The sequence below is a fragment of the Megascapheus bottae genome, unplaced genomic scaffold, assembly GCF_031878675.1.
Source record: "Megascapheus bottae isolate mThoBot1 unplaced genomic scaffold, mThoBot2.hap1 HAP1_SCAFFOLD_65, whole genome shotgun sequence".
Classification (NCBI taxonomy): domain Eukaryota; kingdom Metazoa; phylum Chordata; class Mammalia; order Rodentia; family Geomyidae; genus Megascapheus; species Megascapheus bottae.
In genome coordinates, this window is record NW_028327756.1 from 338,235 (window position 1) to 410,323 (window position 72,089).

The window sequence follows — 72,089 nt, forward strand, 5'->3', positions numbered from 1 at the left end:
AGAAAGAGACAGATGTGTTTGTAGGTGTGTGTGTGCATGTGTATGTGTGTGTTTGTGTATCAGAGAGTTCAATAGGCCTTGCATATACCTAGAGTAGCCGGGTAATCCGATTTCTTACAGTTGCATCCAGTGCTTAAGTTTTGTGAACTAATGACAGTTTAAAAAGTCATCCAACTGGGAACTGGAAAACAAATTCCCTTAATTTAGACTACATCTCAGGGACTGTTCTTTGTAAATGTCAGTTCAACCTTGCTAGAAAACAGCTCTAGACACTACAGTTCCCTGCAGCCAAGTATCAAAGAGAAATATCAAGCTTAAGCAGCACGGGGAGAAAGAGTCAGAGGAGGAATCTGAGAAATTGACCATTTCTATGGTTTGTAGCCAGGAATTTTAAGATACGATTTTGAAATCTTCTCCCCCCCGGAAGTAACCTAATTACAAAATCCATATCAATATCACCCAGAGCTTAAAACTTTGATTCAGAATCACTATTTTCTCAGCCTTACTAATGTTTCTTGCAGATTTACTTCGCTCCAGACAAAATTTTAGAAATTCCTGTACAGTCTAATTTTAGCAAACTCTTCCCTGCCTTTTGATTTTGATAAGAGTTGTTTTTCCTCGTAGTGATACAATCATAGAATACTCACTTGAAAAATACTGATATTACAACCGTAACTGTAGCCCCTGTTGACATCACCCTAAGAACAAAATACAATCTAAAAAACGCTAGTACTGGAACTTGAGCTCAGGGTCTGGCACTCTGGCTTTCGCATTTCTCTCAAGGCTGGCACTCCAGCACTGCAGTCAGCTCTACTTGCAGATATTTCCTCTTGAATGGAGCTAAGAATCACCCAGGCCGGATTGGAAGCTCAAGCCTCCAATTTTAGACCCCAGAGGAGCTAGGACTCTATCCATTAGCTACTGCATCTGGCTTTCATTGATATTTTCAGGGTAGCTTGGCAGAATAGAAGATGCCTGCCTCTAGAACTGGAATCTTATTCTAGATTGGTCATTTTCTACAAACATCAGTCTCTAGCTTATTCATGTGTCACAGAATTCTTGGCTGTTACTCTCATTAGTATCAGATGAAATACAATGAAGTTAGAGAGTGAAGAATGATAAAGTACATGTTACAGTAAAAATCTTCAAAATTTCCATAACTTGTTCATGGTTTCCTCGAAATCACCTAAAACTAATGATATGGGAGAGGAACCACTTGGGTCCAAGCTATCTTCCATAGAAAGTTGTATAATATTTTAAAGACTTAAAAAAGGTTCAAATAAGACCACTCTCTAGGGGGTTTTCCTTCAAATTGCATCAGTGTATTTCTGAAGCTGTGATCCAAGAATTGTGTGAGAATTCTGTCTTTATGGCCTTAAGGGATCAATTACTTCTGTTGATGATTGAGTGAATAAACACCAAACACCGATTCAACGAGATCAGTTCTTGTTTGTTACAAATGATTAGGTCTCCAACGAGGACAAATTAGCTGTCGATGTCAAATGGCTTCCATGGCCCGTATTGTTTTCTTTTCCATGGTGAAAAAACAGTTCAGCAGCTATACGTTATATTGATGATATGTTCTACCTCCATATTTTGAGGTAAGACTCTGGTCAAAAACCGAAAGAGATATCAGTGGGGAAAACGAGCTGAGTGTGAGGGGGTGGTTAACCCACCCCCTCACACTCAGCTCGTTTTCCCCACTGAGACAGAGGGAGACAGAGAGAGGGAGAAAGAGGGAGAGAGAGTGAGGGCTGGGAGTTGGGCATCATGACAGAGTGCTAGCCTAGCATTTACAAAGATCCAGGATCGATTCCTGGCTACCACATACATAGAAATCACAGAAAGCCAAAGGTTGTGCTGAGGAGCAAGTGGTAGAGCTGTTGTCTTGAGGACAGAACCCAAGGACTGTGCTCAGGCCCCGAGCTCGAGACCAGGACGGGCAAAAAAATGATCCCATAAAATAAATGAATATACCTGTATTTATAGAAAGAGACAGATGTGTTTGTAGGTGTGTGTGTGCATGTGTATGTGTGTGTTTGTGTATCAGAGAGTTCAATAGGCCTTGCATATACCTAGAGTAGCCTGGTAATCCGATTTCTTACAGTTGCATCCAGTGCTTAAGTTTTGTGAACTAATGACAGTTTAAAAAGTCATCCAACTGGGAACTGGAAAACAAATTACCTTAATTTAGACTACATCTCAGGGACTGTTCTTTGTAAATGTCAGTTCAACCTTGCTAGAAAAGAGCTGTAGACACTACAGTTCCCTGCAGCCAAGTATCAAAGAGAAATATCAAGCTTAAGCAGCACGGGGAGAAAGAGTCAGAGGAGGAATCTGAGAAATTGACCATTTCTATGGTTTGTAGCCAGGAATTTTAAGATACGATTTTGAAATCTCCTCCCCCCCGTAAGTAACCTAATTTCAAAATCCATATCAATATCACCCAGAGCTTAAAACTTTGATTCAGAATCACTATTTTCTCAGCCTTACTAATGTTTCTTGCAGATTTACTTCGCTCCAGACAAAATTTTAGAAATTCCTGTACAGTCTAATTTTAGCAAACTCTTCCCTGCCTTTTGATTTTGATAAGAGTTGTCTTTCCTCGTAGTGATACAATCATAGAACACTCACTTGAAAAATACTGATATTACAACCGTAACTGTAGCCCCTGTTGATATCACCCTAAGAACAAAATACAATCTAAAAACCGCTAATACTGAAACTTGAGCTCAGGGTCTGGCACTCTGGCTTTCGCATTTCTCTCAAGGCTGGCACTCCAGCACTGCAGTCAGCTCTACTTGCAGATATTTCCTCTTGAATGGAGCTAAGAATCACCCAGGCCGGATTGGAAGCTCAAGCCTCCAATTTTAGACCCCAGAGGAGCTAGGACTCTATCCATTAGCTACTGCATCTGGCTTTCATTGATATTTTCAGGGTAGCTTGGCAGAATAGAAGATGCCTGCCTCTAGAACTGGAATCTTATTCTAGATTGGTCATTTTCAACAAACATCAGTCTCTAGCTTATTCATGTGTCACAGAATTCTTGGCTGTTACTCTCATTAGTATCAGATGAAATACAATGAATTTAGAGATTGAAGAATGATAAAGTACATGTTACAGTAAAAATGTTGCAAATTTGCATAACTTGTTCATGGTTTCCTCAAAATCACCTAAAACTTATGATATGGGAGAGGAACCACTTGGGTCCAAGCTATCTTCCATAGAAAGTTGTATAATATTTTAAAGACTTAAAAAAGGTTCAAATAAGACCACTCTTTAGGGGGTTTTGCTTCAAATTGCATCAGTGTATTTCTTAAGCTGTGATGCAAGAATTGTGTGAGAATTCTGTCTTTATGGCCTTAAGGGATCAATTACTTCTGTTGATGATTGAGTGAATAAACACCAAACACCGATTCAACGAGATCAGTTCTTGTTTGTTACAAATGATTAGGTCTCCAACGAGGACAAATTAGCTGTCGATGTCAAATGGCTTCCATGGCCCGTATTGTTTTCTTTTCCATGGTGAAAAAACAGTTCAGCAGCTATACGTTATATTGATGATATGTTCTACCTCAATATTTTGAGGTAAGACTCTGGTCAAAAACCGAAAGAGATATCAGTGGGGAAACCCAAGCTGAGTGTGAGGGGGTGGTTAACCCACCCCCTCACACTCAGCTCGTTTTCCCCATTGAGACAGAGTGAGACAGAGAGAGGGAGAAAGAGGGAGAGAGAGTGAGGGCTGGGAGTTGGGCATCATGACAGAGTGCTAGCCTAGCATTTACAAAGATCCAGGATCGATTCCTGGCTACCACATACATAGAAATCACAGAAAGCCAAAGGTTGTGCTGAGGAGCAAGTGGTAGAGCTCTAGTCTTGAGGACAGAACCCAAGGACTGTGCTCAGGCCCAGAGCTCGAGACCAGGACGGGCAAAAAAATGATCCCATAAAATAAATGAATATACCTGTATTTATAGAAAGAGACAGATGTGTTTGTAGGTGTGTGTGTGCATGTGTATGTGTGTGTTTGTGTATCAGAGAGTTCAATTGGCCTTCCACATACCTAGAGTAGCCTGGTAATCCGATTTCTTACAGTTGCATCCAGTGCTTAAGTTTGGTGAACTAATGACAGTTTAAAAAGTCATCCAACTGGGAACTGGAAAACAAATTCCCTTAATTTAGACTACATCTCAGGGACTGTTCTTTGTAAATGTCAGTTCAACCTTGCTAGAAAACAGCTGTAGACACTACAGTTCCCTGCAGCCAAGTATCAAAGAGAAATATCAAGCTTAAGCAGCACGGGGAGAAAGAGTCAGAGGAGGAATCTGAGAAATTGACCATTTCTATGGTTTGTAGCCAGGAATTTTAAGATACGATTTTGAAATCTCCTCCCCCCCGGAAGTAACTTAATTACAAAATCCATATCAATATCACCCAGAGCTTAAAACTTTGATTCAGAATCACTATTTTCTCAGCCTTACTAATGTTTCTTGCAGATTTACTTCGCTCCAGACAAAATTTTAGAAATTCCTGTACAGTCTAATTTTAGCAAACTCTTCCCTGCCTTTTGATTTTGATAAGAGTTGTTTTTCCTCGTAGTGATACAATCATAGAATACTCACTTGAAAAATACTGATATTACAACCGTAACTGTAGCCCCTGTTGACATCACCCTAATAACAAAATACAATCTAAAAAACGCTAGTACTGGAACTTGAGCTCAGGGTCTGGCACTCTGGCTTTCGCATTTCTCTCAAGGCTGGCACTCCAGCACTGCAGTCAGCTCTACTTGCAGATATTTCCTCTTGAATGGAGCTAAGAATCACCCAGGCCGGATTGGAAGCTCAAGCCTCCAATTTTAGACCCCAGAGGAGCTAGGACTCTATCCATTAGCTACTGCATCTGGCTTTCATTGATATTTTCAGGGTAGCTTGGCAGAATAGAAGATGCCTGCCTCTAGAACTGGAATCTTATTCTAGATTGGTCATTTTCTACAAACATCAGTCTCTAGCTTATTCATGTGTCACAGAATTCTTGGCTGTTACTCTCATTAGTATCAGATGAAATACAATGAAGTTAGAGAGTGAAGAATGATAAAGTACATGTTACAGTAAAAATCTTCAAAATTTCCATAACTTGTTCATGGTTTCCTCGAAATCACCTAAAACTTATGATATGGGAGAGGAACCACTTGGGTCCAAGCTATCTTCCATAGAAAGTTGTATTATATTTTAAAGACTTAAAAAAGGTTCAAATAAGACCACTCTTTAGGGGGTTTTGCTTCAAATTGCATCAGTGTATTTCTGAAGCTGTGATGCAAGAATTGTGTGAGAATTCTGTCTTTATGGCCTTAAGGGATCAATTACTTCTGTTGATGATTGAGTGAATAAACACCAAACACCGATTCAACGAGATCAGTTCTTGTTTGTTACAAATGATTAGGTCTCCAACGAGGACAAATTAGCTGTCGATGTCAAATGGCTTCCATGGCCCGTATTGTTTTCTTTTCCATGGTGAAAAAACAGTTCAGCAGCTATACGTTATATTGATGATATGTTCTACCTCCATATTTTGAGGTAAGACTCTGGTCAAAAACCGAAAGAGATATCAGTGGGGAAAACGAGCTGAGTGTGAGGGGGTGGTTAACCCACCCCCTCACACTCAGCTCGTTTTCCCCACTGAGACAGAGGGAGACAGAGAGAGGGAGAAAGAGGGAGAGAGAGTGAGGGCTGGGAGTTGGGCATCATGACAGAGTGCTAGCCTAGCATTTACAAAGATCCAGGATCGATTCCTGGCTACCACATACATAGAAATCACAGAAAGCCAAAGGTTGTGCTGAGGAGCAAGTGGTAGAGCTGTTGTCTTGAGGACAGAACCCAAGGACTGTGCTCAGGCCCCGAGCTCGAGACCAGGACGGGCAAAAAAATGATCCCATAAAATAAATGAATATACCTGTATTTATAGAAAGAGACAGATGTGTTTGTAGGTGTGTGTGTGCATGTGTATGTGTGTGTTTGTGTATCAGAGAGTTCAATAGGCCTTGCATATACCTAGAGTATCCTGGTAATCCGATTTCTTACAGTTGCATCCAGTGCTTAAGTTTTGTGAACTAATGACAGTTTAAAAAGTCATCCAACTGGGAACTGGAAAACAAATTACCTTAATTTAGACTACATCTCAGGGACTGTTCTTTGTAAATGTCAGTTCAACCTTGCTAGAAAAGAGCTGTAGACACTACAGTTCCCTGCAGCCAAGTATCAAAGAGAAATATCAAGCTTAAGCAGCACGGGGAGAAAGAGTCAGAGGAGGAATCTGAGAAATTGACCATTTCTATGGTTTGTAGCCAGGAATTTTAAGATACGATTTTGAAATCTCCTCCCCCCCGGAAGTAACCTAATTTCAAAATCCATATCAATATCACCCAGAGCTTAAAACTTTGATTCAGAATCACTATTTTCTCAGCCTTACTAATGTTTCTTGCAGATTTACTTCGCTCCAGACAAAATTTTAGAAATTCCTGTACAGTCTAATTTTAGCAAACTCTTCCCTGCCTTTTGATTTTGATAAGAGTTGTCTTTCCTCGTAGTGATACAATCATAGAACACTCACTTGAAAAATACTGATATTACAACCGTAACTGTAGCCCCTGTTGATATCACCCTAAGAACAAAATACAATCTAAAAACCGCTAATACTGAAACTTGAGCTCAGGGTCTGGCACTCTGGCTTTCGCATTTCTCTCAAGGCTGGCACTCCAGCACTGCAGTCAGCTCTACTTGCAGATATTTCCTCTTGAATGGAGCTAAGAATCACCCAGGCTGGATTGGAAGCTCAAGCCTCCAATTTTAGACCCCAGAGGAGCTAGGACTCTATCCATTAGCTACTGCATCTGGCTTTCATTGATATTTTCAGGGTAGCTTGGCAGAATAGAAGATGCCTGCCTCTAGAACTGGAATCTTATTCTAGATTGGTCATTTTCAACAAACATCAGTCTCTAGCTTATTCATGTGTCACAGAATTCTTGGCTGTTACTCTCATTAGTATCAGATGAAATACAATGAATTTAGAGATTGAAGAATGATAAAGTACATGTTACAGTAAAAATCTTGCAAATTTGCATAACTTGTTCATGGTTTCCTCAAAATCACCTAAAACTTATGATATGGGAGAGGAACCACTTGGGTCCAAGCTATCTTCCATAGAAAGTTGTATAATATTTTAAAGACTTAAAAAAGGTTCAAATAAGACCACTCTTTAGGGGGTTTTGCTTCAAATTGCATCAGTGTATTTCTTAAGCTGTGATCCAAGAATTGTGTGAGAATTCTGTCTTTATGGCCTTAAGGGATCAATTACTTCTGTTGATGATTGAGTGAATAAACACCAAACACCGATTCAACGAGATCAGTTCTTGTTTGTTACAAATGATTAGGTCTCCAACGAGGACAAATTAGCTGTCGATGTCAAATGGCTTCCATGGCCCGTATTGTTTTCTTTTCCATGGTGAAAAAACAGTTCAGCAGCTATACGTTATATTGATGATATGTTCTACCTCAATATTTTGAGGTAAGACTCTGGTCAAAAACCGAAAGAGATATCAGTGGGGAAACCCGAGCTGAGTGTGAGGGGGTGGTTAACCCACCCCCTCACACTCAGCTCGTTTTCCCCATTGAGACAGAGTGAGACAGAGAGAGGGAGAAAGAGGGAGAGAGAGTGAGGGCTGGGAGTTGGGCATCATGACAGAGTGCTAGCCTAGCATTTACAAAGATCCAGGATCGATTCCTGGCTACCACATACATAGAAATCACAGAAAGCCAAAGGTTGTGCTGAGGAGCAAGTGGTAGAGCTCTAGTCTTGAGGACAGAACCCAAGGACTGTGCTCAGGCCCAGAGCTCGAGACCAGGACGGGCAAAAAAATGATCCCATAAAATAAATGAATATACCTGTATTTATAGAAAGAGACAGATGTGTTCGTAGGTGTGTGTGTGCATGTGTATGTGTGTGTTTGTGTATCAGAGAGTTCAATTGGCCTTCCACATACCTAGAGTAGCCTGGTAATCCGATTTCTTACAGTTGCATCCAGTGCTTAAGTTTGGTGAACTAATGAGAGTTTAAAAAGTCATCCAACTGGGAACTGGAAAACAAATTCCCTTAATTTAGACTACATCTCAGGGACTGTTCTTTGTAAATGTCAGTTCAACCTTGCTAGAAAACAGCTGTAGACACTACAGTTCCCTGCAGCCAAGTATCAAAGAGAAATATCAAGCTTAAGCAGCACGGGGAGAAAGAGTCAGAGGAGGAATCTGAGAAATTGACCATTTCTATGGTTTGTAGCCAGGAATTTTAAGATACGATTTTGAAATCTCCTCCCCCCCGGAAGTAACTTAATTACAAAATCCATATCAATATCACCCAGAGCTTAAAACTTTGATTCAGAATCACTATTTTCTCAGCCTTACTAATGTTTCTTGCAGATTTACTTCGCTCCAGACAAAATTTTAGAAATTCCTGTACAGTCTAATTTTAGCAAACTCTTCCCTGCCTTTTGATTTTGATAAGAGTTGTTTTTCCTCGTAGTGATACAATCATAGAACACTCACTTGAAAAATACTGATATTACAACCGTAACTGTAGCCCCTGTTGACATCACCCTAAGAACAAAATACAATCTAAAAAACGGTAATACTGGAACTTGAGCTCAGGGTCTGGCACTCTGGCTTTCGCATTTCTCTCAAGGCTGGCACTCCAGCACTGCAGTCAGCTCTACTTGCAGATATTTCCTCTTGAATGGAGCTAAGAATCACCCAGGCCGGATTGGAAGCTCAAGCCTCCAATTTTAGACCCCAGAGGAGCTAGGACTCTATCCATTAGCTACTGCATCTGGCTTTCATTGATATTTTCAGGGTAGCTTGGCAGAATAGAAGATGCCTGCCTCTAGAACTGGAATCTTATTCTAGATTGGTCATTTTCTACAAACATCAGTCTCTAGCTTATTCATGTGTCACAGAATTCTTGGCTGTTACTCTCATTAGTATCAGATGAAATACAATGAATTTAGAGAGTGAAGAATGATAAAGTACCTGTTACAGTAAAAATCTTGAAAATTTCCATAACTTGTTCATGGTTTCCTCGAAATCACCTAAAACATATGATATGGGAGAGGAACCACTTGGGTCCAAGCTATCTTCCATAGAAAGTTGTATAATATTTTAAAGACTTAAAAAAGGTTCAAATAAGACCACTCTTTAGGGGGTTTTGCTTCAAATTGCATCAGTGTATTTCTGAAGCTGTGATGCAAGAATTGTGTGAGAATTCTGTCTTTATGGCCTTAAGGGATCAATTACTTCTGTTGATGATTGAGTGAATAAACACCAAACACCGATTCAACGAGATCAGTTCTTGTTTGTTACAAATGATTAGGTCTCCAACGAGGACAAATTAGCTGTCGATGTCAAATGGCTTCCATGGCCCGTATTGTTTTCTTTTCCATGGTGAAAAAACAGTTCAGCAGCTATACGTTATATTGATGATATGTTCTACCTCCATATTTTGAGGTAAGACTCTGGTCAAAAACCGAAAGAGATATCAGTGGGGAAAACGAGCTGAGTGTGAGGGGGTGGTTAACCCACCCCCTCACACTCAGCTCGTTTTCCCCATTGAGACAGAGGGAGACAGAGAGAGGGAGAAAGAGGGAGAGAGAGTGAGGGCTGGGAGTTGGGCATCATGACAGAGTGCTAGCCTAGCATTTACAAAGATCCAGGATCGATTCCTGGCTACCACATACATAGAAATCACAGAAAGCCAAAGGTTGTGCTGCGGAGCAAGTGGTAGAGCTCTAGTCTTGAGGACAGAACCCAAGGACTGTGCTCAGGCCCCGAGCTCGAGACCAGGACGGGCAAAAAAATGATCCCATAAAATAAATGAATATACCTGTATTTATAGAAAGAGACAGATGTGTTTGTAGGTGTGTGTGTGTGCATGTGTATGTGTGTGTTTGTGTATCAGAGAGTTCAATAGTCCTTGCACATACCTAGAGTAGCCTGGTAATCCGATTTCTTACAGTTGCATCCAGTGCGTAAGTTTGGTGAACTAATGACAGTTTAAAAAGTCATCCACCTGGGAACTGGAAAACAAATTACCTTAATTTAGACTACATCTCAGGGACTGTTCTTTGTAAATGTCAGTTCAACCTTGCTAGAAAAGAGCTGTAGACACTACAGTTCCCTGCAGCCAAGTATCAAAGAGAAATATCAAGCTTAAGCAGCACGGGGAGAAAGAGTCAGAGGAGGAATCTGAGAAATTGACCATTTCTATGGTTTGTAGCCAGGAATTTTAAGATACGATTTTGAAATCTCCTCCCCCCCGGAAGGAACCTAATTACAATATCCATATCAATTTCACCCAGAGCTTAAAAATTTGATTCAGAATCACTATTTTCTCAGCCTTACTAATGTTTCTTGCAGATTTACTTCGCTCCAGACAAAATTTTAGAAATTCCTGTACAGTCTAATTTTAGCAAACTCTTCCCTGCCTTTTGATTTTGATAAGAGTTGTCTTTCCTCGTAGTGATACAATCATAGAACACTCACTTGAAAAATACTGATATTACAACCGTAACTGTAGCCCCTGTTGACATCACCCTAAGAACAAAATACAATCTAAAAATCGCTAATACTGGAACTTGAGCTCAGGGTCTGGCACTCTGGCTTTCGCATTTCTCTCAAGGCTGGCACTCCAGCACTGCAGTCAGCTCCACTTGCAGATATTTCCTCTTGAATGGAGCTAAGAATCACCCAGGCCGGATTGGAAGCTCAAGCCTCCAATTTTAGACCCCAGAGGAGCTAGGACTCTATCCATTAGCTACTGCATCTGGCTTTCATTGATATTTTCAGGGTAGCTTGGCAGAATAGAAGATGCCTGCCTCTAGAACTGGAATCTTATTCTAGATTGGTCATTTTCTACAAACATCAGTCTCTAGCTTATTCATGTGTCACAGAATTCTTGGCTGTTACTCTCATTAGTATCAGATGAAATACAATGAAGTTAGAGAGTGAAGAATGATAAAGTACATGTTACAGTAAAAATCTTGCAAATTTGCATAACTTGTTCATGGTTTCCTCGAAATCACCTAAAACTTATGATATGGGAGAGGAACCACTTGGGTCCAAGCTATCTTCCTTAAAAAGTTGTATAATATTTTAAAGACTTAAAAAAGGTTCAAATAAGACCACTCTTTAGGGGTTTTCCTTCAAATTGCATCAGTGTATTTCTTAAGCTGTGATCCAAGAATTGTGTGAGAATTCTGTCTTTATGGCCTTAAGGGATCAATTACTTCTGTTGATGATTGAGTGAATAAACACCAAACACCGATTCAACGAGATCAGTTCTTGTTTGTTACAAATGATTAGGTCTCCAACGAGGACAAATTAGCTGTCGATGTCAAATGGCTTCCATGGCCCGTATTGTTTTCTTTTCCATGGTGAAAAAACAGTTCAGCAGCTATACGTTATATTGATGATATGTTCTACCTCCATATTTTGAGGTAGGACTCTGGTCTAAAACCGAAAGAGATATCAGTGGGGAAAACGAGCTGAGTGTGAGGGGGTGGTTAACCCACCCCCTCACACTCAGCTCGTTTTCCCCATTGAGACAGAGGGAGACAGAGAGAGGGAGAAAGAGGGAGAGAGAGTGAGGGCTGGGAGTTGGGCATCATGACAGAGTGCTAGCCTAGCATTTACAAAGATCCAGGATCGATTCCTGGCTACCACATACATAGAAATCACAGAAAGCCAAAGGTTGTGCTGAGGAGCAAGTGGTAGAGCTCTAGTCTTGAGGACAGAACCCAAGGACTGTGCTCAGGCCCCGAGCTCGAGACCAGGACGGGCAAAAAAATGATCCAATAAAATAAATGAATATACCTGTATTTATAGAAAGAGACAGATGTGTTCGTAGGTGTGTGTGTGCATGTGTATGTGTGTGTTTGTGTACCAGAGAGTTCAATAGGCCTTGCACATACCTAGAGTAGCCTGGTAATCCGATTTCTTACAGTTGCATCCAGTGCGTAAGTTTGGTGAACTAATGACAGTTTAAAAAGTCATCCAACTGGGAACTGGAAAACAAATTACCTTAATTTAGACTACATCTCAGGGACTGTTCTTTGTAAATGTCAGTTCAACCTTACTAGAAAAGAGCTGTAGACACTACAGTTCCCTGCAGCCAAGTATCAAAGAGAAATATCAAGCTTAAGCAGCACGGGGAGAAAGAGTCAGAGGAGGAATCTGAGAAATTGACCATTTCTATGGTTTGTAGCCAGGAATTTTAAGATACGATTTTGAAATCTCCTCCCCCCCGGATGTAACCTAATTACAAAATCCATATCAATATCACCCAGAGCTTAAAAATTTGATTCAGAATCACTATTTTCTCAGCCTTACTAATGTTTCTTGCAGATTTACTTCGCTCCAGACAAAACTTTAGAAATTCCTGTACAGTCTAATTTTAGCAAACTCTTCCCTGCCTTTTGATTTTGATAAGAGTTGTCTTTCCTCGTAGTGATACAATCATAGAACACTCACTTGAAAAATACTGATATTACAACCGTAACTGTAGCCCCTGTTGACATCACCCTAAGAACAAAATACAATCTAAAAAACGCTAATACTGGAACTTGAGCTCAGGGTCTGGCACTCTGGCTTTCGCATTTCTCTCAAGGCTGGCACTCCAGCACTGCAGTCAGCTCTACTTGCAGATATTTCCTCTTGAATGGAGCTAAGAATCACCCAGGCCGGATTGGAAGCTCAAGCCTCAATTTTAGACTCCAGAGGAGCTAGGACTCTATCCATTACCTACTGCATCTGGCTTTCATTGATATTTTCAGGGTAGCTTGGCAGAATAGAAGATGCCTGCCTCTAGAACTGGAATCTTATTCTAGATTGGTCATTTTCTACAAACATCAGTCTCTAGCTTATTCATGTGTCACAGAATTCTTGGCTGTTTCTCTCATTAGTATCAGATGAAATACAATGAATTTAGAGAGTGAAGAATGAGAAAGTACATGTTACTGTAAAAATCTTGCAAATTTGCATAACTTGTTCATGGTTTCCTCGAAATCACCTAAAACTTATGATATGGGAGAGGAACCACTTGGGTCCAAGCTATCTTCCATAGAAAGTTGTATAATATTTTAAAGACTTAAAAAAGGTTCAAATAAGACCACTCTTTAGGGGGTTTTGCTTCAAATTGCATCAGTGTATTTCTTAAGCTGTGATCCAAGAATTGTGTGAGAATTCTGTCTTTATGGCCTTAAGGGATCAATTACTTCTGTTGATGATTGAGTGAATAAACACCAAACACCGATTCAACGAGATCAGTTCTTGTTTGTTACAAATGATTAGGTCTCCAACGAGGACAAATTAGCTGTCGATGTCAAATGGCTTCCATGGCCCGTATTGTTTTCTTTTCCATGGTGAAAAAACAGTTCAGCAGCTATACGTTATAATGATGATATGTTCTACCTCCATATTTTGAGGTAGGACTCTGGTCTAAAACCGAAAGACATATCAGTGGGGAAAACGAGCTGAGTGTGAGGGGGTGGTTAACCCACCCCCTCACACTCAGCTCGTTTTCCCCACTGAGACAGAGGGAGACAGAGAGAGGGAGAAAGAGGGAGAGAGAGTGAGGGCTGGGAGTTGGGCATCATGACAGAGTGCTAGCCTAGCATTTACAAAGATCCAGGATCGATTCCTGGCTACCACATACATAGAAATCACAGAAAGCCAAAGGTTGTGCTGAGGAGCAAGTGGTAGAGCTGTAGTCTTGAGGACAGAACCCAAGGACTGTGCTCACGCCCCGAGCTCAAGACCAGGACGGGCAAAAAAATGATCCCATAAAATAAATGAATATATCTGTATTTATAGAAAGAGACAGATGTGTTTGTAGGTGTGTGTGTGCATGTGTATGTATGTGTTTGTGTATCAGAGAGTTCAATAGGCCTTGCATATACCTAGAGTAGCCGGGTAATCCGATTTCTTACAGTTGCATCCAGTGCTTAAGTTTTGTGAACTAATGACAGTTTAAAAAGTCATCCAACTGGGAACTGGAAAACAAATTACCTTAATTTAGACTACATCTCAGGGACTGTTCTTTGTAAATGTCAGTTGAACCTTGCTAGAAAAGAGCTGTAGACACTACAGTTCCCTGCAGCCAAGTATCAAAGAGAAATATCAAGCTTAAGCAGCACGGGGAGAAAGAGTCAGAGGAGGAATCTGAGAAATTGACCATTTCTATGGTTTGTAGCCAGGAATTTTAAGATACGATTTTGAAATCTCCTCCCCCCCGGAAGTAACCTAATTACAAAATCCATATCAATATCACCCAGAGCTTAAAAATTTGATTCAGAATCACTATTTTCTCAGCCTTACTAATGTTTCTTGCAGATTTACTTCGCTCCAGGCAAAACTTTAGAAATTCCTGTACAGTCTAATTTTAGCAAACTCTTCCCTGCCTTTTGATTTTGATAAGAGTTGTCTTTCCTCGTAGTGATACAATCATAGAACACTCACTTGAAAAATACTGATATTACAACCGTAACTGTAGCCCCTGTTGACATCACCCTAAGAACAAAATACAATCTAAAAACCGCTAATACTGGAACTTGAGCTCAGGGTCTGGCACTCTGGCTTTCGCATTTCTCTCAAGGCTGGCACTCCAGCACTGCAGTCAGCTCTACTTGCAGATATTTCCTCTTGAATGGAGCTAAGAATCACCCAGGCCGGATTGGAAGCTCAAGCCTCCAATTTTAGACCCCAGAGGAGCTAGGACTCTATCCATTAGCTACTGCATCTGGCTTTCATTGATATTTTCAGGGTAGCTTGGCAGAATAGAAGATGCCTGCCTCTAGAACTGGAATCTTATTCTAGATTGGTCATTTTCAACAAACATCAGTCTCTAGCTTATTCATGTGTCACAGAATTCTTGGCTGTTACTCTCATTAGTATCAGATGAAATACAATGAATTTAGAGAGTGAAGAATGATAAAGTACATGTTACAGTAAAAATCTTGCAAATTTGCATAACTTGTTCATGGTTTCCTCGAAATCACCTAAAACTTTTGATATGGGAGAGGAACCACTTGGGTCCAAGCTGTCTTCCATAGAAAGTTGTATAATATTTTAAAGACTTAAAAAAGGTTCAAATAAGACCACTCTTTAGGGGGTTTTGCTTCAAATTGCATCAGTGTATTTCTTAAGCTGTGATCCAAGAATTGTGTGAGAATTCTGTCTTTATGGCCTTAAGGGATCAATTACTTCTGTTGATGATTGAGTGAATAAACACCAAACACCGATTCAACGAGATCAGTTCTTGTTTGTTACAAATGATTAGGTCTCCAACGAGGACAAATTAGCTGTCGATGTCAAATGGCTTCCATGGCCCGTATTGTTTTCTTTTCCATGGTAAAAAAACAGTTCAGCAGCTATACGTTATATTGATGATATGTTCTACCTCAATATTTTGAGGTAAGACTCTGGTCAAAAACCGAAAGAGATATCAGTGGGGAAAACGAGCTGAGTGTGAGGAGGTGGGTTAACCACCCCCTCACACTCAGCTCGTTTTCCCCATTGAGACAGAGGGAGACAGAGAGAGGGAGAAAGAGGGAGAGAAAGTGAGGGCTGGGAGTTGGGCATCATGACAGAGTGCTAGCCTAGCATTTACAAAGATCCAGGATCGATTCCTGGATACCACATACATAGAAATCACAGAAAGCCAAAGGTTGTGCTGAGGAGCAAGTGGTAGAGCTGTAGTCTTGAGGACAGAACCCAAGGACTGTGCTCACGCCCCGAGCTCAAGAGCAGGACGGGCAAAAAAATGATCCAATAAAATAAATGAATATACCTGTATTTATAGAAAGAGACAGATGTGTTCGTAGGTGTGTGTGTGCATGTGTATGTGTCTGTTTGTGTATCAGAGAGTTCAATAGGCCTTGCATATACCTAGAGTAGCCTGGTAATCCGATTTCTTACAGTTGCATCCAGTGCTTAAGTTTTGTGAACTAATGACAGTTTAAAAAGTCATCCAACTGGGAACTGGAAAACAAATTACCTTAATTTAGACTACATCTCAGGGACTGTTCTTTGTAAATGTCAGTTCAACCTTGCTAGAAAAGAGCTGTAGACACTACAGTCCCCTGCAGCCAAGTATCAAAGAGAAATATCAAGCTTAAGCAGCACGGGGAGAAAGAGTCAGAGGAGGAATCTGAGAAATTGACCATTTCTATGGTTTGTAGCCAGGAATTTTAAGATACGATTTTGAAATCTCTTCCCCCCCGGAAGTAACCTAATTTCAAAATCCAATCAATATCACCCAGAGCTTAAAAATTTGATTCAGAATCACTATTTTCTCAGCCTTACTAATGTTTCTTGCAGATTTACTTCGCTCCAGACAAAATTTTAGAAATTTCTGTACAGTCTAATTTTAGCAAACTCTTCCCTGCCTTTTGATTTTGATAAGAGTTGTCTTTCCTCGTAGTGATACAATCATAGAACACTCACTTGAAAAATACTGATATTACAACCGTAACTGTAGCCCCTGTTGACATCACCCTAAGAACAAAATACAATCTAAAAACCGCTAATACTGGAACTTGAGCTCAGGGTGTGGCACTCTGGCTTTCGCATTACTCTCAAGGCTGGCACTCCAGTACTGCAGTCAGCTCTACTTGCAGATATTTCCTCTTGAATGGAGCTAAGAATCACCCAGGCCGGATTGGAAGCTCAAGCCTCCAATTTTAGACCCCAGAGGAGCTAGGACTCTATCCATTAGCTACTGCATCTGGCTTTCATTGATATTTTCAGGGTAGCTTGGCAGAATAGAAGATGCCTGCCTCTAGAACTGGAATCTTATTCTAGATTGGTCATTTTCAACAAACATCAGTCTCTAGCTTATTCATGTGTCACAGAATTCTTGGCTGTTACTCTCATTAGTATCAGATGAAATACAATGAATTTAGAGATTGAAGAATGATAAAGTACATGTTACAGTAAAAATCTTGCAAATTTGCATAACTTGTTCATGGTTTCCTCAAAATCACCTAAAACTTATGATATGGGAGAGGAACCACTTGGGTCCAAGCTATCTTCCATAGAAAGTTGTATAATATTTTAAAGACTTAAAAAAGGTTCAAATAAGACCACTCTTTAGGGGGTTTTGCTTCAAATTGCATCAGTGTATTTCTTAAGCTGTGATCCAAGAATTGTGTGAGAATTCTGTCTTTATGGCCTTAAGGGATCAATTACTTCTGTTGATGATTGAGTGAATAAACACCAAACACCGATTCAACGAGATCAGTTCTTGTTTGTTACAAATGATTAGGTCTCCAACGAGGACAAATTAGCTGTCGATGTCAAATGGCTTCCATGGCCCGTATTGTTTTCTTTTCCATGGTAAAAAAACAGTTCAGCAGCTATACGTTATATTGATGATATGTTCTACCTCAATATTTTGAGGTAAGACTCTGGTCAAAAACCGAAAGAGATATCAGTGGGGAAAACGAGCTGAGTGTGAGGGGGTGCACCCCTCACACTCAGCTCGTTTTCCCCATTGAGACAGAGGGAGACAGAGAGAGGGAGAAAGAGGGAGAGAAAGTGAGGGCTGGGAGTTGGGCATCATGACAGAGTGCTAGCCTAGAATTTACAAAGATCCAGGATCGATTCCTGGATACCACATACATAGAAATCACAGAAAGCCAAAGGTTGTGCTGAGGAGCAAGTGGTAGAGCTGTAGTCTTGAGGACAGAACCCAAGGACTGTGCTCACGCCCCGAGCTCAAGAGCAGGACGGGCAAAAAAATGATCCAATAAAATAAATGAATATACCTGTATTTATAGAAAGAGACAGATGTGTTCGTAGGTGTGTGTGTGCATGTGTATGTGTGTGTTTGTGTATCAGAGAGTTCAATAGGCCTTGCATATACCTAGAGTAGCCTGGTAATCCGATTTCTTACAGTTGCATCCAGTGCTTAAGTTTTGTGAACTAATGACAGTTTAAAAAGTCATCCAACTGGGAACTGGAAAACAAATTCCCTTAATTTAGACTACATCTCAGGGACTGTTCTTTGTAAATGTCAGTTCAACCTTGCTAGAAAAGAGCTGTAGACACTACAGTCCCCTGCAGCCAAGTATCAAAGAGAAATATCAAGCTTAAGCAGCACGGGGAGAAAGAGTCAGAGGAGGAATCTGAGAAATTGACCATTTCTATGGTTTGTAGCCAGGAATTTTAAGATACGATTTTGAAATCTCCTCCCCCCCGGAAGTAACCTAATTTCAAAATCCATATCAATATCACCCAGAGCTTAAAAATTTGATTCAGAATCACTATTTTCTCAGCCTTACTAATGTTTCTTGCAGATTTACTTCGCTCCAGACAAAATTTTAGAAATTTCTGTACAGTCTAATTTTAGCAAACTCTTCCCTGCCTTTTGATTTTGATAAGAGTTGTCTTTCCTCGTAGTGATACAATCATAGAACACTCACTTGAAAAATACTGATATTACAACCGTAACTGTAGCCCCTGTTGACATCACCCTAAGAACAAAATACAATCTAAAAACCGCTAATACTGGAACTTGAGCTCAGGGTGTGGCACTCTGGCTTTCGCATTACTCTCAAGGCTGGCACTCCAGTACTGCAGTCAGCTCTACTTGCAGATATTTCCTCTTGAATGGAGCTAAGAATCACCCAGGCCGGATTGGAAGCTCAAGCCTCCAATTTTAGACCCCAGAGGAGCTAGGACTCTATCCATTAGCTACTGCATCTGGCTTTCATTGATATTTTCAGGGTAGCTTGGCAGAATAGAAGATGCCTGCCTCTAGAACTGGAATCTTATTCTAGATTGGTCATTTTCAACAAACATCAGTCTCTAGCTTATTCATGTGTCACAGAATTCTTGGCTGTTACTCTCATTAGTATCAGATGAAATACAATGAATTTAGAGATTGAAGAATGATAAAGTACATGTTACAGTAAAAATCTTGCAAATTTGCATAACTTGTTCATGGTTTCCTCAAAATCACCTAAAACTTATGATATGGGAGAGGAACCACTTGGGTCCAAGCTATCTTCCATAGAAAGTTGTATAATATTTTAAAGACTTAAAAAAGGTTCAAATAAGACCACTCTTTAGGGGGTTTTGCTTCAAATTGCATCAGTGTATTTCTTAAGCTGTGATCCAAGAATTGTGTGAGAATTCTGTCTTTATGGCCTTAAGGGATCAATTACTTCTGTTGATGATTGAGTGAATAAACACCAAACACCGATTCAACGAGATCAGTTCTTGTTTGTTACAAATGATTAGGTCTCCAACGAGGACAAATTAGCTGTCGGTGTCAAATGGCTTCCATGGCCCGTATTGTTTTCTTTTCCATGGTGAAAAAACAGTTCAGCAGCTATACGTTATATTGATGATATGTTCTACCTCCATATTTTGAGGTAAGACTCTGGTCAAAAACCGAAAGAGATATCAGTGGGGAAAACGAGCTGAGTGTGAGGGGGTGGGTTAACCACCCCCTCACACTCAGCTCGTTTTCCCCATTGAGACAGAGGGAGACAGAGAGAGGGAGAAAGAGGGAGAGAGAGTGAGGGCTGGGAGTTGGGCATCATGACAGAGTGCTAGCCTAGCATTTACAAAGATCCAGGATCGATTCCTGGCTACCACATACATAGAAATCACAGAAAGCCAAAGGTTGTGCTGAGGAGCAAGTGGTAGAGCTGTAGTCTTGAGGACAGAACCCAAGGACTGTGCTCACGCCCCGAGCTCAAGAGCAGGACGGGCAAAAAAATGATCCAATAAAATAAATGAATATACCTGTATTTATAGAAAGAGACAGATGTGTTCGTAGGTGTGTGTGTGCATGTGTATGTGTCTGTTTGTGTATCAGAGAGTTCAATAGGCCTTGCATATACCTAGAGTAGCCTGGTAATCCGATTTCTTACAGTTGCATCCAGTGCTTAAGTTTTGTGAACTAATGACAGTTTAAAAAGTCATCCAACTGGGAATTGGAAAACAAATTACCTTAATTTAGACTACATCTCAGGGACTGTTCTTTGTAAATGTCAGTTCAACCTTGCTAGAAAAGAGCTGTAGACACTACAGTCCCCTGCAGCCAAGTATCAAAGAGAAATATCAAGCTTAAGCAGCACGGGGAGAAAGAGTCAGAGGAGGAATCTGAGAAATTGACCATTTCTATGGTTTGTAGCCAGGAATTTTAAGATACGATTTTGAAATCTCCTCCCCCCCGGACGTAACCTAATTTCAAAATCCATATCAATATCACCCAGAGCTTAAAAATTTGATTCAGAATCACTATTTTCTCAGCCTTACTAATGTTTCTTGCAGATTTACTTCGCTCCAGACAAAATTTTAGAAATTTCTGTACAGTCTAATTTTAGCAAACTCTTCCCTGCCTTTTGATTTTGATAAGAGTTGTCTTTCCTCGTAGTGATACAATCATAGAACACTCACTTGAAAAATACTGATATTACAACCGTAACTGTAGCCCCTGTTGACATCACCCTAAGAACAAAATACAATCTAAAAACCGCTAATACTGGAACTTGAGCTCAGGGTGTGGCACTCTGGCTTTCGCATTACTCTCAAGGCTGGCACTCCAGTACTGCAGTCAGCTCTACTTGCAGATATTTCCTCTTGAATGGAGCTAAGAATCACCCAGGCCGGATTGGAAGCTCAAGCCTCCAATTTTAGACCCCAGAGGAGCTAGGACTCTATCCATTAGCTACTGCATCTGGCTTTCATTGATATTTTCAGGGTAGCTTGGCAGAATAGAAGATGCCTGCCTCTAGAACTGGAATCTTATTCTAGATTGGTCATTTTCAACAAACATCAGTCTCTAGCTTATTCATGTGTCACAGAATTCTTGGCTGTTACTCTCATTAGTATCAGATGAAATACAATGAATTTAGAGATTGAAGAATGATAAAGTACATGTTACAGTAAAAATCTTGCAAATTTGCATAACTTGTTCATGGTTTCCTCAAAATCACCTAAAACTTATGATATGGGAGAGGAACCACTTGGGTCCAAGCTATCTTCCATAGAAAGTTGTATAATATTTTAAAGACTTAAAAAAGGTTCAAATAAGACCACTCTTTAGGGGGTTTTGCTTCAAATTGCATCAGTGTATTTCTTAAGCTGTGATCCAAGAATTGTGTGAGAATTCTGTCTTTATGGCCTTAAGGGATCAATTACTTCTGTTGATGATTGAGTGAATAAACACCAAACACCGATTCAACGAGATCAGTTCTTGTTTGTTACAAATGATTAGGTCTCCAACGAGGACAAATTAGCTGTCGATGTCAAATGGCTTCCATGGCCCGTATTGTTTTCTTTTCCATGGTGAAAAAACAGTTCAGCAGCTATACGTTATATTGATGATATGTTCTACCTCAATATTTTGAGGTAAGACTCTGGTCAAAAACCGAAAGAGATATCAGTGGGGAAAACGAGCTGAGTGTGAGGGGGTGGTTAACCCACCCCCTCACACTCAGCTCGTTTTCCCCATTGAGACAGAGGGAGACAGAGAGAGGGAGAAAGAGGGAGAGAGAGTGAGGGCTGGGAGTTGGGCATCATGACAGAGTGCTAGCCTAGCATTTACAAAGATCCAGGATCGATTCCTGGCTACCACATACATAGAAATCACAGAAAGCCAAAGGTTGTGCTGAGGAGCAAGTGGTAGAGCTGTAGTCTTGAGGACAGAACCCAAGGACTGTGCTCAGGCCCCGAGCTCGAGACCAGGACGGGCAAAAAAATGATCCCATAAAATAAATGAATATACCTGTATTTATAGAAAGAGACAGATGTGTTTGTAGGTGTGTGTGTGCATGTGTATGTGTGTGTTTGTGTATCAGAGAGTTCAATAGGCCTTGCATATACCTAGAGTAGCCTGGTAATCCGATTTCTTACAGTTGCATCCAGTGCTTAAGTTTTGTGAACTAATGACAGTTTAAAAAGTCATCCAACTGGGAACTGGAAAACAAATTCCCTTAATTTAGACTACATCTCAGGGACTGTTCTTTGTAAATGTCAGTTCAACCTTGCTAGAAAAGAGCTGTAGACACTACAGTTTCTTGCAGCCAAGTATCAAAGAGAAATATCAAGCTTTACCAGCACGGGGAGAAAGAGTCAGAGGAGGAATCTGAGAAATTGACCATTTCTATGGTTTGTAGCCAGGAATTTTAAGATACGATTTTGAAATCTCCTCCCCCCCGGAAGTAACCTAATTACAAAATCCATATCAATATCACCCAGAGCTTAAAAATTTGATTCAGAATCACTATTTTCTCAGCCTTACTAATGTTTCTTGCAGATTTACTTCGCTCCAGACAAAACTTTAGAAATTCCTGTACAGTCTAATTTTAGCAAACTCTTCCCTGCCTTTTGATTTTGATAAGAGTTGTCTTTCCTCGTAGTGATACAATCATAGAACACTCACTTGAAAAATACTGATATTACAACCGTAACTGTAGCCCCTGTTGACATCACCCTAAGAACAAAATACAATCTAAAAACCGCTAATACTGGAACTTGAGCTCAGGGTCTGGCACTCTGGCTTTCGCATTTCTCTCAAGGCTGGCACTCCAGCACTGCAGTCAGCTCTACTTGCAGATATTTCCTCTTGAATGGAGCTAAGAATCACCCAGGCCGGATTGGAAGCTCAAGCCTCCAATTTTAGACCCCAGAGGAGCTAGGACTCTATCCATTAGCTACTGCATCTGGCTTTCATTGATATTTTCAGGGTAGCTTGGCAGAATAGAAGATGCCTGCCTCTAGAACTGGAATCTTATTCTAGATTGGTCATTTTCAACAAACATCAGTCTCTAGCTTATTCATGTGTCACAGAATTCTTGGCTGTTTCTCTCATTAGTATCAGATGAAATACAATGAATTTAGAGAGTGAAGAATGAGAAAGTACATGTTACAGTAAAAATCTTGCAAATTTGCATAACTTGTTCATGGTTTCCTCGAAATCACCTAAAACTTATGATATGGGAGGAACCACTTGGGTCCAAGCTATCTTCCATAGAAAGTTGTATAATATTTTAAAGACTTAAAAAAGGTTCAAATAAGACCACTCTTTAGGGGGTTTTCCTTCAAATTGCATCAGTGTATTTCTTAAGCTGTGAACCAAGAATTGTGTGAGAATTCTGTCTTTATGGCCTTAAGGGATCAATTACTTCTGTTGATGATTGAGTGAATAAACACCAAACACCGATTCAACGAGATCAGTTCTTGTTTGTTACAAATGATTAGGTCTCCAACGAGGACAAATTAGCTGTCGATGTCAAATGGCTTCCATGGCCCGTATTGTTTTCTTTTCCATGGTGAAAAAAGAGTTCAGCAGCTATACGTTATAATGATGATATGTTCTACCTCCATATTTTGAGGTAGGACTCTGGTCTAAAACCGAAAGAGATATCAGTGGGGAAAACGAGCTGAGTGTGAGGGGGTGGGTTAACCACCCCCTCACACTCAGCTCGTTTTCCCCATTGAGACAGAGGGAGACAGAGAGAGGGAGAAAGAGGGAGAGAAAGTGAGGGCTGGGAGTTGGGCATCATGACAGAGTGCTAGCCTAGCATTTACAAAGATCCAGGATCGATTCCTGGCTACCACATACATAGAAATCACAGAAAGCCAAAGGTTGTGCTGAGGAGCAAGTGGTAGAGCTGTAGTCTTGAGGACAGAACCCAAGGACTGTGCTCACGCCCCGAGCTCAAGAGCAGGACGGGCAAAAAAATGATCCAATAAAATAAATGAATATACCTGTATTTATAGAAAGAGACAGATGTGTTCGTAGGTGTGTGTGTGCATGTGTATGTGTCTGTTTGTGTATCAGAGAGTTCAATAGGCCTTGCATATACCTAGAGTAGCCTGGTAATCCGATTTCTTACCGTTGCATCCAGTGCTTAAGTTTTGTGAACTAATGACAGTTTAAAAAGTCATCCAACTGGGAATTGGAAAACAAATTACCTTAATTTAGACTACATCTCAGGGACTGTTCTTTGTAAATGTCAGTTCAACCTTGCTAGAAAAGAGCTGTAGACACTACAGTCCCCTGCAGCCAAGTATCAAAGAGAAATATCAAGCTTAAGCAGCACGGGGAGAAAGAGTCAGAGGAGGAATCTGAGAAATTGACCATTTCTATGGTTTGTAGCCAGGAATTTTAAGATACGATTTTGAAATCTCCTCCCCCCCGGAAGTAACCTAATTTCAAAATCCATATCAATATCACCCAGAGCTTAAAAATTTGATTCAGAATCACTATTTTCTCAGCCTTACTAATGTTTCTTGCAGATTTACTTCGCTCCAGACAAAATTTTAGAAATTTCTGTACAGTCTAATTTTAGCAAACTCTTCCCTGCCTTTTGATTTTGATAAGAGTTGTCTTTCCTCGTAGTGATACAATCATAGAACACTCACTTGAAAAATACTGATATTACAACCGTAACTGTAGCCCCTGTTGACATCACCCTAAGAACAAAATACAATCTAAAAACCGCTAATACTGGAACTTGAGCTCAGGGTGTGGCACTCTGGCTTTCGCATTACTCTCAAGGCTGGCACTCCAGTACTGCAGTCAGCTCTACTTGCAGATATTTCCTCTTGAATGGAGCTAAGAATCACCCAGGCCGGATTGGAAGCTCAAGCCTCCAATTTTAGACCCCAGAGGAGCTAGGACTCTATCCATTAGCTACTGCATCTGGCTTTCATTGATATTTTCAGGGTAGCTTGGCAGAATAGAAGATGCCTGCCTCTAGAACTGGAATCTTATTCTAGATTGGTCATTTTCAACAAACATCAGTCTCTAGCTTATTCATGTGTCACAGAATTCTTGGCTGTTACTCTCATTAGTATCAGATGAAATACAATGAATTTAGAGATTGAAGAATGATAAAGTACATGTTACAGTAAAAATCTTGCAAATTTGCATAACTTGTTCATGGTTTCCTCAAAATCACCTAAAACTTATGATATGGGAGAGGAACCACTTGGGTCCAAGCTATCTTCCATAGAAAGTTGTATAATATTTTAAAGACTTAAAAAAGGTTCAAATAAGACCACTCTTTAGGGGGTTTTGCTTCAAATTGCATCAGTGTATTTCTTAAGCTGTGATCCAAGAATTGTGTGAGAATTCTGTCTTTATGGCCTTAAGGGATCAATTACTTCTGTTGATGATTGAGTGAATAAACACCAAACACCGATTCAACGAGATCAGTTCTTGTTTGTTACAAATGATTAGGTCTCCAACGAGGACAAATTAGCTGTCGATGTCAAATGGCTTCCATGGCCCGTATTGTTTTCTTTTCCATGGTGAAAAAACAGTTCAGCAGCTATACGTTATATTGATGATATGTTCTACCTCAATATTTTGAGGTAAGACTCTGGTCAAAAACCGAAAGAGATATCAGTGGGGAAAACGAGCTGAGTGTGAGGGGGTGGTTAACCCACCCCCTCACACTCAGCTCGTTTTCCCCATTGAGACAGAGGGAGACAGAGAGAGGGAGAAAGAGGGAGAGAGAGTGAGGGCTGGGAGTTGGGCATCATGACAGAGTGCTAGCCTAGCATTTACAAAGATCCAGGATCGATTCCTGGCTACCACATACATAGAAATCACAGAAAGCCAAAGGTTGTGCTGAGGAGCAAGTGGTAGAGCTGTAGTCTTGAGGACAGAACCCAAGGACTGTGCTCAGGCCCCGAGCTCGAGACCAGGACGGGCAAAAAAATGATCCCATAAAATAAATGAATATACCTGTATTTATAGAAAGAGACAGATGTGTTTGTAGGTGTGTGTGTGCATGTGTATGTGTGTGTTTGTGTATCAGAGAGTTCAATAGGCCTTGCATATACCTAGAGTAGCCTGGTAATCCGATTTCTTACAGTTGCATCCAGTGCTTAAGTTTTGTGAACTAATGACAGTTTAAAAAGTCATCCAACTGGGAACTGGAAAACAAATTCCCTTAATTTAGACTACATCTCAGGGACTGTTCTTTGTAAATGTCAGTTCAACCTTGCTAGAAAAGAGCTGTAGACACTACAGTTTCTTGCAGCCAAGTATCAAAGAGAAATATCAAGCTTTACCAGCACGGGGAGAAAGAGTCAGAGGAGGAATCTGAGAAATTGACCATTTCTATGGTTTGTAGCCAGGAATTTTAAGATACGATTTTGAAATCTCCTCCCCCCCGGAAGTAACCTAATTACAAAATCCATATCAATATCACCCAGAGCTTAAAAATTTGATTCAGAATCACTATTTTCTCAGCCTTACTAATGTTTCTTGCAGATTTACTTCGCTCCAGACAAAACTTTAGAAATTCCTGTACAGTCTAATTTTAGCAAACTCTTCCCTGCCTTTTGATTTTGATAAGAGTTGTCTTTCCTCGTAGTGATACAATCATAGAACACTCACTTGAAAAATACTGATATTACAACCGTAACTGTAGCCCCTGTTGACATCACCCTAAGAACAAAATACAATCTAAAAACCGCTAATACTGGAACTTGAGCTCAGGGTCTGGCACTCTGGCTTTCGCATTTCTCTCAAGGCTGGCACTCCAGCACTGCAGTCAGCTCTACTTGCAGATATTTCCTCTTGAATGGAGCTAAGAATCACCCAGGCCGGATTGGAAGCTCAAGCCTCCAATTTTAGACCCCAGAGGAGCTAGGACTCTATCCATTAGCTACTGCATCTGGCTTTCATTGATATTTTCAGGGTAGCTTGGCAGAATAGAAGATGCCTGCCTCTAGAACTGGAATCTTATTCTAGATTGGTCATTTTCAACAAACATCAGTCTCTAGCTTATTCATGTGTCACAGAATTCTTGGCTGTTTCTCTCATTAGTATCAGATGAAATACAATGAATTTAGAGAGTGAAGAATGAGAAAGTACATGTTACAGTAAAAATCTTGCAAATTTGCATAACTTGTTCATGGTTTCCTCGAAATCACCTAAAACTTATGATATGGGAGGAACCACTTGGGTCCAAGCTATCTTCCATAGAAAGTTGTATAATATTTTAAAGACTTAAAAAAGGTTCAAATAAGACCACTCTTTAGGGGGTTTTCCTTCAAATTGCATCAGTGTATTTCTTAAGCTGTGAACCAAGAATTGTGTGAGAATTCTGTCTTTATGGCCTTAAGGGATCAATTACTTCTGTTGATGATTGAGTGAATAAACACCAAACACCGATTCAACGAGATCAGTTCTTGTTTGTTACAAATGATTAGGTCTCCAACGAGGACAAATTAGCTGTCGATGTCAAATGGCTTCCATGGCCCGTATTGTTTTCTTTTCCATGGTGAAAAAAGAGTTCAGCAGCTATACGTTATAATGATGATATGTTCTACCTCCATATTTTGAGGTAGGACTCTGGTCTAAAACCGAAAGAGATATCAGTGGGGAAAACGAGCTGAGTGTGAGGGGGTGGGTTAACCACCCCCTCACACTCAGCTCGTTTTCCCCATTGAGACAGAGGGAGACAGAGAGAGGGAGAAAGAGGGAGAGAAAGTGAGGGCTGGGAGTTGGGCATCATGACAGAGTGCTAGCCTAGCATTTACAAAGATCCAGGATCGATTCCTGGCTACCACATACATAGAAATCACAGAAAGCCAAAGGTTGTGCTGAGGAGCAAGTGGTAGAGCTGTAGTCTTGAGGACAGAACCCAAGGACTGTGCTCACGCCCCGAGCTCAAGAGCAGGACGGGCAAAAAAATGATCCAATAAAATAAATGAATATACCTGTATTTATAGAAAGAGACAGATGTGTTCGTAGGTGTGTGTGTGCATGTGTATGTGTGTGTTTGTGTATCAGAGAGTTCAATAGGCCTTGCATATACCTAGAGTAGCCTGGTAATCCGATTTCTTACCGTTGCATCCAGTGCTTAAGTTTTGTGAACTAATGACAGTTTAAAAAGTCATCCAACTGGGAATTGGAAAACAAATTACCTTAATTTAGACTACATCTCAGGGACTGTTCTTTGTAAATGTCAGTTCAACCTTGCTAGAAAAGAGCTGTAGACACTACAGTCCCCTGCAGCCAAGTATCAAAGAGAAATATCAAGCTTAAGCAGCACGGGGAGAAAGAGTCAGAGGAGGAATCTGAGAAATTGACCATTTCTATGGTTTGTAGCCAGGAATTTTAAGATACGATTTTGAAATCTCCTCCCCCCCGGAAGTAACCTAATTTCAAAATCCATATCAATATCACCCAGAGCTTAAAAATTTGATTCAGAATCACTATTTTCTCAGCCTTACTAATGTTTCTTGCAGATTTACTTCGCTCCAGACAAAATTTTAGAAATTTCTGTACAGTCTAATTTTAGCAAACTCTTCCCTGCCTTTTGATTTTGATAAGAGTTGTCTTTCCTCGTAGTGATACAATCATAGAACACTCACTTGAAAAATACTGATATTACAACCGTAACTGTAGCCCCTGTTGACATCACCCTAAGAACAAAATACAATCTAAAAACCGCTAATACTGGAACTTGAGCTCAGGGTGTGGCACTCTGGCTTTCGCATTACTCTCAAGGCTGGCACTCCAGTACTGCAGTCAGCTCTACTTGCAGATATTTCCTCTTGAATGGAGCTAAGAATCACCCAGGCCGGATTGGAAGCTCAAGCCTCCAATTTTAGACCCCAGAGGAGCTAGGACTCTATCCATTAGCTACTGCATCTGGCTTTCATTGATATTTTCAGGGTAGCTTGGCAGAATAGAAGATGCCTGCCTCTAGAACTGGAATCTTATTCTAGATTGGTCATTTTCAACAAACATCAGTCTCTAGCTTATTCATGTGTCACAGAATTCTTGGCTGTTACTCTCATTAGTATCAGATGAAATACAATGAATTTAGAGATTGAAGAATGATAAAGTACATGTTACAGTAAAAATCTTGCAAATTTGCATAACTTGTTCATGGTTTCCTCAAAATCACCTAAAACTTATGATATGGGAGAGGAACCACTTGGGTCCAAGCTATCTTCCATAGAAAGTTGTATAATATTTTAAAGACTTAAAAAAGGTTCAAATAAGACCACTCTTTAGGGGGTTTTGCTTCAAATTGCATCAGTGTATTTCTTAAGCTGTGATCCAAGAATTGTGTGAGAATTCTGTCTTTATGGCCTTAAGGGATCAATTACTTCTGTTGATGATTGAGTGAATAAACACCAAACACCGATTCAACGAGATCAGTTCTTGTTTGTTACAAATGATTAGGTCTCCAACGAGGACAAATTAGCTGTCGGTGTCAAATGGCTTCCATGGCCCGTATTGTTTTCTTTTCCATGGTGAAAAAACAGTTCAGCAGCTATACGTTATATTGATGATATGTTCTACCTCAATATTTTGAGGTAAGACTCTGGTCAAAAACCGAAAGAGATATCAGTGGGGAAAACGAGCTGAGTGTGAGGGGGTGGGTTAACCACCCCCTCACACTCAGCTCGTTTTCCCCATTGAGACAGAGGGAGACAGAGAGAGGGAGAAAGAGGGAGAGAGAGTGAGGGCTGGGAGTTGGGCATCATGACAGAGTGCTAGCCTAGCATTTACAAAGATCCAGGATCGATTCCTGGCTACCACATACATAGAAATCACAGAAAGCCAAAGGTTGTGCTGAGGAGCAAGTGGTAGAGCTGTAGTCTTGAGGACAGAACCCAAGGACTGTGCTCAGGCCCCGAGCTCGAGACCAGGACGGGCAAAAAAATGATCCCATAAAATAAATGAATATACCTGTATTTATAGAAAGAGACAGATGTGTTTGTAGGTGTGTGTGTGCATGTGTATGTGTGTGTTTGTGTATCAGAGAGTTCAATAGGCCTTGCATATACCTAGAGTAGCCTGGTAATCCGATTTCTTACAGTTGCATCCAGTGCTTAAGTTTTGTGAACTAATGACAGTTTAAAAAGTCATCCAACTGGGAACTGGAAAACAAATTCCCTTAATTTAGACTACATCTCAGGGACTGTTCTTTGTAAATGTCAGTTCAACCTTGCTAGAAAAGAGCTGTAGACACTACAGTTCCCTGCAGCCAAGTATCAAAGAGAAATATCAAGCTTTACCAGCACGGGGAGAAAGAGTCAGAGGAGGAATCTGAGAAATTGACCATTTCTATGGTTTGTAGCCAGGAATTTTAAGATACGATTTTGAAATCTCCTCCCCCCCGGAAGTAACCTTATTACAAAATCCATATCAATATCACCCAGAGCTTAAAAATTTGATTCAGAATCACTATTTTCTCAGCCTTACTAATGTTTCTTGCAGATTTACTTCGCTCCAGACAAAATTTTAGAAATTCCTGTACAGTCTAATTTTAGCAAACTCTTCCCTGCCTTTTGATTTTGATAAGAGTTGTCTTTCCTCGTAGTGATACAATCATAGAATACTCACTTGAAAAATACTGATATTACAACCGTAACTGTAGCCCCTGTTGACATCACCATAAGAACAAAATACAATCTAAAAACCGCTAATACTGGAACTTGAGCTCAGGGTCTGGCACTCTGGTTTTCGCATTTCTCTCAAGGCTGGCACTCCAGTACTGCAGTCAGCTCTACTTGCAGATATTTCCTCTTGAATGGAGCTAAGAATCACCCAGGCCGGATTGGAAGCTCAAGCCTCCAATTTTAGACCCCAGAGGAGCTAGGACTCTATCCATTAGCTACTGCATCTGGCTTTCATTGATTTTTTCAGGGTAGCTTGGCAGAATAGAAGATGCCTGCCTCTAGAACTGGAATCTTATTCTAGATTGGTCATTTTCAACAAACATCAGTCTCTAGCTTATTCATGTGTCACAGAATTCTTGGCTGTTACTCTCATTAGTATCAGATGAAATACAATGAATTTAGAGAGTGAAGAATGATAAAGTACATGTTACAGTAAAAATCTTGCAAATTTGCATAACTTGTACATGGTTTCCTCGAAATCACCTAAAACTTATGATATGGGAGAGGAACCACTTGGGTCCAAGCTATCTTCCATAGAAAGTTGTATAATATTTTAAAGACTTAAAAAAGGTTCAAATAAGACCACTCTTTAGGGGGTTTTGCTTCAAATTGCATCAGTGTATTTCTTAAGCTGTGATCCAAGAATTGTGTGAGAATTCTGTCTTTATGGCCTTAAGGGATCAATTACTTCTATTGATGATTGAGTGAATAAACACCAAACACCGATTCAACGAGATCAGTTCTTGTTTGTTACAAATGATTAGGTCTCCAACGAGGACAAATTAGCTGTCGATGTCAAATGGCTTCCATGGCCCGTATTGTTTTCTTTTCCATGGTGAAAAAACAGTTCAGCAGCTATACGTTATATTGATGATATGTTCTACCTCCATATTTTGAGGTAAGACTCTGGTCAAAAACCGAAAGAGATATCAGTGGGGAAAACGAGCTGAGTGTGAGGGGGTGGTTAACCCACCCCCTCACACTCAGCTCGTTTTCCCCACTGAGACAGAGGGAGACAGAGAGAGGGAGAAAGAGGGAGAGAGAGTGAGGGCTGGGAGTTGGGCATCATGACAGAGTGCTAGCCTAGCATTTACAAAGATCCAGGATCGATTCCTGGCTACCACATACATAGAAATCACAGAAAGCCAAAGGTTGTGCTGAGGAGCAAGTGGTAGAGCTGTAGTCTTGAGGACAGAACCCAAGGACTGTGCTCAGGCCCCGAGCTCGAGACCAGGACGGGCAAAAAAATGATCCCATAAAATAAATGAATATACCTGTATTTATAGAAAGAGACAGATGTGTTTGTAGGTGTGTGTGTGCATGTGTATGTGGGTGTTTGTGTATCAGAGAGTTCAATAGGCCTTCCACATACCTAGAGTAGCCTGGTAATCCGATTTCTTACAGTTGCATCCAGTGCTTAAGTTTGGTGAACTAATGACAGTTTAAAAAGTCATCCAACTGGGAACTGGAAAACAAATTACCTTAATTTAGACTACATCTCAGGGACTGTTCTTTGTAAATGTCAGTTCAACCTTGCTAGAAAAGAGCTGTAGACACTACAGTTCCCTGCAGCCAAGTATCAAAGAGAAATATCAAGCTTAAGCAGCACGGGGAGAAAGAGTCAGAGGAGGAATCTGAGAAATTGACCATTTCTATGGTTTGTAGCCAGGAATTCTAAGATACGATTTTGAAATCTCCTCCCCCCCGGAAGTAACCTAATTACAAAATCCATATCAATATCACCCAGAGCTTAAAAATTTGATTCAGAATCACTATTTTCTCACCCTTACTAAAGTTTCTTGCAGATTTACTTCGCTCCAGACAAAATTTTAGAAATTCCTGTACAGTCTAATTTTAGCAAACTCTTCCCTGCCTTTTGATTTTGATAAGTGTTGTCTTTCCTCGTAGTGATACAATCATAGAATACTCACTTGAAAAATACTGATATTACAACCGTAACTGTAGCCCCTGTTGACATCACCCTAAGAACAAAATACAATCTAAAAACCGCTAATACTGGAACTTGAGCTCAGGGTCTGGCACTCTGGCTTTCGCATTTCTCTCAAGGCTGGCACTCCAGCACTGCAGTCAGCTCTACTTGCAGATATTTCCTCTTGAATGGAGCTAAGAATCACCCAGGCCGGATTGGAAGCTCAAGCCTCCAATTTTAGACCCCAGAGGAGCTAGGACTCTATCCATTAGCCACTGCATCTGGCTTTCATTGATATTTTCAGGGTAGCTTGGCAGAATAGAAGATGCCTGCCTCTAGAACTGGAATCTTATTCTAGATTGGTCATTTTCTACAAACATCAGTCTCTAGCTTATTCATGTGTCACAGAATTCTTGGCTGTTACTCTCATTAGTATCAGATGAAATACAATGAATTTAGAGAGTGAAGAATGAGAATGTACATGATACAGTAAAAATCTTGCAAATTTGCATAACTTGTTCATGGTTTCCTCGAAATCACCTAAAACTTATGATATGGGAGAGGAACCACTTGGGTCCAAGCTATCTTCCATAGAAAGTTGTATAATATTTTAAAGACTTAGAAAAGGTTCAAATAAGACCACTCTTTAGGGGGTTTTCCTTCAAATTCCATCAGTGTATTTCTTAAGCTGTGATCCAAGAATTGTGTGAGAATTCTGTCTTTATGGCCTTAAGGGATCAATTACTTCTGTTGATGATTGAGTGAATAAACACCAAACACCGATTCAACGAGATCAGTTCTTGTTTGTTACAAATGATTAGGTCTCCAACGAGGACAAATTAGCTGTCGATGTCAAATGGCTTCCATGGCCCGTATTGTTTTCTTTTCCATGTTGAAAAAACAGTTCAGCAGCTATACGTTATATTGATGATATGTTCTACCTCCATATTTTGAGGTAGGACTCTGGTCAAAAACCGAAAGAGATATCAGTGGGTTAACCACCCCCTCACACTCAGCTCGTTTTCCCCATTGAGACAGAGGGAGACAGAGAGAGGGAGAAAGAGGGAGAGAGAGTGAGGGCTGGGAGTTGGGCATCATGACAGAGTGCTAGCCTAGCATTTACAAAGATCCAGGATCGATTCCTGGCTACCACATACATAGAAATCACAGAAAGCCAAAGGTTGTGCTGAGGAGCAAGTGGTAGAGCTGTAGTCTTGAGGACAGAACCCAAGGACTGTGCTCAGGCCCCGAGCTCAAGACCAGGACGGGCAAAAAAATGATCCCATAAAATAAATGAATATACCTGTATTTATAGAAAGAGACAGATGTGTTTGTAGGTGTGTGTGTGCATGTGTATGTGTGTGTTTGTGTATCAGAGAGTTCAATAGGCCTTCCACATACCTAGAGTAGCCTGGTAATCCGATTTCGTACAGTTGCATCCAGTGCTTAAGTTTTGTGAACTAATGACAGTTTAAAAAGTCATCCAACTGGGAACTGGAAAACAAATTCCCTTAGTTTAGACTACATCTCAGGGACTGTTCTTTGTAAATGTCAGTTCAACCTTGCTAGAAAACAGCTATAGACACTACAGTTCCCTGCAGCCAAGTATCAAAGAGAAATATCAAGCTTAAGCAGCACGGGGAGAAAGAGTCAGAGGAGGAATCTGAGAAATTGACCATTTCTATGGTTTGTAGCCAGGAATTTTAAGATACGATTTTGAAATCTCCTCCCCCCCGGAAGGAACCTAATTACAAAATCCATATCATTATCACCCAGAGCTTAAAAATTTGATTCAGAATCACTCTTTTCTCAGCCTTACTAATGTTTCTTGCAGATTTCCTTCGCTCCAGACAAAATTTTAGAAATTCCTGTACAGTCTAATTTTAGCAAACTCTTCCCTGCCTTTTGATTTTGATAAGAGGAAAGACAACTCTTATGATACAATCATAGAACACTCACTTGAAAAATACTGATATTACAACCGTAACTGTAGCCCCTGTTGACATCACCCTAAGAACAAAATACAATCTAAAAAACGCTAATACTGGAACTTGAAGTCAGGGTCTGGGACTCTGGCTTTCGCATTTCTCTCAAGGCTGGCACTCCAGCACTGCAGACAGCTCTACTTGCAGATATTTCCTCTTGAATGGAGCTAAGAATCACCCAGGCCGGATTGGAAGCTCAAGCCTCCAATTTTAGACCCCAGAGGAGCTAGGACTCTATCCATTAGCTACTGCATCTGGCTTTCATTGATATTTTCAGGGTAGCTTGGCAGAATAGAAGATGCCTGCCTCTAGAGCTGGAATCTTATTCTAGATTGGTCATTTTCTACAAACATCAGTCTCTAGCTTATTCATGTGTCACAGAATTCTTGGCTGTTACTCTCATTAGTATCAGATGAAATACAATGAATTTAGAGAGTGAAGAATGAGAAAGTACATGCTAGAGTAAAAATCTTCAAAATTTGCATAACTTGTTCATGGTTTCCTCGAAATCACCTAAAACTTATGATATGGGAGAGGACCCACCTGGGTCCAAGCTATCTTCCATAGAAAGTTGTATAATATTTTAAAGACTTAAAAAAGGTTCAAATAAGACCACTCTCTAGGGGGTTTTCCTTCAAATTGCATCAGTGTATTTCTGAAGCTGTGATCCAAGAATTGTGTGAGAATTCTGTCTTTATGGCCTTAAGGGATCAATTACTTCTGTTGATGATTGAGTGAATAAACACCAAACACCGATTCAACGAGATCAGTTCTTGTTTGTTACAAATGATTAGGTCTCCAACGAGGACAAATTAGCTGTCGATGTCAAATGGCTTCCGTGGCCCGTATTGTTTTCTTTTCCATGGTGAAAAAACAGTTCAGCAGCTATACGTTATATTGATGATATGTTCTACCTCAATATTTTGAGGTAAGACTCTGGTCAAAAACCGAAAGAGATATCAGTGGGGAAAACGAGCTGAGTGTGAAGGGGTGGGATAACCACCCCCTCACACTCAGCTCGTTTTCCCCATTGAGACAGAGGGAGACAGAGAGAGGGAGAAAGAGGGAGAGAGAGTGAGGGCTGGGAGTTGGGCATCATGACAGAGTGCTAGCCTAGCATTTACAAAGATCCAGGATCGATTCCTGGCTACCACATACATAGAAATCACAGAAAGCCAAAGGTTGTGCTGAGGAGCAAGTGGTAGAGCTGTAGTCTTGAGGACAGAACCCAAGGACTGTGCTCAGGCCCCGAGCTCGAGACCAGGACGGGCAAAATAATGATACCATAAAATAAATGAATATACCTGTATTTATAGAAAGAGACAGATGTGTTTGTAGGTGTGTGTGTGCATGTGTATGTGTCTGTTTGTGTATCAGAGAGTTCAATAGGCCTTGCATATACCTAGAGTATCCTGGTAATCCGATTTCTTACAGTTGCATCCAGTGCTTAAGTTTTGTGAACTAATGAGAGTTTAAAAAGTCATCCAACTGGGAACTGGAAAACAAATTACCTTAATTTAGACTACATCTCAGGGACTGTTCTTTGTAAATGTCAGTTCAACCTTGCTAGAAAACAGCTCTAGACACTACAGTTCCCTGCAGCCAAGTATCAAATAGAAATATCAAGCTTAAGCAGCACGGGGAGAAAGAGTCAGAGGAGGAATCTGAGAAATTGACCATTTCTATAGTTCGTAGCCAGGAATTTTAAGATACGATTTTGAAATCTTCTCCCCCCCGGAAGGAATCTAATTACAAAATCCATATCAATATCACCCAGAGCTTAAAAATTTGATTCAGAATCACTATTTTCTCAGCCTTACTAATGTTTCTTGCAGATTTACTTCGCTCCAGACAAAATTTTAGAAATTCCTGTACAGTCTAATTTTAGCAAACTCTTCCCTGCCTTTTGATTTTGATAAGAGGAAAGACAACTCTTATGATACAATCATAGAACACTCACTTGAAAAATACTGATATTACAACCGTAACTGTAGCCCCTGTTGACATCACCCTAAGAACAAAATACAATCTAAAAACCGCTAATACTGGAACTTGAGCTCAGGGTCTGGCACTCTGGCTTTCGCATTTCTCTCAAGGCTGGCACTCCAGCACTGCAGACAGCTCTACTTGCAGATATTTCCTCTTGAATGGAGCTAAGAATCACCCAGGCCGGATTGGAAGCTCAAGCCTCCAATTTTAGACCCCAGAGGAGCTAGGACTCTATCCATTAGCTACTGCATCTGGCTTTCATTGATATTTTCAGGGTAGCTTGGCAGAATAGAAGATGCCTGCCTCTAGAACTGGAATCTTATTCTAGATTGGTCATTTTCAACAAACATCAGTCTCTAGCTTATTCATGTGTCACAGAATTCTTGGCTGTTACTCTCATTAGTATCAGATGAAATACAATGAATTTAGAGAGTGAAGAATGAGAAAGTATATGTTACAGTAAAAATCTTGAAAATTTCCATAACTTGTTCATGGTCTCCTCGAAATCACCTAAAACTTATGATATGGGAGAGGAACCACTTGGGTCCAAGCTATCTTCCATAGAAAGTTGTATAATATTTTAAAGACTTAAAAAAGGTTCAAATAAGACCACTCTTTAGGGGGGTTTCCTTCAAATTGCATCAGTGTATTTCTTAAGCTGTGATCCAAGAATTGTGTGAGAATTCTGTCTTTATGGCCTTAAGGGATCAATTACTTGTGTTGATGATTGAGTGAATAAACACCAAACACCGATTCAACGAGATCAGTTTTGTTTGTTACAAATGATTAGGTCTCCAACGAGGACAAATTAGCTGTCGATGTCAAATGGCTTCCATGGCCCGTATTGTTTTCTTTTCCATGTGGAAAAAACAGTTCAGCAGCTATACGTTATATTGATGATATGTTCTACCTCCATATTTTGAGGTAGGACTCTGGTCAAAAACCGAAAGAGATATCAGTGGGTTAACCACCCCCTCACACTCAGCTCGTTTTCCCCATTGAGACAGAGGGAGACAGAGAGAGGGAGAAAGAGGGAGAGAGAGTGAGGGCTGGGAGTTGGGCATCATGACAGAGTGCTAGCCTAGCATTTACAAAGATCCAGGATCGATTCCTGGCTACCACATACATAGAAATCACAGAAAGCCAAAGGTTGTGCTGAGGAGCAAGTGGTAGAGCTGTAGTCTTGAGGACAGAACCCAAGGACTGTGCTCAGGCCCCGAGCTCAAGACCAGGACGGGCAAAAAAATGATCCAATAAAATAAATGAATATACCTGTATTTATAGAAAGAGACAGATGTGTTTGTAGGTGTGTGTGTGCATGTGTATGTGTGTGTTTGTGTATCAGAGTTCAATAGGCCTTCCACATACCTAGAGTAGCCTGGTAATCCGATTTCGTACAGTTGCATCCAGTGCTTAAGTTTTGTGAACTAATGACAGTTTAAAAAGTCATCCTCTGGGAACTGGAAAACAAATTCCCTTAGTTTAGACTACATCTCAGGGACTGTTCTTTGTAAATGTCAGTTCAACCTTGCTAGAAAACAGCTATAGACACTACAGTTCCCTGCAGCCAAGTATCAAAGAGAAATATCAAGCTTAAGCAGCACGGGGAGAAAGAGTCAGAGGAGGAATCTGAGAAATTGACCATTTCTATGGTTTGTAGCCAGGAATTTTAAGATACGATTTTGAAATCTCCTCCCCCCCGGAAGGAACCTAATTACAAAATCCATATCATTATCACCCAGAGCTTAAAAATTTGATTCAGAATCACTATTTTCTCAGCCTTACTAATGTTTCTTGCAGATTTCCTTCGCTCCAGACAAAATTTTAGAAATTCCTGTACAGTCTAATTTTAGCAAACTCTTCCCTGCCTTTTGATTTTGATAAGAGGAAAGACAACTCTTATGATACAATCATAGAACACTCACTTGAAAAATACTGATATTACAACCGTAACTGTAGCCCCTGTTGACATCACCCTAAGAACAAAATACAATCTAAAAAACGCTAATACTGGAACTTGAAGTCAGGGTCTGGGACTCTGGCTTTCGCATTTCTCTCAAGGCTGGCACTCCAGCACTGCAGACAGCTCTACTTGCAGATATTTCCTCTTGAATGGAGCTAAGAATCACCCAGGCCGGATTGGAAGCTCAAGCCTCCAATTTTAGACCCCAGAGGAGCTAGGACTCTATCCATTAGCTACTGCATCTGGCTTTCATTGATATTTTCAGGGTAGCTTGGCAGAATAGAAGATGCCTGCCTCTAGAGCTGGAATCTTATTCTAGATTGGTCATTTTCTACAAACATCAGTCTCTAGCTTATTCATGTGTCACAGAATTCTTGGCTGTTACTCTCATTAGTATCAAATAAATACAATGAATTTAGAGAGTGAAGAATGATAAAGTACATGTTACAGTAAAAATCTTGCAAATTTGCATAACTTGTTCATGGTTTCCTCGAAATCACCTAAAACTTATGATATGGGAGAGGAACCACTTCGGTCCAAGCTATCTTCCATAGAAAGTTGTATAATATTTTAAAGACTTAAAAAAGGTTCAAATAAGACCACTCTTTAGGGGGTTTTCCTTCAAATTGCATCAGTGTACTTCTGAAGCTGTGATCCAAGAATTGTGTGAGAATTCTGTCTTTATGGCCTTAAGGGATCAATTACTTCTGTTGATGATTGAGTGAATAAACACCAAACACCGATTCAACGAGATCACTTCTTGTTTGTTACAAATGATTAGGTCTCCAACGAGGACAAATTAGCTGTCGATGTCAAATGGCTTCCATGGCCCGTATTGTTTTCTTTTCCATGGTGAAAAAACAGTTCAGCAGCTATACGTTATATTGATGATATGTTCTACCTCCATATTTTGAGGTAGGACTCTGGTCTAAAACCGAAAGGGATATCAGTGGGGAAAACGAGCTGAGTGTGAGGGGGTGGTTAACCCACCCCCTCACACTCAGCTCGTTTTCCCCATTGAGACAGAGGGAGACAGAGAGAGGGAGAAAGAGGGAGAGAGAGTGAGGGCTGGGAGTTGGGCATCATGACAGAGTGCTAGCCTAGCATTTACAAAGATCCAGGATCGATTCCTGGCTACCACATACATAGAAATCACAGAAAGCCAAAGGTTGTGCTGAGGAGCAATAGTAGAGCTCTAGTCTTGAGGACAGAACCCAAGGACTGTGCTCAGGCCCCGAGCTCAAGAGCAGGACGGGCAAAAAAATGATCCAATAAAATAAATGAATATACCTGTATTTATAGAAAGAGACAGATGTGTTTGTAGGTGTGTGTGTGCATGTGTATGTGTCTGCTTGTGTATCAGATAGTTCAATAGGCCTTGCATATACCTAAAGTAGCCGGGTAATCCGATTTCTTACAGTTGCATCCAGTGCTTAAGTTTTGTGAACTAATGACAGTTTAAAAAGTCATCCAACTGGGAACTGGAAAACAAATTCCCTTAATTTAGACTACATCTCAGGGACTGTTCTTTGTAAATGTCAGTTCAACCTTGCTAGAAAAGAGCTGTAGAAACTGCAGTTCCCTGCAGCCAAGTATCAAAGAGAAATATCAAGCTTAAGCAGCACGGGGAGAAAGAGTCAGAGGAGGAATCTGAGAAATTGACCATTTCTATGGTTTGTAGCCAGGAATTTTAAGATACGATTTTGAAATATCCTCCCACCCGGAAGTAACCTAATTACAAAATCCATATCAATATCACCCAGAGCTTAAAAATTTGATTCAGAATCACTATTTTCTCAGCCTTACTAATGTTTCTTGCAGATTTACTTCGCTCCAGACAAAACTTTAGAAATTCCTGTACAGTCTAATTTTAGCAAACTCTTCCCTGCCTTTTGATTTTGATAAGAGTTGTCTTTCCTCGTCGTGATACAATCATAGAACACTCACTTGAAAAATACTGATATTACAACCGTAACTGTAGCCCCTGTTGACATCACCCTAAGAACAAAATACAATCTAAAAACCGCTAATACTGGAACTTGAGCTCAGGGTCTGGCACTCTGGCTTTCGCATTTCTCTCAAGGCTGGCACTCCAGCACTGCAGTCAGCTCTACTTGCAGATATTTCCTCTTGAATGGAGCTAAGAATCACCCAGGCCGGATTGGAAGCTCAAGCCTCCAATTTTAGACCCCAGAGGAGCTAGGACTCTATCCATTAGCTACTGCATCTGGCTTTCATTGATATTTTCAGGGTAGCTTGGCAGAATAGAAGATGCCTGCCTCTAGAACTGGAATCTTATTCTAGATTGGTCATTTTCAACAAACATCAGTCTCTAGCTTATTCATGTGTCACAGAATTCTTGGCTGTTACTCTCATTAGTATCAGATGAAATACAATGAATTTAGAGAGTGAAGAATGATAAAGTACATGTTACAGTAAAAATCTTGAAAATTTCCATAACTTGTTCATGGTTTCCACGAAATCACCTAAAACTTATGATATGGGAGAGGAACCACTTGGGTCCAAGCTATCTTCCATAGAAAGTTGTATAATATTTTAAAGACTTAAAAAAGGTTCAAATAAGACCACTCTTTAGGGGGTTTTCCTTCAAATTGCATCAGTGTATTTCTTAAGCTGTGATCCAAGAATTGTGTGAGAATTCTGTCTTTATGGCCTTAAGGGATCAATTACTTCTGTTGATGATTGAGTGAATAAACACCAAACACCGATTCAACGAGATCAGTTCTTGTTTGTTACAAATGATTAGGTCTCCAACGAGGACAAATTAGCTGTCGATGTCAAATGGCTTCCATGGCCCGTATTGTTTTCTTTTCCATGGTGAAAAAACAGTTCAGCAGCTATACGTTATATTGATGATATGTTCTACCTCCATATTTTGAGGTAGGACTCTGGTCTAAAACCGAAAGGGATATCAGTGGGGAAAACGAGCTGAGTGTGAGGGGGTGGTTAACCCACCCCCTCACACTCAGCTCGTTTTCGCCATTGAGACAGAGGGAGACAGAGAGAGGGAGAAAGAGGGAGAGAGAGTGAGGGCTGGGAGTTGGGCATCATGACAGAGTGCTAGCCTAGCATTTACAAAGATCCAGGATCGATTCCTGGCTACCACATACATAGAAATCACAGAAAGCCAAAGGTTGTGCTGAGGAGCAATAGTAGAGCTCTAGTCTTGAGGACAGAACCCAAGGACTGTGCTCAGGCCCCGAGCTCAAGACCAGGACGGGCAAAAAAATGATCCAATAAAATAAATGAATATACCTGTATTTATAGAAAGAGACAGATGTGTTTGTAGGTGTGTGTGTGTGCATGTGTATGTGTCTGCTTGTGTATCAGAGAGTTCAATAGGCCTTGCATATACCTAAAGTAGCCGGGTAATCCGATTTCTTACAGTTGCATCCAGTGCTTAAGTTTTGTGAACTAATGACAGTTTAAAAAGTCATCCAACTGGGAACTGGAAAACAAATTCCCTTAATTTAGACTACATCTCAGGGACTGTTCTTTGTAAATGTCAGTTCAACCTTGCTAGAAAAGAGCTGTAGAAACTGCAGTTCCCTGCAGCCAAGTATCAAAGAGAAATATCAAGCTTAAGCAGCACGGGGAGAAAGAGTCAGAGGAGGAATCTGAGAAATTGACCATTTCTATGGTTTGTAGCCAGGAATTTTAAGATACGATTTTGAAATATCCTCCCACCCGGAAGTAACCTAATTACAAAATCCATATCAATATCACCCAGAGCTTAAAAATTTGATTCAGAATCACTATTTTCTCAGCCTTACTAATGTTTCTTGCAGATTTCCTTCGCTCCAGACAAAACTTTAGAAATTCCTGTACAGTCTAATTTTAGCAAACTCTTCCCTGCCTTTTGATTTTGATAAGAGTTGTCTTTCCTCGTAGTGATACAATCATAGAACACTCACTTGAAAAATACTGATATTACAACCGTAACTGTAGCCCCTGTTGACATCACCCTAAGAACAAAATACAATCTAAAAACCGCTAATACTGGAACTTGAGCTCAGGGTCTGGCACTCTGGCTTTCGCATTTCTCTCAAGGCTGGCACTCCAGCACTGCAGTCAGCTCTACTTGCAGATATTTCCTCTTGAATGGAGCTAAGAATCACCCAGGCCGGATTGGAAGCTCAAGCCTCCAATTTTAGACCCCAGAGGAGCTAGGACTCTATCCATTAGCTACTGCATCTGGCTTTCATTGATATTTTCAGGGTAGCTTGGCAGAATAGAAGATGCCTGCCTCTAGAACTGGAATCTTATTCTAGATTGGTCATTTTCAACAAACATCAGTCTCTAGCTTATTCATGTGTCACAGAATTCTTGGCTGTTACTCTCATTAGTATCAGATGAAATACAATGAATTTAGAGATTGAAGAATGATAAACTACATGTTACAGTAAAAATCTTGAAAATTTCCGTAACTTGTTCATGGTTTCCTCAAAATCACCTAAAACTTATGATATGGGAGAGGAACCACTTGGGTCCAAGCTATCTTCCATAGAAAGTTGTATAATATTTTAAAGACTTAAAAAAGGTTCAAATAAGACCACTCTTTAGGGGGTTTTCCTTCAAATTGCATCAGTGTATTTCTTAAGCTGTGATCCAAGAATTGTGTGAGAATTCTGTCTTTATGGCCTTAAGGGATCAATTACTTGTGTTGATGATTGAGTGAATAAACACCAAACACCGATTCAACGAGATCAGTTCTTGTTTGTTACAAATGATTAGGTCTCCAACGAGGACAAATTAGCTGTCGATGTCAAATGGCTTCCATGGCCCGTATTGTTTTCTTTTCCATGGTGAAAAAACAGTTCAGCAGCTATACGTTTTATTGATGATATGTTCTACCTCCATATTTTGAGGTAGGACTCTGGTCTAAAACCGAAAGAGATATCAGTGGGGAAAACGAGCTGAGTGTGAGGGGGTGGTTAACCCACCCCCTCACACTCAGCTCGTTTTCCCCATTGAGACAGAGGGAGACAGAGAGAGGGAGAAAGAGGGAGAGAGAGTGAGGGCTGGGAGTTGGGCATCATGACAGAGTGCTAGCCTAGCATTTACAAAGATCCAGGATCGATTCCTGGCTACCACATACATAGAAATCACAGAAAGCCAAAGGTTGTGCTGAGGAGCAAGTAGTAGAGCTCTAGTCTTGAGGAGAGAACCCAAGGACTGTGCTCAGGCCCCGAGCTCAAGACCAGGACGGGCAAAAAAATGATCCAATAAAATAAATGAATATACCTGTATTTACAGAAAGAGACAGATGTGTTTGTAGGTGTGTGTGTGCATGTGTATGTGTCTGCTTGTGTATCAGAGAGTTCAATAGGCCTTGCATATACCTAAAGTAGCCGGATAATCCGATTTCTTACAGTTGCATCCAGTGCTTAAGTTTTGTGAACTAATGACAGTTTAAAAAGTCATCCAACTGGGAACTGGAAAACAAATTCCCTTAATTTAGACTACATCTCAGGGACTGTTCTTTGTAAATGTCAGTTCAACCTTGCTAGAAAAGAGCTGTAGAAACTACAGTTCCCTGCAGCCAAGTATCAAAGAGAAATATCAAGCTTAAGCAGCACGGGGAGAAAGAGTCAGAGGAGGAATCTGAGAAATTGACCATTTCTATGGTTTGTAGCCAGGAATTTTAAGATACGATTTTGAAATCTCCTCCCACCCGGAAGTAACCTAATTACAAAATCCATATCAATATCACCCAGAGCTTAAAAATTTGATTCAGAATCACTATTTTCTCAGCCTTACTAATGTTTCTTGCAGATTTCCTTCGCTCCAGACAAAACTTTAGAAATTCCTGTACAGTCTAATTTTAGCAAACTCTTCCCTGCCTTTTGATTTTGATAAGAGTTGTCTTTCCTCGTAGTGATACAATCATAGAACACTCACTTGAAAAATACTGATATTACAACCGTAACTGTAGCCCCTGTTGACATCACCCTAAGAACAAAATACAATCTAAAAACCGCTAATACTGGAACTTGAGCTCAGGGTCTGGCACTCTGGCTTTCGCATTTCTCTCAAGGCTGGCACTCCAGCACTGCAGTCAGCTCTACTTGCAGATATTTCCTCTTGAATGGAGCTAAGAATCACCCAGGCCGGATTGGAAGCTCAAGCCTCCAATTTTAGACCCCAGAGGAGCTAGGACTCTATCCATTAGCTACTGCATCTGGCTTTCATTGATATTTTCAGGGTAGCTTGGCAGAATAGAAGATGCCTGCCTCTAGAACTGGAATCTTATTCTAGATTGGTCATTTTCAACAAACATCAGTCTCTAGCTTATTCATGTGTCACAGAATTCTTGGCTGTTACTCTCATTAGTATCAGATGAAATACAATGAATTTAGAGAGTGAAGAATGATAAAGTACATGTTACAGTAAAAATCTTGAAAATTTCCATAACTTGTTCATGGTTTCCACGAAATCACCTAAAACTTATGATATGGGAGAGGAACCACTTGGGTCCAAGCTATCTTCCATAGAAAGTTGTATAATATTTTAAAGACTTAAAAAAGGTTCAAATAAGACCACTCTTTAGGGGGTTTTCCTTCAAATTGCATCAGTGTATTTCTGAAGCTGTGATCCAAGAATTGTGTGAGAATTCTGTCTTTATGGCCTTAAGGGATCAATTACTTGTGTTGATGATTGAGTGAATAAACACCAAACACCGATTCAACGAGATCAGTTCTTGTTTGTTACAAATGATTAGGTCTCCAACGAGGACAAATTAGCTGTCGATGTCAAATGGCTTCCATGGCCCGTATTGTTTTCTTTTCCATGGTGAAAAAACAGTTCAGCAGCTATACGTTATATTGATGATATGTTCTACCTCCATATTTTGAGGTAAGACTCTGGTCAAAAACCGAAAGAGATATCAGTGGGGAAAACGAGCTGAGTGTGAGGGGGTGGGTTAACCACCCCCTCACACTCAGCTCGTTTTCCCCATTGAGACAGAGGGAGACAGAGAGAGGGAGAAAGAGGGAGAGAGAGTGAGGGCTGGGAGTTGGGCATCATGACAGAGTGCTAGCCTAGCATTTACAAAGATCCAGGATCGATTCCTGGCTACCACATACATAGAAATCACAGAAAGCCAAAGGTTGTGCTGAGGAGCAAGTGGTAGAGCTCTAGTCTTGAGGACAGAACCCAAGGACTGTGCTCAGGCCCCGAGCTCAAGACCAGGACGGGCAAAAAAATGATCCAATAAAATAAATGAATATACCTGTATTTATAGAAAGAGACAGATGTGTTTGTAGGTGTGTGTGTGCATGTGTATGTGTCTGTTTGTGTATCAGAGAGTTCAATAGGCCTTGCATATACCTAGAGTAGCCGGATAATCCGATTTCTTACAGTTGCATCCAGTGCTTAAGTTTTGTGAACTAATGACAGTTTAAGAAGTCATCCAACTGGGAACTGGAAAACAAATTCCCTTAATTTAGACTACATCTCAGGGACTGTTCTTTGTAAATGTCAGTTCAACCTTGCTAGAGAAGAGCTGTAGGCACTACAGTTCCCTGCAGCCAAGTATCAAAGAGAAATATCAAGCTTAAACAGCACGGGGAGAAAGAGTCAGAGGAGGAATCTGAGAAATTGACCATTTTTATGGTTTGTAGCCAGGAATTTTAAGATACGATTTTGAAATCTCCTCCCCCCCGGAAATAACCTAATTTCAAAATCCATATCAATATCACCCAGAGCTTAAAAATTTGATTCAGAATCACTATTTTCTCAGCCTTACTAATGTTTCTTGCAGATTTACTTCGCTCCAGACAAAATTTTAGAAATTCCTGTACAGTCTAATTTTAGCAAACTCTTCCCTGCCTTTTGATTTTGATAAGAATTGTCTTTCCTCGTAGTGATACAATCATAGAACACTCACTTGAAAAATACTGATATTACAACCGTAACTGTAGCCCCTGTTGACATCACCCTAAGAACAAAATACAATCTAAAAACCGCTAATACTGGAACTTGAGCTCAGGGTCTGGCACTCTGGCTTTCGCATTACTCTCAAGGCTGGCACTCCAGCACTGCAGTCAGCTCTACTTGCAGATATTTCCTCTTGAATGGAGCTAAGAATCACCCAGGCCGGATTGGAAGCTCAAGCCTCCAATTTTAGACCCCAGAGGAGCTAGGACTCTATCCATTAGCTACTGCATCTGGCTTTCATTGATATTTTCAGGGTAGCTTGGCAGAATAGAAGATGCCTGCCTCTAGAACTGGAATCTTATTCTAGATTGGTCATTTTCAACAAACATCAGTCTCTAGCTTATTTTTGTGTCACAGAATTCTTGGCTGTTACTCTCATTAGTATCAGATGAAATACAATGAATTTAGAGATTGAAGAATGATAAACTACATGTTACAGTAAAAATCTTGAAAATTTCCGTAACTTGTTCATGGTTTCCTCAAAATCACCTCAAACTTATGATATGGGAGAGGAACCACTTGGGTCCAAGCTATCTTCCATAGAAAGTTGTATAATATTTTAAAGACTTAAAAAAGGTTCAAATAAGACCACTCTTTAGGGGGTTTTCCTTCAAATTGCATCAGTGTATTTCTTAAGCTGTGATCCAAGAATTGTGTGAGAATTCTGTCTTTATGGCCTTAAGGGATCAATTACTTCTGTTGATGATTGAGTGAATAAACACCAAACACCGATTCAACGAGATCAGTTCTTGTTTGTTACAAATGATTAGGTCTCCAACGAGGACAAATTAGCTGTCGATGTCAAATGGCTTCCATGGCCCGTATTGTTTTCTTTTCCATGGTGAAAAAACAGTTCAGCAGCTATACGTTATATTGATGATATGTTCTACCTCCATATTTTGAGGTAGGACTCTGGTCTAAAACCGAAAGAGATATCAGTGGGGAAAACGAGCTGAGTGTGAGGGGGTGGGTTAACCACCCCCTCACACTCAGCTCGTTTTCGCCATTGAGACAGAGGGAGACAGAGAGAGGGAGAAAGAGGGAGAGAGAGTGAGGGCTGGGAGTTGGGCATCATGACAGAGTGCTAGCCTAGCATTTACAAAGATCCAGGATCGATTCCTGGCTACCACATACATAGAAATCACAGAAAGCCAAAGGTTGTGCTGAGGAGCAAGTGGTAGAGCTCTAGTCTTGAGGACAGAACCCAAGGACTGTGCTCAGGCCCCGAGCTCAAGACCAGGACGGGCAAAAAAATGATCCAATAAAATAAATGAATATACCTGTATTTATAGAAAGAGACAGATGTGTTTGTAGGTGTGTGTGTGCATGTGTATGTGTCTGTTTGTGTATCAGAGAGTTCAATAGGCCTTGCATATACCTAGAGTAGCCGGATAATCCGATTTCTTACAGTTGCATCCAGTGCTTAAGTTTTGTGAACTAATGACAGTTTGAGAAGTCATCCAACTGGGAACTGGAAAACAAATTCCCTTAATTTAGACTACATCTCAGGGACTGTTCTTTGTAAATGTCAGTTCAACCTTGCTAGAGAAGAGCTGTAGGCACTACAGTTCCCTGCAGCCAAGTATCAAAGAGAAATATCAAGCTTAAACAGCACGGGGAGAAAGAGTCAGAGGAGGAATCTGAGAAATTGACCATTTTTATGGTTTGTAGCCAGGAATTTTAAGATACGATTTTGAAATCTCCTCCCCCCCGGAAATAACCTAATTTCAAAATCCATATCAATATCACCCAGAGCTTAAAAATTTGATTCAGAATCACTATTTTCTCAGCCTTACTAATGTTTCTTGCAGATTTACTTCGCTCCAGACAAAATTTTAGAAATTCCTGTACAGTCTAATTTTAGCAAACTCTTCCCTGCCTTTTGATTTTGATAAGAGGAAAGACAACTCTTATGATACAATCATAGAACACTCACTTGAAAAATACTGATATTACAACCGTAACTGTAGCCCCTGTTGACATCACCCTAAGAACAAAATACAATCTAAAAAACGCTAATACTGGAACTTGAGGTCAGGGTCTGGCACTCTGGCCTTCGCATTTCTCTCAAGGCTGGCACTCCAGCACTGCAGACAGCTCTACTTGCAGATATTTTCTCTTGAATGGAGCTAAGAATCACCCAGGCCGGATTGGAAGCTCAAGCCTCCAATTTTAGACCCCAGAGGAGCTAGGACTCTATCCATTAGCTACTGCATCTGGCTTTCATTGATATTTTCAGGGTAGCTTGGCAGAATAGAAGATGCCTGCCTCTAGAACTGGAATCTTATTCTAGATTGGTCATTTTCAACAAACATCAGTCTCTAGCTTATTCATGTGTCACAGAATTCTTGACTGTTACTCTCATTAGTATCAGATGAAATACAATGAATTTAGAGAGTGAAGAATGATAAAGTACATGTTACAGTAAAAATCTTGCAAATTTGCATAACTTGTTCATGGTTTCCTCAAAATCACCTAAAACTTATGATATGGGAGAGGAACCACTTGGGTCCAAGCTATCTTCCATAGAAAGCTGTATAATATTTTAAAGACTTAAAAAAGGTTCAAATAAGACCACTCTTTAGGGGGTTTTCCTTCAAATTGCATCAGTGTATTTCTGAAGTTGTGATCCAAGAATTGTGTGAGAATTCTGTCTTTATGGCCTTAAGGGATCAATTACTTCTGTTGATGATTGAGTGAATAAACACCAAACACCGATTCAACGAGATCAGTTCTTGTTTGTTACAAATGATTAGGTCTCCAACGAGGACAAATTAGCTGTCGATGTCAAATGGCTTCCATGGCCCGTATTGTTTTCTTTTCCATGGTGAAAAAACAGTTCAGCAGCTATACGTTATATTGGTGATATGTTCTACCTCAATATTTTGAGGTAAGACTCTGGTCAAAAACTGAAAGAGATATCAGTGGGGAAAACGAGCTGAGTGTGAGGGGGTGGTTAACCCACCCCCTCACACTCAGCTCGTTTTCCCCATTGAGACAGAGGGAGACAGAGAGAGGGAGAAAGAGGGAGAGAGAGTGAGGGCTGGGAGTTGGGCATCATGACAGAGTGCTAGCCTAGCATTTACAAAGATCCAGGATCGATTCGTGGCTACTACATACATAGAAATCACAGAAAGCCAAAGGTTGTGCTGAGGAGCAAGTGGTAGAGCTCTAGTCTTGAGGACAGAACCCAAGGACTGTGCTCAGGCCCCGAGCTCGAGACCAGGACGGGCAAAAAAATGATCCCATAAAATAAATGAATATACCTGTATTTATAGAAAGAGACAGATGTGTTTGTAGGTGTGTGTGTGCATGTGTATGTGTGTGTTTGTGTATCAGAGAGTTCAATAGGCCTTGCACATACCTAGAGTAGCCGGGTAATCCGATTTCTTACAGTTGCATCCAGTGCTTAAGTTTGGTGAACTAATGACAGTTTAAAAAGTCATCCAACTGGGAACTGGAAAACAAATTACCTTAATTTAGACTACATCTCAGGGACTGTTCTTTGTAAATGTCAGTTCAACCTGGCTAGAAAACAGCTGTAGACACTACAGTTCCCTGCAGCCAACTATCAAAGAGAAATATCAAGCTTAAGCAGCACGGGGAGAAAGAGTCAGAGGAGGAATCTGAGAAATTGACCATTTCTATGGTTTGTAGCCAGGAATTTTAAGATACGATTTTGAAATCTCCTCCCCCCCGGAAGTAACCTAATTACAAAATCCATATCAATATCACCCAGAGCTTAAAAATATGATTCAGAATCACTATTTTCTCAGCCTTACTAATGTTTCTTGCAGATTTATTTCGCTCCAGACAAAATTTAAGAAATTCCTGTACAGTCTAATTTTAGCAAACTCTTCCCTGCCTTTTGATTTTGATAAGAGTTGTCTTTCCTCGTAGTGATACAATCATAGAATACTCACTTGAAAAATACTGATATTACAACTGTAACTCTAGCCCCTGTTGACATCACCCTAAGAACAAAATACAATCTAAAAAACGCTAATACTGGAACTTGAGCTCAGGGTCTGGCACTCTGGCTTTCGCATTTCTCTCAAGGCTGGCACTCCAGCACTGCAGACAGCTCTACTTGCAGATATTTCCTCTTGAATGGAGCTAAGAATCACCCAGGCCGCATTGGAAGCTCAAGCCTCCAATTTTAGACCCCAGAGGAGCTAGGACTCTATCCATTAGCTACTGCATCTGGCTTTCATTGATATTTTCAGGGTAGCTTGGCAGAATAGAAGATGCCTGCCTCTAGAACTGGAATCTTATTCTAGATTGGTCATTTTCTACAAACATCAGTCTCTAGCTTATTCATTTGTCACAGAATTCTTGGCTGTTACTCTCATTAGTATCAGATGAAATACAATGAATTTAGAGAGTGAAGAATGATAAAGTACATGTTACAGTAAAAATCTTGCAAATTTGCATAACTTGTTCATGGTTTCCTCGAAATCACCTAAAACTTATGATATGGGAGAGGAACCACTTAGGTCCAAGCTATCTTCCATAGAAAGTTGTATAATATTTTAAAGACTTAAAAAAGGTTCAAATAAGACCACTCTTTAGGGGTTTTCCTTCAAATTGCATCAGTGTATTTCTTAAGCTGTGATCCAAGAATTGTGTGAGATTTCTGTCTTTATGGCCTTAAGGGATCAATTACTTCTGTTGATGATTGAGTGAATAAACACCAAACACCGATTCAACGAGATCAGTTCTTGTTTGTTACAAATGATTAGGTCTCCAACGAGGACAAATTAGCTGTCGATGTCAAATGGCTTCCATGGCCCGTATTGTTTTCTTTTCCATGGTGAAAAAACAGTTCAGCAGCTATACGTTATAATGATGATATGTTCTACCTCCATATTTTGTGGTAGGACTCTGGTCAAAAACCGAAAGACATATCAGTGGGGAAAACGAGCTGAGTGTGAGGGGGTGGGTTAACCACCCCCTCACACTCAGCTCGTTTTCCCCACTGAGACAGAGGGAGACAGAGAGAGGGAGAAAGAGGGAGAGAGAGTGAGGGCTGGGAGTTGGGCATCATGACAGAGTGCTAGCCTAGCATTTACAAAGATCCAGGATCGATTCCTGGCTACCACATACATAGAAATCACAGAAAGCCAAAGGTTGTGCTGAGGAGCAAGTGGTAGAGCTCTAGTCTTCAGAACAGAACCCAAGGACTGTGCTCAGGCCCCGAGCTCGAGACCAGGACAGACAAAAAAATGATCCCATAAAATAAATGAATATACCTGTATTTATAGAAAGAGACAGATGTGTTTGTAGGTGTGTGTGTGCATGTGTATGTGTGTGTTTGTGTATCAGAGAGTTCAATAGGCCTTGCACATACCTAGAGTAGCCTGGTAATCCGATTTCTTACAGTTGCATCCAGTGCTTAAGTTTTGTGAACTAATGACAGTTTAAAAAGTCATCCAACTGGGAACTGGAAAACAAATTACCTTAATTTAGACTACATCTCAGGGACTGTTCTTTGTAAATGTCAGTTCAACCTTACTAGAAAAGAGCTGTAGAAACTACAGTTCCCTGCAGCCAAGTATCAAAGAGAAATATCAAGCTTAAGCAGCACGGGGAGAAAGAGTCAGAGGAGGAATCTGAGAAATTGACCATTTCTATGGTTTGTAGCCAGGAATTTTAAGATACGATTTTGAAATCTCCTCCCACCCGGAAGTAACCTAATTACAAAATCCATATCAATATCACCCAGAGCTTAAAAATTTGATTCAGAATCACTATTTTCTCACCCTTACTAATGTTTCTTGCAGATTTACTTCGCTCCAGAGAAAACTTTAGAAATTCCTGTACAGTCTAATTTCAGCAAACTCTTCCCTGCCTTTTGGTTTTGATAAGTGTTGTCTTTCCTCGTAGTGATACAATCATAGAACACTCACTTGAAAAATACTGATATTACAACCGTAACTGTAGCCCCTGTTGACATCACCCTAAGAACAAAATACAATCTAAAAACCGCTAATACTGGAACTTGAGCTCAGGGTCTGGCACTCTGGCTTTCGCATTTCTCTCAAGGCTGGCACTCCAGCACTGCAGTCAGCTCTACTTGCAGATATTTCCTCTTGAATGGAACTAAGAATCACCCAGGCCGGATTGGAAGCTCAAGCCTCCAATTTTAGACCCCAGAGGAGCTCGGACTCTATCCATTAGCTACTGCATCTGGCTTTCATTGATATTTTCAGGGTAGCTTGGCAGAATTGAAGATGCTTGCCTCTAGAACTGGAATCTTATTCTAGATTGGTCATTTTCAACAAACATCAGTCTCTAGCTTATTCATGTGTCACAGAATTCTTGGCTGTTACTCTCATTAGTATCAGATGAAATACAATGAATTTAGAGATTGAAGAATGATAAAGTACATGTTACAGTAAAAATCTTGCAAATTTGCATAACTTGTTCATGGTTTCCTCGAAATCACCTAAAACTTATGATATGGGAGAGGAACCACTTGGGTCCAAGCTATCTTCCATAGAAAGTTGTATAATATTTTAAAGACTTAAAAAAGGTTCAAATAAGACCACTCTTTAGGGGGTTTTCCTTCAAATTGCATCAGTGTATTTCTGAAGTAGTGATCCAAGAATTGTGTGAGAATTCTGTCTTTATGGCCTTAAGGGATCAATTACTTCTGTTGATGATTGAGTGAATAAACACCAAACACCGATTCAACGAGATCAGTTCTTGTTTGTTACAAATGATTAGGTCTCCAACGAGGACAAATTAGCTGTCGATGTCAAATGGCTTCCATGGCCCGTATTGTTTTCTTTTCCATGGTGAAAAAACAGTTCAGCAGCTATACGTTATATTGATGATATGTTCTACCTCAATATTTTGAGGTAAGACTCTGTTCAAAAACCGAAAGTGATATCAGTGGGGAAAACGAGCTGAGTGTGAGGGGGTGGTTAACCCACCCCCTCACACTCAGCTCGTTTTCCCCATTGAGACAGAGGGAGACAGAGAGAGGGAGAAAGAGGGAGAGAGAGTGAGGGCTGGGAGTTGGGCATCATGACAGAGTGCTAGCCTAGCATTTACAAAGATCCAGGATCGATTCCTGGCTACCACATACATAGAAATCACAGAAAGCCAAAGGTTGTGCTGAGGAGCAAGTAGTAGAGCTGTAGTCTTGAGGACAGAACCCAAGGACTGTGCTCAGGCCCCGAGCTCAAGACCAGGACGGGCAAAAAAATGATCCCATAAAATAAATGAATATACCTGTATTTATAGAAAGAGACAGATGTGTTTGTAGGTGTGTGTGTGCATATGTATGTGTGTGTTTGTGTATCAGAGAGTTCAATAGGCCTTGCACATACCTAGAGTAGCCTGGTAATCCGATTTCTTACAGTTGCATCCAGTGCTTAAGTTTTGTGAACTAATGACAGTTTAAAAAGTCATCCACCTGGGAACTGGAAAACAAATTCCCTTAATTTAGACTACATCTCAGGGACTGTTCTTTGTAAATGTCAGTTCAACCTTGCTAGAAAAGAGCTGTAGACACTACAGTTCCCTGCAGCCAAGTATCAAAGAGAAATATCAAGCTTAAGCAGCACGGGGAGAAAGAGTCAGAGGAGGAATCTGAGAAATTGACCATTTCTATGGTTTGTAGCCAGGAATTTTAAGATACGATTTTGAAATCTCCCCCGCCCCGGAAGTAACCTAATTACAAAATCCATATCAATATCACCCAGAGCTTAAAAATTTGATTCAGAATCACTATTTTCTCAGCCTTACTAATGTTTCTTGCAGATTTACTTCGCTCCAGACAAAATTTTAGAAATTCCTGTACAGTCTAATTTTAGAAAACTCTTCCCTGCCTTTTGATTTTGATAAGAGTTGTCTTTCCTCGTAGTGATACAATCATAGAACACTCACTTGAAAAATACTGATATTACAACCGTAACTGTAGCCCCTGTTGACATCACCCTAAGAACAAAATACAATCTAAAAAACGCTAATACTGGAACTTGAGGTCAGGGTCTGGCACTCTGGCCTACGCATTTCTCTCAAGGCTGGCACTCCAGCACTGCAGACAGCTCTACTTGCAGATATTTCCTCTTGAATGGAGCTAAGAATCACCCAGGCCGGATTGGAAGCTCAAGCCTCCAATTTTAGACCCCAGAGGAGCTAGGACTCTATCCATTAGCTACTGCATCTGGCTTTCATTGATATTTTCAGGGTAGCTTGGCAGAATAGAAGATGCCTGCCTCTAGAACTGGAATCTTATTCTAGATTGGTCATTTTCAACAAACATCAGTCTCTAGCTTATTCATGTGTCACAGAATTCTTGGCTGTTACTCTCATTAGTATGAGATGAAATACAATGAATTTAGAGAGTGAAGAATGATAAAGTACATGTTACAGTAAAAATCTTGCAAATTTGCATAACTTGTTCATGGTTTCCTCGAAATCACCTAAAACTTATGATATGGGAGAGGAACCACTTGGGTCCAAGCTATCTTCCATAGAAAGTTGTATAATATTTTAAAGACTTAAAAAAGGTTCAAATAAGACCACTCTTTAGGGGGTTTTCCTTCAAATTGCATCAGTGTATTTCTTAAGCTGTGATCCAAGAATTGTGTGAGAATTCTGTCTTTATGGCCTTAAGGGATCAATTACTTCTGTTGATGATTGAGTGAATAAACACCAAACACCGATTCAACGAGATCAGTTCTTGTTTGTTACAAATGATTAGGTCTCCAACGAGGACAAATTAGCTGTCGATGTCAAATGGCTTCCATGGCCCGTATTGTTTTCTTTTCCATGGTGAAAAAACAGTTCAGCAGCTATACGTTATATTGATGATATGTTCTACCTCAATATTTTGAGGTAAGACTCTGGTCAAAAACTGAAAGAGATATCAGTGGGGAAAACGAGCTGAGTGTGAGGGGGTGGTTAACCCACCCCCTCACACTCAGCTCGTTTTCCCCATTGAGACAGAGGGAGACAGAGAGAGGGAGAAAGAGGGAGAGAGAGTGAGGGCTGGGAGTTGGGCATCATGACAGAGTGCTAGCCTAGCATTTACAAAGATCCAGGATCGATTCCTGGCTACCACATACATAGAAATCACAGAAAGCCAAAGGTTGTGCTGAGGAGCAAGTGGTAGAGCTGTAGTCTTGAGGACAGAACCCAAGGACTGTGCTCAGGCCCCGAGCTCAAGACCAGGACGGGCAAAAAAATGATCCAATAAAATAAATGAATATACCTGTATTTATAGAAAGAGACAGATGTGTTTGTAGGTGTGTGTGTGCATGTGTATGTGTGTGTTTGTGTATCAGAGAGTTCAATAGGCCTTGCATATACCTAGAGTAGCCGGGTAATCCGATTTCTTACAGTTGCATCCAGTTCTTAAGTTTTGTGAACTAATGACAGTTTAAAAAGTCATCCAACTGGGAACTGGAAAACAAATTACCTTAATTTAGACTACATCTCAGGGACTGTTCTTTGTAAATGTCAGTTCAACCTTGCTAGAAAAGAGCTGTAGAAACTACAGTTCCCTGCAGCCAAGTATCAAAGAGAAATATCAAGCTTAAGCAGCATGGGGAGAAAGAGTCAGAGGAGGAATCTGAGAAATTGACCATTTCTATGGTTTGTAGCCAGGAATTTTAAGATACGATTTTGAAATATCCTCCCACCCGGAAGTAACCTAATTACAAAATCCATATCAATATCACCCAGAGCTTAAAAATTTGATTCAGAATCACTATTTTCTCAGCCTTACTAATGTTTCTTGCAGATTTCCTTCGCTCCAGACAAAACTTTAGAAATTCCTGTACAGTCTAATTTTAGCAAACTCTTCCCTGCCTTTTGATTTTGATAAGAGTTGTCTTTCCTCGTAGTGATACAATCATAGAACACTCACTTGAAAAATACTGATATTACAACCGTAACTGTAGCCCCTGTTGACATCACCCTATGATCAAAATACAATCTAAAAACCGCTAATACTGGAACTTGAGCTCAGGGTCTGGCACTCTGGCTTTCGCATTTCTCTCAAGGCTGGCACTCCAGCACTGCAGACAGCTCTACTTGCAGATATTTCCTCTTGAATGGAGCTAAGAATCACCCAGGCCGGATTGGAAGCTCAAGCCTCCAACTTTAGACCCCAGAGGAGCTAGGACTCTATCCATTAGTTACTGCATCTGGCTTTCATTGATATTTTCAGGGTAGCTTGGCAGAATAGAAGATGCCTGCCTCTAGAACTGGAATCTTATTCTAGATTGGTCATTTTTACAAACATCAGTCTCTAGCTTATTCATGTGTCACAGAATTCTTGGCTGTTACTCTCATTAGTATCAGATGAAATACAATGAATTTAGAGAGTGAAGAATGATAAAGTACATGTTACAGTAAAAATCTTGCAAATTTGCATAACTTGTTCATGGTTTCCTCGAAATCACCTAAAACTTATGATATGGGAGAGGAACCACTTTGGTCCAAGCTATCTTCCATAGAAAGTTGTATAATATTTTAAAGACTTAAAAAAGGTTCAAATAAGACCACTCTTTAGGGGGTTTTCCTTCAAATTGCATCAGTGTATTTCTGAAGCTGTGATCCAAGAATTGTGTGAGAATTCTGTCTTTATGGCCTTAAGGGATCAATTACTTCTGTTGATGATTGAGTGAATAAACACCAAACACCGATTCAACGAGATCAGTTCTTGTTTGTTACAAGTGATTAGGTCTCCAACGAGGACAAATTAGCTGTCGATGTCAAATGGCTTCCATGGCCCGTATTGTTTTCTTTTCCATGGTGAAAAAACAGTTCAGCAGCTATACGTTATATTGATGATATGTTCTACCTCAATATTTTGAGGTAAGACTCTGGTCAAAAACTGAAAGAGATATCAGTGGGGAAAAAGAGCTGAGTGTGAGGGGGTTAACCACCCCCTCACACTCAGCTCGTTTTCCCCATTGAGACAGAGGGAGACAGAGAGAGGGAGAAAGAGGGAGAGAGAGTGAGGCCTGGGAGTTGGGCATCATGACAGAGTGCTAGCCTAGCATTTACAAAGATCCAGGATCGATTCCTGGCTACCACATACATAGAAATCACAGAAAGCCAAAGGTTGTGCTGAGGAGCAAGTGGTAGAGCTCTAGTCTTGAGGACAGAACCCAAGGACTGTGCTCAGGCCCCGAGCTCAAGACCAGGACGGGCAAAAAAATGATCCAATAAAATAAATGAATATACCTGTATTTATAGAAAGAGACAGATGTGTTTGTGGGTGTGTGTGTGCATGTGTATGTGTGTGTTTGTGTATCAGAGAGTTCAATAGGCCTTGCATATACCTAGAGTAGCCGGGTAATCCGATTTCTTACAGTTGTATCCAGTGCTTAAGTTTTGTGAACTAATGACAGTTTAAAAAGTCATCCAACTGGGAACTGGAAAACAAATTACCTTAATTTAGACTACATCTCAGGGACTGTTCTTTGTAAATGTCAGTTCAACCTTGCTAGAAAAGAGCTGTAGACACTACAGTTCCCTGCAGCCAAGTATCAAAGAGAAATATCAAGCTTAAGCAGCACGGGGAGAAAGAGTCAGAGGAGGAATCTGAGAAATTGACCATTTCTATGGTTTGTAGCCAGGAATTTTAAGATACGATTTTGAAATCTCCTCCCACCCGGAAGTAACCTAATTACAAAATCCATATCAATATCACCCAGAGCTTAAAAATTTGATTCAGAATCACTATTTTCTCAGCCTTACTAATGTTTCTTGCAGATTTACTTCGCTCCAGACAAAACTTTAGAAATTCCTGTACAGTTTAATTTTAGCAAACTCTTCCCTGCCTTTTGATTTTGATAAGAGTTGTCTTTCCTCGTAGTGATACAATCATAGAACACTCACTTGAAAAATACTGATATTACAACCGTAACTGTAGCCCCTGTTGACATCACCCTAAGAACAAAATACAATCTAAAAACCGCTAATACTGGAACTTGAGCTCAGGGTCCGGCACTCTGGCTTTCGCATTTCTCTCAAGGCTGGCACTCCAGCACTGCAGTCAGCTCTACTTGCAGATATTTCCTCTTGAATGGAGCTAAGAATCACCCAGGCCGGATTGGAAGCTCAAGCCTCCAATTTTAGACCCCAGAGGAGCTAGGACTCTATCCATTGCTACTGCATCTGGCTTTCATTGATATTTTCAGGGTAGCTTGGCAGAATAGAAGATGCCTGCCTCTAGAACTGGAATCTTATTCTAGATTGGTCATTTTCAACAAACATCAGTCTCTAGCTTATTCATGTGTCACAGAATTCTTGGCTGTTACTCTCATTAGTATCAGATGAAATACAATGAATTTAGAGAGTGAAGAATGATAAAGTACATGTTACAGTAAAAATCTTGCAAATTTGCATAACTTGTTCATGGTTTCCTCGAAATCACCTAAAACTTATGATATGGGAGAGGAACCACTTGGGTCCAAGCTATCTTCCATAGAAAGTTGTATAATATTTTAAAGACTTAAAAAAGGTTCAAATAAGACCACTCTTTAGGGGGTTTTCCTTCAAATTGCATCAGTGTATTTCTGAAGCTGTGATCCAAGAATTGTGTGAGAATTCTGTCTTTATGGCCTTAAGGGATCAATTACTTCTGTTGATGATTGAGTGAATAAACACCAAACACCGATTCAACGAGATCAGTTCTTGTTTGTTACAAATGATTAGGTCTCCAACGAGGACAAATTAGCTGTCGATGTCAAATGGCTTCCATGGCCCGTATTGTTTTCTTTTCCATGGTGAAAAAACAGTTCAGCAGCTATACGTTATATTGAGGATATGTTCTACCTCCATATTTTGAGGTAAGACTCTGGTCAAAAACCGAAAGAGATATCAGTGGGGAAACCCGAGCTGAGTGTGAGGGGGTGGTTAAGCCACCCCCTCACACTCAGCTCGTTTTCCCCATTGAGACAGAGGGAGACAGAGAGAGGGAGAAAGAGGGAGAGAGAGTGAGGGCTGGGAGTTGGGCATCATGACAGAGTGCTAGCCTAGCATTTACAAAGATCCAGGATCGATTCCTGGCTACCACATACATAGAAATCACAGAAAGCCAAAGGTTGTGCTGAGGAGCAAGTGGTAGAGCTCTAGTCTTGAGGACAGAACCCAAGGACTGTGCTCAGGCCCCGAGCTCGAGACCAGGACGGGCAAAAAAATGATCCCATAAAATAAATGAATATACCTGTATTTATAGAAAGAGACAGATGTGTTTGTAGGTGTGTGTGTGCATGTGTATGTGTGTGTTTGTGTATCAGAGAGTTCAATAGGCCTTGCATATACCTAGAGTAGCCTGGTAATCCGATTTCTTACAGTTGCATCCAGTGCTTAAGTTTTGTGAACTAATGACAGTTTAAAAAGTCATCCAACTGGGAACTGGAAAACAAATTACCTTAATTTAGACTACATCTCAGGGACTGTTCTTTGTAAATGTCAGTTCAACCTCGCTAGAAAAGAGCTGTAGACACTACAGTTCCCTGCAGGCAAGTATCAAAGAGAAATATCAAGCTTAAGCAGCACGGGGAGAAAGAGTCAGAGGAGGAATCTGAGAAATTGACCATTTCTATGGTTTGTAGCCAGGAATTCTAAGATACGATTTTGAAATCTCCTCCCCCCCGGAAGTAACCTAATTACAAAATCCATATCAATATCACCCAGAGCTTAAAAATTTGATTCAGAATCACTATTTTCTCAGCCTTACTAATGTTTCTTGCAGATTTACTTCGCTCCAGACAAAACTTTAGAAATTCCTGTACAGTCTAATTTTAGCAAACTCTTCCCTGCCTTTTGATTTTGATAGGAGTTGTATTTCCTCATAGTGATACAATCATAGAACACTCACTTGAAAAATACTGATATTACAACCGTAACTGTAGCCCCTGTTGACATCAACCTAAGAACAAAATACAATCTAAAAACCGCTAATACTGGAACTTGAGCTCAGGGTCTGGCACTCTGGCTTTCGCATTTCTCTCAAGGCTGGCACTCCAGCACTGCAGTCAGCTCTACTTGCAGATATTTCCTCTTGAATGGAGCTAAGAATCACCCAGGCCGGATTGGAAGCTCAAGCCTCCAATTTTAGACCCCAGAGGAGCTAGGACTCTATCCATTAGCTACTGCATCTGGCTTTCATTGATATTTTCAGGGTAGCTTGGCAGAATAGAAGATGCCTGCCTCTAGAACTGGAATCTTATTCTAGATTGGTCATTTTCAACAAACATCAGTCTCTAGCTTATTCATGTGTCACAGAATTCTTGGCTGTTACTCTCATTAGTATCAGATGAAATACAATGAATTTAGAGAGTGAAGAATGATAAAGTACATGTTACAGTGAAAATCTTGCAAATTTGCATAACTTGTTCATGGTTTCCTCGAAATCACCTAAAACTTATGATATGGGAGAGGAACCACTTGGGTCCAAGCTATCTTCCATAGAAAGTTGTATAATATTTTAAAGACTTAAAAAAGGTTCAAATAAGACCACTCTTTAGGGGGTTTTCCTTCAAATTGCATCAGTGTATTTCTGAAGCTGTGATCCAAGAATTGTGTGAGAATTCTGTCTTTATGGCCTTAAGGGATCAATTACTTCTGTTGATGATTGAGTGAATAAACACCAAACACCGATTCAACGAGATCAGTTCTTGTTTGTTACAAATGATTAGGTCTCCAACGAGGACAAATTAGCTGTCGATGTCAAATGGCTTCCATGCCCCGTATTGTTTTCTTTTCCATGGTGAAAAAACAGTTCAGCACTATACGTTATATTGATGATATGTTCTACCTCCATATTTTGAGGTAGGACTCTGGTCTAAAACCGAAAGAGATATCAGTGGGGAAAACGAGCTGAGTGTGAGGGGGTGGGTTAACCACCCCCTCACACTCAGCTCGTTTTCCCCATTGAGACAGAGGGAGACAGAGAGAGGGAGAAAGAGGGAGAGAGAGTGAGGGCTGGGAGTTGGGCATCATGACAGAGTGCTAGCCTAGCATTTACAAAGATCCAGGATCGATTCCTGGCTACCACATACATAGAAATCACAGAAAGCCAAAGGTTGTGCTGAGGAGCAAGTGGTAGAGCTCTAGTCTTGAGGACAGAACCCAAGGACTGTGCTCAGGCCCCGAGCTCGAGACCAGGACGGGCAAAAAAATGATCCCATAAAATAAATGAATATACCTGTATTTATAGAAAGAGACAGATGTGTTTGTAGGTGTGTGTGTGCATGTGTATGTGTGTGTTTGTGTATCAGAGAGTTCAATAGGCCTTGCATATACCTAGAGTAGCCTGGTAATCCGATTTCTTACAGTTGCATCCAGTGCTTAAGTTTTGTGAACTAATGACAGTTTAAAAAGTCATCCAACTGGGAACTGGAAAACAAATTACCTTAATTTAGACTACATCTCAGGGACTGTTCTTTGTAAATGTCAGTTCAACCTCGCTAGAAAAGAGCTGTAGACACTACAGTTCCCTGCAGGCAAGTATCAAAGAGAAATATCAAGCTTAAGCAGCACGGGGAGAAAGAGTCAGAGGAGGAATCTGAGAAATTGACCATTTCTATGGTTTGTAGCCAGGAATTCTAAGATACGATTTTGAAATCTCCTCCCCCCCGGAAGTAACCTAATTACAAAATCCATATCAATATCACCCAGAGCTTAAAAATTTGATTCAGAATCACTATTTTCTCAGCCTTACTAATGTTTCTTGCAGATTTACTTCGCTCCAGACAAAACTTTAGAAATTCCTGTACAGTCTAATTTTAGCAAACTCTTCCCTGCCTTTTGATTTTGATAGGAGTTGTATTTCCTCATAGTGATACAATCATAGAACACTCACTTGAAAAATACTGATATTACAACCGTAACTGTAGCCCCTGTTGACATCAACCTAAGAACAAAATACAATCTAAAAACCGCTAATACTGGAACTTGAGCTCAGGGTCTGGCACTCTGGCTTTCGCATTTCTCTCAAGGCTGGCACTCCAGCACTGCAGTCAGCTCTACTTGCAGATATTTCCTCTTGAATGGAGCTAAGAATCACCCAGGCCGGATTGGAAGCTCAAGCCTCCAATTTTAGACCCCAGAGGAGCTAGGACTCTATCCATTAGCTACTGCATCTGGCTTTCATTGATATTTTCAGGGTAGCTTGGCAGAATAGAAGATGCCTGCCTCTAGAACTGGAATCTTATTCTAGATTGGTCATTTTCAACAAACATCAGTCTCTAGCTTATTCATGTGTCACAGAATTCTTGGCTGTTACTCTCATTAGTATCAGATGAAATACAATGAATTTAGAGAGTGAAGAATGATAAAGTACATGTTACAGTGAAAATCTTGCAAATTTGCATAACTTGTTCATGGTTTCCTCGAAATCACCTAAAACTTATGATATGGGAGAGGAACCACTTGGGTCCAAGCTATCTTCCATAGAAAGTTGTATAATATTTTAAAGACTTAAAAAAGGTTCAAATAAGACCACTCTTTAGGGGGTTTTCCTTCAAATTGCATCAGTGTATTTCTGAAGCTGTGATCCAAGAATTGTGTGAGAATTCTGTCTTTATGGCCTTAAGGGATCAATTACTTCTGTTGATGATTGAGTGAATAAACACCAAACACCGATTCAACGAGATCAGTTCTTGTTTGTTACAAATGATTAGGTCTCCAACGAGGACAAATTAGCTGTCGATGTCAAATGGCTTCCATGCCCCGTATTGTTTTCTTTTCCATGGTGAAAAAACAGTTCAGCACTATACGTTATATTGATGATATGTTCTACCTCCATATTTTGAGGTAGGACTCTGGTCTAAAACCGAAAGAGATATCAGTGGGGAAAACGAGCTGAGTGTGAGGGGGTGGGTTAACCACCCCCTCACACTCAGCTCGTTTTCCCCATTGAGACAGAGGGAGACAGAGAGAGGGAGAAAGAGGGAGAGAGAGTGAGGGCTGGGAGTTGGGCATCATGACAGAGTGCTAGCCTAGCATTTACAAAGATCCAGGATCGATTCCTGGCTACCACATACATAGAAATCACAGAAAGCCAAAGGTTGTGCTGAGGAGCAAGTGGTAGAGCTCTAGTCTTGAGGACAGAACCCAAGGACTGTGCTCAGGCCCCGAGCTCAAGACCAGGACGGGCAAAAAAATGATCCAATAAAATAAATGAATATACCTGTATTTATAGAAAGAGACAGATGTGTTTGTAGGTGTGTGTGTGCATGTGTATGTGTGTGTTTGTGTATCAGAGAGTTCAATAGGCCTTGCATATACCTAGAGTAGCCTGGTAATCCGATTTCTTACAGTTGCATCCAGTGCTTAAGTTTTGTGAACTAATGACAGTTTAAAAAGTCATCCAACTGGGAACTGGAAAACAAATTACCTTAATTTAGACTACATCTCAGGGACTGTTCTTTGTAAATGTCAGTTCAACCTTGCTAGAAAAGAGCTGTAGACACTACAGTTCCCTGCAGCCAAGTATCAAAGAGAAATATCAAGCTTAAGCAGCATGGGGAGAAAGAGTCAGAGGAGGAATCTGAGAAATTGACCATTTCTATGGTTTGTAGCCAGGAATTTTAAGATACGATTTTGAAATCTCCTCCCCCCCGGAAGTAACCTAATTACAAAATCCATATCAATATCACCCAGAGCTTAAAAATTTGATTCAGAATCACTATTTTCTCAGCCTTACTAATGTTTCTTGCAGATTTACTTCGCTCCAGACAAAACTTTAGAAATTCCTGTACAGTCTAATTTTAGCAAACTCTTCCCTGCCTTTTGATTTTGATAAGAGTTGTCTTTCCTCGTAGTGATACAATCATAGAACACTCACTTGAAAAATACTGATATTACAACCGTAACTGTAGCCCCTGTTGACATCACCCTAAGAACAAAATACAATCTAAAAACCGCTAATACTGGAACTTGAGCTCAGGGTCTGGCACTCTGGCTTTCGCATTTCTCTCAAGGCTGGCACTCCAGCACTGCAGTCAGCTCTACTTGCAGATATTTCCTCTTGAATGGAGCTAAGAATCACCCAGGCCGGATTGGAAGCTCAAGCCTCCAATTTTAGACCCCAGAGGAGCTAGGACTCTATCCATTAGCTACTGCATCTGGCTTTCATTGATATTTTCAGGGTAGCTTGGCAGAATAGAAGATGCCTGCCTCTAGAACTGGAATCTTATTCTAGATTGGTCATTTTCAACAAACATCAGTCTCTAGCTTATTCATGTGTCACAGAATTCTTGGCTGTTACTCTCATTAGTATCAGATGAAATACAATGAATTTAGAGAGTGAAGAACGATAAAGTACATGTTACAGTAAAAATCTTGCAAATTTGCATAACTTGTTCATGGTTTCCTCGAAATCACCTAAAACTTATGATATGGGAGAGGAACCACTTGGGTCCAAGCTATCTTCCATAGAAAGTTGTATAATATTTTAAAGACTTAAAAAAGGTTCAAATAAGACCACTCTTTAGGGGGTTTTCCTTCAAATTGCATCAGTGTATTTCTGAAGTTGTGATCCAAGAATTGTGTGAGAATTCTGTCTTTATGGCCTTAAGGGATCAATTACTTCTGTTGATGATTGAGTGAATAAACACCAAACACCGATTCAACGAGATCAGTTCTTGTTTGTTACAAATGATTAGGTCTCCAACGAGGACAAATTAGCTGTCGATGTCAAATGGCTTCCATGGCCCGTATTGTTTTCTTTTCCATGGTGAAAAAACAGTTCAGCAGCTATACGTTATATTGATGATATGTTCTACCTCAATATTTTGAGGTAAGACTCTGGTCAAAAACCGAAAGAGATATCAGTGGGGAAAACGAGCTGAGTGTGAGGGGGTGGGTTAACAGAGAGAGGGAGAAAGAGGGAGAGAGAGTGAGGGCTGGGAGTTGGGCATCATGACAGAGTGCTAGCCTAGCATTTACAAAGATCCAGGATCGATTCCTGGCTACCACATACATAGAAATCACAGAAAGCCAAAGGTTGTGCTGAGGAGCAAGTGGTAGAGCTCTAGTCTTGAGGACAGAACCCAAGGACTGTGCTCAGGCCCCGAGCTCGAGACCAGGACGGGCAAAAAAATGATCCCATAAAATAAATGAATATACCTGTATTTATAGAAAGAGACAGATGTGTTTGTAGGTGTGTGTGTGCATGTGTATGTGTGTGTTTGTGTATCAGAGAGTTCAATAGGCCTTGCATATACCTAGAGTAGCCGAGTAATCCGATTTCTTAAAGTTGTATGTAGTGCTTAAGTTTTGTGAACTAATGACAGTTTAAAAACTCATCCAACTGGGAACTGGAAAACAAATTACCTTAATTTAGACTACATCTCAGGGACTGTTCTTTGTAAATGTCAGTTCAACCTTGCTAGAAAAGAGCTGTAGACACTACAGTTCCCTGCAGCCAAGAATCAAAGAGAAATATCAAGCTTAAGCAGCACGGGGAGAAAGAGTCAGAGGAGGAATCTGAGAAATTGACCATTTCTATGGTTTGTAGCCAGGAATTTTAAGATACGATTTTGAAATCTCCTCCCCCCCGGAAGTAACCTAATTACAAAATCCATATCAATATCACCCAGAGCTTAAAAATATGATTCAGAATCACTATTTTCTCAGCCTTACTAATGTTTCTTGCAGATTTATTTCGCTCCAGACAAAATTTAAGAAATTCCTGTACAGTCTAATTTTAGCAAACTCTTCCCTGCCTTTTGATTTTGATAAGAGTTGTCTTTCCTCGTAGTGATACAATCATAGAATACTCACTTGAAAAATACTGATATTACAACTGTAACTCTAGCCCCTGTTGACATCACCCTAAGAACAAAATACAATCTAAAAAACGCTAATACTGGAACTTGAGCTCAGGGTCTGGCACTCTGGCTTTCGCATTTCTCTCAAGGCTGGCACTCCAGCACTGCAGACAGCTCTACTTGCAGATATTTCCTCTTGAATGGAGCTAAGAATCACCCAGGCCCCATTGGAAGCTCAAGCCTCCAATTTTAGACCCCAGAGGAGCTAGGACTCTATCCATTAGCTACTGCATCTGGCTTTCATTGATATTTTCAGGGTAGCTTGGCAGAATAGAAGATGCCTGCCTCTAGAACTGGAATCTTATTCTAGATTGGTCATTTTCTACAAACATCAGTCTCTAGCTTATTCATTTGTCACAGAATTCTTGGCTGTTACTCTCATTAGTATCAGATGAAATACAATGAATTTAGAGAGTGAAGAATGATAAAGTACATGTTACAGTAAAAATCTTGCAAATTTGCATAACTTGTTCATGGTTTCCTCGAAATCACCTAAAACTTATGATATGGGAGAGGAACCACTTAGGTCCAAGCTATCTTCCATAGAAAGTTGTATAATATTTTAAAGACTTAAAAAAGGTTCAAATAAGACCACTCTTTAGGGGTTTTCCTTCAAATTGCATCAGTGTATTTCTTAAGCTGTGATCCAAGAATTGTGTGAGAATTCTGTCTTTATGGCCTTAAGGGATCAATTACTTCTGTTGATGATTGAGTGAATAAACACCAAACACCGATTCAACGAGATCAGTTCTTGTTTGTTACAAATGATTAGGTCTCCAACGAGGACAAATTAGCTGTCGATGTCAAATGGCTTCCATGGCCCGTATTGTTTTCTTTTCCATGGTGAAAAAACAGTTCAGCAGCTATACGTTATAATGATGATATGTTCTACCTCCATATTTTGAGGTAGGACTCTGGTCAAAAACCGAAAGACATATCAGTGGGGAAAACGAGCTGAGTGTGAGGGGGTGGGTTAACCACCCCCACACACTCAGCTCGTTTTCCCCACTGAGACAGAGGGAGACAGAGAGAGGGAGAAAGAGGGAGAGAGAGTGAGGGCTGGGAGTTGGGCATCATGACAGAGTGCTAGCCTAGCATTTACAAAGATCCAGGATCGATTCCTGGCTACCACATACATAGAAATCACAGAAAGCCAAAGGTTGTGCTGAGGAGCAAGTGGTAGAGCTCTAGTCTTCAGAACAGAACCCAAGGACTGTGCTCAGGCCCCGAGCTCGAGACCAGGACAGACAAAAAAATGATCCCATAAAATAAATGAATATACCTGTATTTATAGAAAGAGACAGATGTGTTTGTAGGTGTGTGTGTGCATGTGTATGTGTGTGTTTGTGTATCAGAGAGTTCAATAGGCCTTGCACATACCTAGAGTAGCCTGGTAATCCGATTTCTTACAGTTGCATCCAGTGCTTAAGTTTTGTGAACTAATGACAGTTTAAAAAGTCATCCAACTGGGAACTGGAAAACAAATTACCTTAATTTAGACTACATCTCAGGGACTGTTCTTTGTAAATGTCAGTTCAACCTTACTAGAAAAGAGCTGTAGAAACTACAGTTCCCTGCAGGCAAGTATCAAAGAGAAATATCAAGCTTAAGCAGCACGGGGAGAAAGAGTCAGAGGAGGAATCTGAGAAATTGACCATTTCTATGGTTTGTAGCCAGGAATTTTAAGATACGATTTTGAAATCTCCTCCCACCCGGAAGTAACCTAATTACAAAATCCATATCAATATCACCCAGAGCTTAAAAATTTGATTCAGAATCACTATTTTCTCACCCTTACTAATGTTTCTTGCAGATTTACTTCGCTCCAGAGAAAACTTTAGAAATTCCTGTACAGTCTAATTTTAGCAAACTCTTCCCTGCCTTTTGGTTTTGATAAGTGTTGTCTTTCCTCGTAGTGATACAATCATAGAACACTCACTTGAAAAATACTGATATTACAACCGTAACTGTAGCCCCTGTTGACATCACCCTAAGAACAAAATACAATCTAAAAACCGCTAATACTGGAACTTGAGCTCAGGGTCTGGCACTCTGGCTTTCGCATTTCTCTCAAGGCTGGCACTCCAGCACTGCAGTCAGCTCTACTTGCAGATATTTCCTCTTGAATGGAACTAAGAATCACCCAGGCCGGATTGGAAGCTCAAGCCTCCAATTTTAGACCCCAGAGGAGCTAGGACTCTATCCATTAGCTACTGCATCTGGCTTTCATTGATATTTTCAGGGTAGCTTGGCAGAATAGAAGATGCCTGCCTCTAGAACTGGAATCTTATTCTAGATTGGTCATTTTCAACAAACATCAGTCTCTAGCTTATTCATGTGTCACAGAATTCTTGGCTGTTACTCTCATTAGTATCAGATGAAATACAATGAATTTAGAGATTGAAGAATGATAAAGTACATGTTACAGTAAAAATCTTGCAAATTTGCATAACTTGTTCATGGTTTCCTCGAAATCACCTAAAACTTATGATATGGGAGAGGAACCACTTGGGTCCAAGCTATCTTCCATAGAAAGTTGTATAATATTTTAAAGACTTAAAAAAGGTTCAAATAAGACCACTCTTTAGGGGGTTTTCCTTCAAATTGCATCAGTGTATTTCTGAAGTTGTGATCCAAGAATTGTGTGAGAATTCTGTCTTTATGGCCTTAAGGGATCAATTACTTCTGTTGATGATTGAGTGAATAAACACCAAACACCGATTCAACGAGATCAGTTCTTGTTTGTTACAAATGATTAGGTCTCCAACGAGGACAAATTAGCTGTCGATGTCAAATGGCTTCCATGGCCCGTATTGTTTTCTTTTCCATGGTGAAAAAACAGTTCAGCAGCTATACGTTATATTGATGATATGTTCTACCTCAATATTTTGAGGTAAGACTCTGTTCAAAAACCGAAAGTGATATCAGTGGGGAAAACGAGCTGAGTGTGAGGGGGTGGGTTAACCACCCCCTCACACTCAGCTCGTTTTCCCCATTGAGACAGAGGGAGACAAAGAGAGGGAGAAAGAGGGAGAGAGAGTGAGGGCTGGGAGTTGGGCATCATGACAGAGTGCTAGCCTAGCATTTACAAAGATCCAGGATCGATTCCTGGCTACCACATACATAGAAATCACAGAAAGCCAAAGGTTGTGCTGAGGAGCAAGTAGTAGAGCTGTAGTCTTGAGGACAGAACCCAAGGACTGTGCTCAGGCCCCGAGCTCAAGACCAGGACGGGCAAAAAAATGATCCCATAAAATAAATGAATATACCTGTATTTATAGAAAGAGACAGATGTGTTTGTAGGTGTGTGTGTGCATATGTATGTGTGTGTTTGTGTATCAGAGAGTTCAATAGGCCTTGCACATACCTAGAGTAGCCTGGTAATCCGATTTCTTACAGTTGCATCCAGTGCTTAAGTTTTGTGAACTAATGACAGTTTAAAAAGTCATCCACCTGGGAACTGGAAAACAAATTCCCTTAATTTAGACTACATCTCAGGGACTGTTCTTTGTAAATGTCAGTTCAACCTTGCTAGAAAACAGCTGTAGACACTACAGTTCCCTGCAGCCAACTATCAAAGAGAAATATCAAGCTTAAGCAGCACGGGGAGAAAGAGTCAGAGGAGGAATCTGAGAAATTGACCATTTCTATGGTTTGTAGCCAGGAATTTTAAGATACGATTTTGAAATCTCCCCCGCCCCGGAAGTAACCTAATTACAAAATCCATATCAATATCACCCAGAGCTTAAAAATTTGATTCAGAATCACTATTTTCTCAGCCTTACTAATGTTTCTTGCAGATTTACTTCGCTCCAGACAAAATTTTAGAAATTCCTGTACAGTCTAATTTTAGAAAACTCTTCCCTGCCTTTTGATTTTGATAAGAGTTGTCTTTCCTCGTAGTGATACAATCATAGAATACTCACTTGAAAAATACTGATATTACAACCGTAACTGTAGCCCCTGTTGACATCACCCTAAGAACAAAATACAATCTAAAAAACGCTAATACTGGAACTTGAGGTCAGGGTCTGGCACTCTGGCCTACGCATATCTCTCACGGCTGGCACTCCAGCACTGCAGACAGCTCTACTTGCAGATATTTCCTCTTGAATGGAGCTAAGAATCACCCAGGCCGGATTGGAAGCTCAAGCCTCCAATTTTAGACCCCAGAGGAGCTAGGACTCTATCCATTAGCTACTGCATCTGGCTTTCATTGATATTTTCAGGGTAGCTTGGCAGAATAGAAGATGCCTGCCTCTAGAACTGGAATCTTATTCTAGATTGGTCATTTTCAACAAACATCAGTCTCTAGCTTATTCATGTGTCACAGAATTCTTGGCTGTTACTCTCATTAGTATCAGATGAAATACAATGAATTTAGAGAGTGAAGAATGATAAAGTACATGTTACAGTAAAAATCTTGCAGATTTGCATAACTTGTTCATGGTTTCCTCGAAATCACCTAAAACTTATGATATGGGAGAGGAACCACTTGGGTCCAAGCTATCTTCCATAGAAAGTTGTATAATATTTTAAAGACTTAAAAAAGGTTCAAATAAGACCACTCTTTAGGGGGTTTTCCTTCAAATTGCATCAGTGTATTTCTGAAGCTGTGATCCAAGAATTGTGTGAGAATTCTGTCTTTATGGCCTTAAGGGATCAATTACTTCTGTTGATGATTGAGTGAATAAACACCAAACACCGATTCAACGAGATCAGTTCTTGTTTGTTACAAATGATTAGGTCTCCAACGAGGACAAATTAGCTGTCGATGTCAAATGGCTTCCATGGCCCGTATTGTTTTCTTTTCCATGGTGAAAAAACAGTTCAGCAGCTATACGTTATATTGATGATATGTTCTACCTCAATATTTTGAGGTAAGACTCTGGTCAAAAACTGAAAGAGATATCAGTGGGGAAAACGAGCTGAGTGTGAGGGGGTGGTTAACCCACCCCCTCACACTCAGCTCGTTTTCCCCACTGAGACAGAGGGAGACAGAGAGAGGGAGAAAGAGGGAGAGAGAGTGAGGGCTGGGAGTTGGGCATCATGACAGAGTGCTAGCCTAGCATTTACAAAGATCCAGGATCGATTCCTGGCTACCACATACATAGAAATCACAGAAAGCCAAAGGTTGTGCTGAGGAGCAAGTGGTAGAGCTCTAGTCTTGAGGACAGAACCCAAGGACTGTGCTCAGGCCCCGAGCTCGAGACCAGGACGGGCAAAAAAATGATCCCATAAAATAAATGAATATACCTGTATTTATAGAAAGAGACAGATGTGTTTGTAGGTGTGTGTGTGCATGTGTATGTGTGTGTTTGTGTATCAGAGAGTTCAATAGGCCTTGCACATACCTAGAGTAGCCTGGTAATCCGATTTCTTACAGTTGCATCCAGTGCTTAAGTTTTGTGAACTAATGACAGTTTAAAAAGTCATCCAACTGGGAACTGGAAAACAAATTACCTTAATTTAGACTACATCTCAGGGACTGTTCTTTGTAAATGTCAGTTCAACCTTGCTAGAAAACAGCTGTAGACACTACAGTTCCCTGCAGCCAACTATCAAAGAGAAATATCAAGCTTAAGCAGCACGGGGAGAAAGAGTCAGAGGAGGAATCTGAGAAATTGACCATTTCTATGGTTTGTAGCCAGGAATTTTAAGATACGATTTTGAAATCTCCTCCCCCCCGGAAGTAACCTAATTACAAAATCCATATCAATATCACCCAGAGCTTAAAAATATGATTCAGAATCACTATTTTCTCAGCCTTACTAATGTTTCTTGCAGATTTACTTCGCTCCAGACAAAATTTAAGAAATTCCTGTACAGTCTAATTTTAGCAAACTCTTCCCTGCCTTTTGATTTTGATAAGAGTTGTCTTTCCTCGTAGTGATACAATCATAGAATACTCACTTGAAAAATACTGATATTACAACTGTAAATCTAGCCCCTGTT